The following is a 72,089-nucleotide window of genomic DNA, read 5'->3' on the forward strand; positions in this document are numbered from 1 at the left end:
TCCCACAGGGACTGAGGTTCCTCTCTGGTGGGCTGCGTTCCACTCTGGCCCAGAGCCAGGCCTGCGTGTGAAGCTCTGTTGGCCCCATGGTGGCATCCTGATAACACCGTCTTCATTGTGTGCACCTCCACCCTGTCCCACCTTCCTACTCCGCTACAGGGCTTCCCGGATCATCTCCCAGATGAAGGACACGCACCGATCCTTGTCTCAGGTCTTATTTACAGTTTCTGTTCACATTCAATGTATAGACTTGTGTGGTGGATGTGAAAGAATCAGAAACAAAAGATTTCCCCAGCTTCATGTTTATTTTATTACGCTTCCGGTATATGTTTAGATCTAAGTCAAAAGAGGTTCAAGAGAAAGGTTCTTTAATGCAGTTCAGTGATACTCATCTAGTACTTGGAAACACAAGGTAGCACCGATTTTCTCTCTCTTTCTCTCTGCATACATGCTAGGCTCGTGCTATTCAGGGGTTATGTGCTGGTTAGGAAGGCACCCTGATACAGTGCTTGGTGATGTGTTCAAAGATGATAAACCAGTGAGTAGCACAAGTTTCCCAAGGATATGAGGGCCCCTAAAGCAAGGGATCTATTTTAGTTGGGAAGGTGTATCAGCCCATTCTCACACTGCTAATAAAGATATACCTATGACTGGGTAATTTCTAAAGGAAAGTGGTTAATTGACTCACAGTTCCACAGGGCTCAGGAGGCCTCAGGAAACTTACAATCATGGCAGAAGGAGAAGCAAACACATCCTTCTTCACATGGCAGCAGCAAGGAGAAGTGCAGAGCAGAGTAAAGGAGGAAAAGCCCCACATAAAACCATCAGGTCTCATGAGAACTCACTCAGTGTCATGAAAACAGCATGACAGTAATCACCCCTGTGATTCCATTACCTCCCACTGGGTCCCTCCCATGACACGTGGGGATTACAGAAACTACAGTTCAAGTTGAGATTTGGGCAGGGACACAGCCAAACCATATCACAGTGTAAACTTTTAACAAGGAAAAGGGTTTTAGGGTTGGGCACGGTGGCTCACACTTGTAATCCAAGCACTTTGGGAGGCCAAGGCAGGTGGATCACTTGAGGCCAGGAGTTCGAGACCAGCCTGGCCAACATGGTGAAATTCCCCTGTACTAAAAATAGAAAAATTAGCTGGGTGTAGTGGTGCATGCCTGTAATCCCAGCTACTCAGGAGGCTGAGACAATTGCTTGACCTTGGGAGGCAGAGGTTGCAGTGAGCCAAGATCGCACCACTGCACTTCAGCCTGGGCAACAGAATGAGATTCTGTCTCGAAAAATAATAATAATAATAATAATAAAAGAAAAAGAAAAAAAGAAAAGGGTTTTAGGGCACTTAAAAATTCATACAAAAATCATTTAATATTCATTGTAGAAAATACAAACTTCTAACGTTTTTAAATGCCCATAGAACTAACCACTGTTAATTTTCTTGTACATATACTTTTATCCTTGTTAAAATAAAAATACTCAATATATGCGTATTTCCTACAAAAAGAGCATAATAACGTTGATTTTCTTCATTCTACATGATAGATAATGCCAATAAACACTCATCTTCGTCTGTTGCTTTCATGTTTTGCTCCTTAGGGGCTGCCACAGGGGGAGGCAGGATAACAGGGCTCTGGGCCTCACCCTAGTCCAGCCAGAGGAGCTCCACTTTTAGCTGTTCTCTGTATTGGGATTCCACTTTGGGTTTTTTAATTCAATTTTGTTATTTGGTTTTTAAACAAAAGTTGCCATCTTAAAAATGTTAGAAATATAACTAAAAATAATGTGTTTGAAAGCTTAATAGTATTTTTTAAATGTCATAATTTAATCAATCCACGGTTTGCTGAATATTTGTATTGTTTTCAACTTATTTTTACTATTTTAGTAAAGCTATAAACAGGTTGAATTGCTTACTAAGGATATGCACATATTTTATGTTTGGAAGCACATTTCTAAATTGTCCTCTAAAAAATGTGTATTTTCATTGTTAGCGTGCAAAATTACCTGTCCTTGTTAAACTTTGGCAAACTCTAGGTAACCTTATCTTTAGTTTAATAAAACATGCTGATTATGTACCTATAAAGCCTAGAGAAAAAGAAAAATCATGAATCAAAATTCCAGTGCCCAATGGTAACTATCATTAATATTTTGGTGCCTTGCCTTTCAAACATCTCCAATTCTCAATCTATTGAAGTTTTAAAAATTTCACATGATACAAAAAACTAGCCGGGCGAGCTGGCGGGCGCCTGTAGTCCCAGCTACTCGGGAGGCTGAGGCAGGAGAATGGCGTGAACCCGGGGGGTGGAGCTTGCAGTGAGCCGAGATCCGGCCACTACACTCCAGCCTGGGCGACAGAGTGAGACTCCGTCTCCAAAAAAAAAAAAAAAATTTCACATGAATATACACAGGGTTTTGTGTATCACGGAAAACACCTTTCTCTTCTCTTCAAAGCCTTTGCCCTCCACTCCCTCCACTGCTCCTCCACTCCATGTTGGCCATGAACTCTGTCTGGGGGGTGTTGCACAGCCCCCCACCTCAGGGTCACACAGAGATCCATGAATACTGAATTATTGCTATGCGAGTTCACATAAGGGCTGTGTACTTTGTTTTACAGAAGACTGTATGACACATTTTTCTGCACACTCTGCTATTTTTGCATAACAATACGACATGGAAATCCCTTCCAGTTATAAATCCGTCCCCTTCTTTCCAGTGGCTGAGACTGTGTGGTACTCCGCACAATGACTGCATCATCACCCTGCCGTGTCTGTCGAGGTCTCTACGCCAGTGTGAGGTGAGGGGATCTACTGCCAAATGGGTGAAGAGGGTTCAAAGGGATTATTTATGATCATGCGATAGTAACCAGAAAAAATTAAAACCACAAAAAGAATTGTTAACTTTCAAACTGAGAAATCAAACAAGCCCTGGAAGATATTTGTGTATGACAGAGCTCATTTTCTGACTATATAAAGACCTCTCAGAGATCCTAAGTGGTAGCTATTCATTTTGCTTATGGTGCCCTTCAATACATAAAAATTATATGTTGTATGGTCCTATCCATTTTATAATGGGTTCTGTCCTTTGATTTCATGTTTGCAAAGTCTTCCTCGTATATATATACATATATATATATCTGAAGTTTGATGTCGTGTTCTAATTTGCTTTTTTTCTAAATTGATAGGCAGTTGTCCCTGCTGATCCAAAATGCTGGATTGATCACAGATCTCAGCCCTAAGTGCCTGCATCTGCTTCTGGACTTCCATAGCGTGCCACCAACCGGCTGTGATCTGCACCACACAGTGTCAGTCACTGGGGGCTGTGTGAAGCCAGGGTGATGAGTTGGGAGGCCATAGAAGATGCATAGAACCTGAGCCCAGCCCTCAGGGAAAGAAGTGCCCAATACATACTCAATTTAGTTCAGCTCACTCGTTTCCTTGCCAGGATGGGTTGAGCCCTTTATGGGTTGAGCCGTTCGAGACCCAAGAGCCATGTGGACTGTTTCAGCACAGAGAGGTCAGGACAGGGGCACTGATGGGGTTGCAGGGATCATAGTGACCATCCCTTCACAGAGGAGCTTCCGACCCTATTTACCTGGCCTGTTTTTTGATCAAAATCCTTGATGGATCCAACTGTGGTCTCAGAGAGCTGCAGTGAAGGCAAAGCCATCTGCATCTCCCAGTAACAAAGCTCAGGTGCTCCCTCTCGCTGGAGAAGGGGTCATAAACACTGCTGGGAGCCAGGCAGGTGGAGGTCTCATGAGCGTCCCACTGTCATCGTGTAACGCACAGTGACTTCAGGGCCACGTGGGAAGCACATGACCATTTAAAGGTATTTTGATTCACTTTTTCTTTTTCTTTTTTTTTTTTTTTTTGGGGACCGAGTCTTGCTCAGTCGCCCAGGCTGGGGTGCAGTGGCCCGATCTCGGCTCACTGCAAGCTCCGCCTCCCGAGTTCATGCCATTCTCCTGCCTCAGCCTCCTGAATAACTGGGACTACAGGCACCCGCCACCACGCCCGGCTAATTTTTTTGTATTTTTTAGTAGAGACGGGGTTTCACCATGTTAGCCAGGATGGTCTTGATCTCCTGACCTTGTGATCCGCCCATCTCGGCCTCCCAAAGTGCTGGGATTACAGGCGTGAGCCACCGCGCCCGGCCGATTCACATTTTTAAAAGGCATACAACATCCCCAGGTAGTCAGTTCTCTTAAAGCGAATATGGGTCTCCATCCAGACTTTCAATAAGCAGAATGAGATCTAATTAATAACATCTAAGAGTTCTGGAGGAAAAAAAGTCTTTAAATTCTTATGTGTAACCATTAGAAAAGGTATAACACTCCCATGCACCCTGTGTGTATATTAACAAGATGAACTTCAGTCTCTCTTTCAGGGGTGAGGCTCTTTAGTTAGGAGGGCAGGGTGCTGCTGTCAAGAACATCACCCACAGCATCATTTAGAGAAAGGGGAAAAGCCACACCCAGAGTGCACCTGCAGCCAATGCCCTCGGTCCTCATACCAACCTCCGAATCCTGGGTGAACATTTTTGACAGTTTGTCCCCGATTAAGAGTCAAAAGCCCCTGCCTGACAGCTGGGAGTGCTCTGTTCTTCCACGTCTGCACTTTTCTGGGACAGTGCACTTGACTTGAGGGAGATGGCTCCCCAGCCATTTCCCCGCCTCTCCCGGGGCTGCAGTGGACTCCCTGGCCTGGTTGCCCCAGAGACAGCCAGTTATAGGGACTTGATGTCTGCCCTCCTTGGGCGCTGGGGGGCCTCCACGTGGGGCCTCCACCTCCAATCTTGTGTGTGAGACCCTCGTTGCCACCATTTCTTCCTCACACTTCACTGATGACCACCCAGAGTTCTATCCAGAACACAGTGAGATTCGCTACCCTACGCACCACAAGAAACAAAAAAGGAAGGAAGGAAAGAAAAGTATTAGGCATAATAGGCTTGTACCATATGACTTAGTGAGTTGATCAAAACGTAACAGTTGGTCATTTGGTTTTCTGTCATTAATAAGCCACAGGGAGAAATCAGCGGGGCAGTTCGGCAGCTCCCCTTAAACATCTAGTTCTAGAAAAGAACTTTCAGCTTTTGGTAACTTATAATAATATTCATTAGCATGTTTTTCCCCTGGACTTTAAAAGTATGTGAAACATCGCGCGGTGAGCAGTACAGAGATCATTAGCTGCACATGAACTCCAGTTTAAACTTGTTTCTCTGCCTTCAAAACCAGTTGACCGAGAACAGATTAAAAAGCTTAAAAAGGAAGATAGATCAAAAAGATTTAAAATAAAGGCTTCATTTTCAACTGAATTATTAAGCATAAACCCACCCTGTGGGAATGCCCCCCAGAGACATTTGGAATTCCTGGAGAAAAATGTTGGGGAAACAGTTGCTTCTTTAGAATCTTAGCATAGTTTCGTATTTCTGTGCTTAATTGGCTTCAAAATAACCTGGGATAGAATTAAAGAATCAGGACACTCTGATCTAGTGTTTATATTAATTCAGGACAGCCCATAGGACAGGTTTGGTCTTGTACAGCAAAGTTCTATTAACCCTTTTTTGTTTTCTTAAGTCAAGAACATTTGTGTTTTAAAAAGTATTGGGTGAAAATAATATTTGCAAGCAACTAGAGCTAAACATTTGTTCTCTGCTGTCTTTTCCCCCAATCATGTCCCCTGAGACTCCCCTGAGAAGTGCGTCTTTTGCGTACAGGTGCTGATTTGCGGGCTCACCTCTGTCTCAGGTCGTCCTTCTTTCCTAATCAGGATGCCTCACCCCTCCCTCACGCTGGTGTGAACATCAGTCTCACAACATCCATACAGGTCTGCAGTGACCTCATTTATGGCCTCTTCAGAAGGAGTTCGACTGAGGAGGCAGAAGGCAGAAGGAGAGACCAGCTGAGGCAAGGTTTAGAGCAGGAGAGAAAGTTAATTAAAAAGCTTTAGAGGGCCAGGTGCAGATTACACCTGTAATCCCAGCACTTTGGGAGGCTGAGGCGGGCAGATCACAAGGTCAGGAGTTTGAGACCAACCTGGCCAACATGGTGAAACCCTGTCTCTACTAAAAATATGAAAATTAACCAGGCGTGGTGGCGTGCACCTGTAATCCCAGCTACTCAGGAGGATGAGGCAAGACAATCACTTGGACTGGGGAGGCGGAGTTTGCAGTGAGCTGAGATCACGCCATTGCACTCCAGCCTGGATGACAGAGAGAGACTCAATCTCAAAAAAAAAGTAGCTTTAGAGCAGGAAGGAAAGTACACTTGGAAGAGGGCCAGGCAGGCGACCTGAGAAACAAGTGTACGGCTTGACCTTTTGACTTGGGGTTTTAGACACGGGCATACTTCCAGGGTCTTGTGTTACTTCTCCCCACTCACCCGACTCCTGAGACCTTATCAGGAGGCTGCTGATGAGTTCCAGGTGTTTTCTATCTGTTAGTAGACTGCCTTTTCCTGGCACTGGCTGCAACCAGTTATCAGTTTAGAAAGATGGTTAACAACTGCCAGACCCTCACTTGATGGTGGCCCAACACCCCTGGTGTGTGGAGGGGAGCCTTCTCCTGCCCCACTCACACCCGACTAGCTACCTACTGTGAACATTCTCTTCTTCCAGTCTCTTCCACACACAGAACTCCTCCTCTTCTTCAAGCACAGTCCCTCACCTCCCAGTTGGTTGTGTTTTGTTTTGAGGATATTGGGCATTGAGTTATGAGATCTCGTGTTCTGCAGCACTTAATACCTGCTTAACCATTTGTTAGGTTTCCCTGGAGTTCGTTGCTAGGCCTTCTCCAAATCCTTCAGGGCTCAGAGCCTCATTCACATGTTTGGAGGTGAACTCTGCACTGCATGCTGGTGAGATGGAGAGGGCAGGATCTGTGTCTTTGAGAAAGCTCACGGTCCGCGGAGATGGTGCTACCATAGAAGCTTGATGACGTTTCGGAAGCGTGGAGGAGGATCCCACAGAGAAGTCTGCTGGGGAGAAGGTGATTCCCCAGTGGTCTTGGGGGAAGGAGAATTACCCACGCAGACCCTTTACACACTTCACATTAGCCTGGCATGTTCTCATCCCCTTCAGAGCTGAGTGCAAAGGCAGCGTTTCCCTACCTGTGCATTGCGGGACACCATTGAGATGTCTGAGCGGGGAGGCTCTGGGGTGGGATGGAGGTTTTGTCTTCAATACACTTAGGCCAGGGTTTCTCAGCCTCTGCACTGCTGACCTATAGGGCCGGAAGGTTCTTTGCTGTGGGGGCTGTCCTGTGCACTGTATGATGGTCTTTGGTTTCCCTGGCTTCCACCCGCTAGATGTCAGTGAAGCACCCCCACCTTCCCTTCCAGTCACTGCCCTCAATTTTGACAATAAAAAATGTCTCCAGGCATTCCAAGGTCCCCTGGGGGGCATTCCATTAGGGTCTTATTCGCGGTCCTTCAAGACTTACAAGGTAAGCTTTTGTAGGTCTTCTCAGAGATGTGCGAAGGTCTTTTTACTCTGCACCTCTTTCTGTTCACATAATATCTGTCAGCATTCTTGGAAGTTGTGGTTTTATGGAACACGCCTTGGAAAGGCTGGTTTAAGAAACACTCCTTCTGTGGGAGTCCTGCTGGAGGGTCCCATGCCGAGAAACAGAATTGCGCGCGTTCTGTGAGCAGCACCAGAGAATTCCTGAAGCAGGTGCAGCCGGAAGCGCTTCTCTTCCGCTCTAAGTGCACTTTCCTACTCACTCTGTTTCTTTGATTATCTGCTTCTGAAGATGAGTGTTGGAAGCAGAAATACGCCCTGGAGATGGAGACATTGACATCTGCATAGGTTTTAATCTTCCCGGGGTAGAAAACATGGGAGGAACTGGTGTTGCCAAAGTCCTGGTGGGTTCCAAGCCCTCTACTCTACACCTGCTGCTCTCCTCCACCTGCAAACTCCCTTAGAGGTGCTTCTATCTCCTTTGTCCTCTTCTAAGTCTTCAAATGATGTTCTGAAATGCCGTATTCCCCTCCCCTAAGTCCCAGCAGACAGCCTCACATCTACTAAGGAAACATGGCGACATTGTCAGCTCACATGGTCTCTTCCAGGCTGAACCCTGCAGATTCCTCACACGCAGTGTGTCCCAGCTGGACTTTTATGTGCAGTGTCAGAAGATTTTTTTTTCTCCTTGTAGTGCTTGGGTTCAGGCAAGCAAGAGATTTGGGGTTGACAAGTTGTTCTACTCGGTAAAAATCTACTTTTTCTGCCTTACATGAAGCATCAGGGAAACCAGATGTATCCCCTTGAATATTTATGGTCTCACAGCTTCTTCTATTAATAATTCATCACACACGGTAGTGTCTACCCATCAACAAGGGCTACACAGGCAAAGAGAAGGAACAGAGAAAGTCCCCCTCCTCCCTCAGCCTGGAAGTCCCTGAACCCTAACCGGACAGATGGGGAGCCACGTGTCTTGCTGGGCTCACCCTGTGAAAGATAATAAAACACACTTTGTTGGAATTTTCCATAACAAGCCTTTATTACTTTAATAAATCACAGGGGGAAATCAACAGGAAAAGCATTGCTTTTCCAGCCAAACGCCTAAAAGGAACAGTAGACTTCTTTTGTCGTTTTGGGGCCAAATATCGTTGCTAAATTAGTCTGTTTGAAATACATAAAGAAGCTTTTAGCCTCATACAAGTTAGCTTTGTCTTCAGCTCAAAGAACTTTCAGGATTTTGTTTCTGATTATGTTATATTCACTGTAGGAGTGGCAGACAATATTAAAGTGAACAGATAAAGTCACCTGGAATCTTAACACATAGAGACACGCTTTGGCACCTTCATGTCTTGCATTGTAATCTAGGACTGGCGAGCCTGCATGTATAAATATGTACTGAAAAGCAAAAGTGATCTCACGTTCTAAATTCTTGTTTTATGAATTGCTTTTAGTACAAACAAATTGTAGTCCTCATTTCTTACAATGTATACACATAGGTGCACACACGCACGCACACACACGCACACACATGCACACGCACGCACATACACGCACACACATGCACACGCACGCATGCACACACGTGCATGCACACACTCACCACGCACACACATGCACTCACATGCACATGTGCACACGCATGCACACAAACGCATGCACACACGGGTGCACACACACATGCACATACACACAACGATGACTTCATGGCATTTCATTATACGTATTATTCTGTGACAGTTCACCTAATTCTCTAGTGGTTAATATTAAAGTCACTTCTACCTTTTTCCTATTGTTTGAAACAAATGCTGTGATGAGTATTCTTATATTACCATGGCTTGTGGCTAATTTCCTTTTTGTCTCTCCCTCCCCTGTCCCGCCAGAAGAAGGTCTGTGCCCACAGATCTCTCCTTGTCGAACCACCTCACTCCAGTCAGTGTGGAGCAGCAGGTGACAGAGTCTCCAGCGTTCTGCCGACACTTCAAGTTTTTCCTTCTCCGCTCAGACACAGCCTCGGGAGCCATCAGTACAGACCGCAGGAGAGCCGTGCCCAGACTGATCCCTGCAGGGCGGTCTCCTGCTCAAAGAAACAATTGGGAAATTAGTCACAGAATCAACCTGCGGGGGACTCAAAGCCTCTGTGATGGGATTTATTGCACTGGAGATTTGAGAGCTCAAAAGCCTAGTGCATAAACATTGGATTTTGACGTTATAATAAAATAAGCGCGGGGTTTTCCCGAGGTTAGAGGCTCTCCAGGTTGTTTTCTCGGGGACGACCTGTCACAAGGTGAGTGTTGGAGCATTCAACAGCAGAGGCAAGCTGCACAGCAGGGTCACGCAAGTCCAAGGAAGGGCTCCATATGAAGCTGGTTGCCCCTGCCCTCCTGCAGAACACTCCCCACTGTGGCATCTGTTGCCCCCAGGGACACTGGGCATCCTTGGTTCCTCAGGTCACAGTCAACCGGCTCTAGCAAGCTCTCCAGTGTCTCTTCTTATAAGGACACTAATCATAACTCAATCATATGATGACTTCTTCTAACCCTAATCACTCCCAAAGACCCCTCTCCAACTACCATCACATGGGGGTCAGGGTGTCAATGTATTAATTCTGAGGGGAGCACAGTTCCTAACAGTGGGGTTTGCACCTTACGAGAAATGTTTGAAATCAATGTTCACACAGACTAGAGGATATAGACACAGATGAGATGAAGGAAAAGCTGTATTTGGGTAAATTTTTATTCTCTTTCCTTGGAGCCAGCTCTAATGACCTCTAACACAAAACAGTTTTCAGTTTGTTGTTGAGTATCAGTAGATCTGTTTCTTTCCTTTTACTTCTTTAAACTGTCAGCTTTTTTGTCTTAAAGACCCCTGTGCAGATGTGATTAGTTCAAAAACAACAAGCCCATCATTTTACAAACAAAGATTCAATGCGTTAAATTCTCTGATTCATTAAGAGCTCCTTTAGCTCTGCAAACCCTGTGAACTAGGCTGCCGGCAAGCTATTTGTTAGAACAACAGGTCTGTAAGGCATGTCCTAATCTCTAATTAGGGCCTCAGCCAGCAAGAATGTTCTCAGTTTTTGGAGAACATTATCTCAGCTTGGGTGCCTGGGGCATAAACAGGACCTGCCGCTACATTGGTTGTTGTCCTCGTACCTGCAGGAGGGAACTCAGAAAATAAAAGGCATTTAGCTCCCAAGCAGAAACCAACCGACTAACCCGAGGAGTAGGAGTCAGCTGATTTTTCCATACCAGGAGTGAACACTGGCTTCCCATGGTCATGAGGAATATAAAATTATGGTTCTTTTAGACCAAAATGAGTTTACTGGAGTTAGACACCCCCACGTGGGTGCGGCCTGAACACAACACCTCTACGTGACCAGCAATAGCAGTAACAGCCCCCTCAGCATAGCGTGGGCTCTTGTTGTTCACAGGGTCTGCTTGGATGCCCCTGACCTTATTTTCTTTGTACTTCTTAGTGTGAGGAGGAGTTACCAGGCTTCTTGGAACTTGGGAAGAGAAGTAACCATGGCGGTGAGCTGAAAAAATAATTATATTTTCAGAAAAGCAATTATTCCTGCCAGACATTCTGATAAGTCTCCTGAAGCGCATACAGGTTTTATTACAACAATTATTTTATTGTCTTGTTTTCTGAGAGGCTGCCTCAAAATCTTCCAAAGACCAAGAAGGGAACTAACAACTTTGTTGTGAACTTCTATTAGTGTGCAGGGGCACAGCTGGGGTGGAAGTGGGGAGGGAAATATGTTTATTATTTTTTGAAGTAGGCAGTTTACACCATGGAGAAGATACCAGTTGAGCCCAGTTCTTCCCTTCCCGAAGCATTTCTATAGAAAGCTGTGTTGTGCTGTAGATCAAGAGGAGATACGCAGCTCTCAGGGCCTCCTCACCTCAGAAAAGTCCCCGCGGGGATTGTGGCCACATGGAGGAGAGAATAAATTCAATATTCATGAGGCAGCCACTCACATGAGCCAGCATGCTTTAGGGCTCCTTGTTACCCAGCAGAGGGAGGAGAAGGCAGCTCAGCCTCTGAGCCCCACACCTGTCACTGGGCTCTGCCCCAACATCCTCTAGAGAACGCGTGCACTGAAGAAAGGCTCTGTCACCAAAAAGGGTCAAACTCTGTAAAGTATTTGAAGAGATTTATTCTGAGCCAAATATGAGTGACCATGGCCCGTGACACAGCCCCCAGGAGGTCCTGAGAACATGTGCCCGAGGCGGTCGGGGTACAGCTTGGTTTTATAGATTTTAGGGAGGCAGGAGACATCGGTCAAATACATTTAAGAAATGCATTGGTTTGGGAGGCAGCGGCGAGGCCGCTCCACCGCACACGCACACACAGACCCCGGCAGTGGGGTCGCAGATGACAGGCCTGTCACATGGAAGCCCCCGCCGCCACCGCCGCCGCTCCGTTGACAGCAGCAGTAGCCACAGCAGCAGCCCTGGGCAGCGCTACACTGAACAAAGGTCATCCCAGCTGCGGCCCAAACGCCCAGGCTTGACTGCCGCGAAGGCCAACCCCGGGAAGGGGGTATGTTCTGTTTTGTGCTTTTTCTTTTAGAAGCTACTAAAGGGTGTTGGGGATGCTTCTGACTATTATGAAGGCCAAAAGGCCTGTTGACTGGGGCTGCTTTTAACCCTTTCCCGTTTGCTGAGAATGCAGCCGTGTGACAGTAATCTAAGCTCTTTTCAAAAGGTCAAGGTTCACAAGAACATCTCCTCAAATTCATGACCATGGGGTAGGAAGACCCCAGACTTTGATGACCCCCTGGCAGCATTTGACATCCCAGATATGGCTGATCCTAAAGCAGCTATTGAGAATGGACACGATGACCACGACAGCCACATGAGGCAGAACGCTCACGGAGAGGATGACTCCCACACACCATCATTTTCCAACCTGGATGTCAGCATGATCTTCAAGAATATTTGGAACATCGACTCCTCGGAGGGCAGGAGAGAGATGGTTACAACCACCAGCGATGGCCAACATAATGGGTTTCTCACAGCTTCCTCTCTTGACAGTTACAGTAAAGATGGAGCGAAGTCCTTGAAAGGAGACATGCCTGCCTCCCAGGTGACTCTGAAAGACACGACGTTCAGCCAGTTTAGCCCGATCTCCAGTGCTGAAGAGTTTGATGACGATGAGAAGATGGAGGTGGATGAACCCCCTGACAAGGAGGACGTGCGATCAAGCTTCAGGCCGAACGTGTTGACAGGGTCGGCTCCCCAGCAGGACTGCGATAAGCTGAAGGCACTCGGAGGGGAAAACTCCAGCAAAACTGGACTCTCTACGTCAGGCAATATAGAGAAAAACAAAATTGTTAAGAGAGAAGCCAAAGCCAATTCTATAAACCTGAGTGTTTATGAACCTTTTAAAGTCAGAAAAGCAGAGGGTAAGTTGAAGGAAAACTCTGACAAGGTGCTGGAAAACAGAGTCCTGGCTGGGAAGCCGAGCTCCGAGAAGAAAGACACCGGCCTCCACGGCATTGCACCACAAAGACAAAGTCATCCTCCAAGCTCTCATCCTGTATTGCTGCTATTGCGGCTCTCAGTGCTAAAAAGGCGGCTTCAGACTCCTGCAAAGAACCAGTGGCCAATTCGAGGGAATCCTCCCTGTTACCAAAAGAAGTAAACGACAGTCCGAGAGCCGCCAGCAAGTCTCCTGAATCCCAGAATCTGATCGACGGGACCAAAAAACCATCCCCAAAGCCACCGAATAGTTCCAGAAGCATCTCAAGGGAGAACAGCAGCAAGGGATCCCCGTCCTCTCCCGCAGGGTCCACACCAGCAATCCCCAAAGTCCGCATAAAAACCATTAAGACATCTTCTGGGGAAATCAAGAGAACAGTGACCAGGGTACTGCCAGAAGTGGATCTTGACTCTAGGAAGAAACCTTCTGAGCAGACAGCATCCGTGATGGCCTCTGTGACATCCCTTCTGTCATCTCCAGCATCAGCCGCCATCCTTTCCTCTCTCCCCAAGGCACCTCCTCAGTCCGTGGTCATGACCAATGCAGTTTCCCCTGCAGAGCTCACCCCCAAAACAGGTCACAATCAAGCCTGTGGCTACTACTTTCCTCCCAGTGTCTTCTGTGAAGACAGCAGGATCCCAAGTCATTAATTTGAAGCTTACTAACACCACCACGGTGAAAGCCACACTCATATCTGCTGCCTCTGTCCAGAGTGCCATCAGTGCCATCATTAAAGCCAACAATGCCATCCAGCAGCAAATTGTCGTGGTGCCAGCATCCAGCCTGGCCAATGCCAAACTCCTGCCAAAGACTGTGCACCTTGCCAACCTTAACCTTTTGCCTCAGGGTGCCCAGGCCACCTCTGAACTCTGCCTAGTGCTAACCAAACCTCAGCAACAAATAAAACAGGTAATAATCAATGCAGCAACCTCGAAAACCCCCCCCCACCCCGAAAAGGTGTCTCAAGTCCAGGTGGTGTCATCCTTGCAGAGTTCTGTGGTGGAAGCTTTCAACAAGGTGCCAAGCAGTGTCAATCCAGTCCCTGTTTACATCCCAAACCTCAGTCCTCCTGCCAATGCAGGGATCACGTTACCGATGCATGGGTACAAGTGCTTGGAGTGTGGGGACTCCTGTGCACCAGCACTTTGGGAGACCAAGGCAGGTGGATCATGAGGTCAGGAGATTGAGATCATCCTGGTTAACATGGTGAAACCCGTCTCTACTAAAATATATATATATATATATATCTCCTGTAGTCCCAGCTACTCGGGAGGCTGAGGCAGGAGAATGGCATGAACCCGGGAGGCGGAGCTTGCAGTGAGCCGAGATCCCGCCACTGCACTCCAGCCCGGGTGACAAGGCAAGACTCTGTCTCAAAAAAAAGAAAAGAAAAGAAAAGAAAAGAGTCTGACCCAGAGCTGCGACAGATGGATCGTGTGCATCAAAGTAACGTGCAACCATTGTACAAAGAACCTCATTTTTTACAACAAATGCAGCCTCCTTTCCTATGCCCGTGGGCATAAGGAGAAAGGGGTGGTAATGCAATGCTCTCACTTAATTTTAAAGCCAGTCCCAGCAGATCAAATGACAGTTTCTCCATCAAGCAATACTTCCACTTCAACTTCCACTCTTCAGAGCCCTGTGGGAGCCGGCACACACACTGTCGCAAAAATTCAGTCTGGCATAACTGGGACAGTCATACTGGCTCCTTCAAGCACTCCCATCATCGCAGCCATGCCCCTAGATGAAGACCCCTCCAAACTGTGTGACATAGTCTAAAACGTTTGGAGTGTAATGAAGTCTTCCCGGACGAGACGTCACTGGCTACACATTTCCAGCAGGCTGCGGATACGAGTGGACAAAAGACTCGCACCATCTGCCAGATGCTGCTTCCTAACCAGTGCAGTTACGCATCACACCAGAGAATCCATCAGCACAAATCTCCCTACACTTGCCCTGAGTGCAGGGCCATCAGCAGGTCTGCGCACTTCCAGACCCACGTCACCAAGAACTGTCTGCACTACACGAGAAGCGTTGGTTTTCGATGTGTGCATTGCAATGTTGTGTACTCTGATGGGGCTGCTCTGAAGTCTCACATTCAAGGTTCTCACTGTGAAGTCTTCGATAAGTGTCCTGTTTGTCCAATGGCGTTTAAGTCTGCCCCAAGCACACATTCCCACACCTACACACAGCATCCTGGCATCAAGATAGAAGAACCAAAAATAATATGTAAGTGTTCCATGTGCGACACCGTGTTCACCCTGCAAACCTTGCTGTATCACCACTTTGACCAACACATTGAAAACCAGAAGGTGTCTGTTTTCAAGTGTCCAGACTGTTCTCTTTTATATGCACAGAGGCAACTTCTGATGGACCATATCAAGTCTGCGCACGGAACATTGAAAAGTATTGAAGGGCCTCCAAACTTGGGTATAAACTTGCCTTTGAGCATTAAGCCTGCAACTCAAAATTCAGCAAATCAGAACAGAGAGGACACCAAATCCGTGTATGGGAAAGAGAAATTGGAAAAGAAATCTCCATCTCCTGTGAAAAAAAATCAATGGAAACCAAGAAAGTGGCCAGGCCTGGGTGGACGTGTTGGGAGTGTGACCGCCTGTTCATGCAGAGAGATGTGTACGTATCCCACGCGAGGAAGGAGCACGGGAAGCAAGTGAAGAAACACCCCTGCCGCCAGCGTGACAAGCCTTTCAGCTCGTCCCACAGCCTGCGCCGGCACAACCGGATCAAACACAGAGTCATTAGGGAAGTGTACACCTGCTCATACGGCCCAGACTCCAGAAATACCTTTACCAAATGATTGATGCTGGAGAAGCACGTCCAGCTGGTGCACGGCATGAAAGACCCTGCCCTGAAAGAAATGACACGCCACCAATGAGGAGGAAGCAGAAATAAAAGAAGACAGCAAGGTCCCCAGTCCCAAGCGGAAGTTGGAAGAACCAGTTCTGGAGTTCAGGCCTCCCCGAGGAGCAATCACTCAACCACTGAAAAAGCTGAAAATCAATGTTTTGCAGGTTCACAGGTGTGTCGTGTGTGGCTTCACCACCGAAAACCTGCTGCAGTTCCACGAACACATCCCTCAGCACAAATCGGATGGTTCTTCCTACCAGTGCTGGAGTGTGGCCTCTACTACACGTCTCACGTCTCTCTGTCCAGGCATCTCTTCATCGTACACAGGTTAAAGGAACCTCAGCCAGTGTCCAAGCAAAATGGGACTGGGGACAATAACCAACAGGAGAACAAACCCAGCCACGAGGATGAATCCCCCAATGGCGCCGTGTCAGACAGAAATGCAAAGTGTGCACAAAAACTTTTGAAACTGAAGCTGCCTTAAATACTCACATGTGAACACACGCATGTGAGTATTTTTTGGATTCATCAATCCAAAAGGATGAGCTCAGCCGAGAAACAGTCACAGACGCTCCATGAGGAAAATCCCTGTCCACATTGGAATAAAAAAGACATTTTTGTTACAAAAAGTTTGCAGTATAATAGAGTTAACAGTACTGTGTAGGCTGTTGCAATATATTCTCTTTCAACATACCTTCCTTCTTCACCTCATCATATATATCCTCAATAAGTATTAATTAAAACAGTATTTGAGTTTCAAAGAGTTTGTATATATTTAAATGAATAACTTTTTATACTCTCAGTATTTAGTGGAAAATGATTTTAGTTGTTTTGGGTTAGAATTTTTCTTTTGGTACTGTTTCTTTAAAACAGAGTTCTTAGTAACAGGGGCAGTTCTGAATTCAAATAAACCATTTTGTATGTTTGGATTTTGAATGGGTTAACTAAAGACAGGCTAAAATAATGCTTTTTTAGTGTTTTCAATTTTTAGAATTCACTACATAAATCCTAAGTAATTGTGGGTCTCAGAAACACTAGGAACTTTTAAGTGTCTTAGCACTTCCTGGATATGCCTGCCCTGAGGGAGTGAGTTTGAGACAACGGCACTCCAGTGTGGGTGCAGCTTTGCCTTCAGGTCACGCCAAAGGGTGTGTAAAGCATCCTTGCAGGTCGCTCCTTTCCCAGTCCTGGATAAAAACTGAAGCCAGGAATCTACTAAGGAATGCTGATTTCCTCAATTCCATTTTGAGGAATGGGGAAGGCTATTCTAAAGGAAAAAAACATGAGGCTGGTTTTCTGGGCAGATCTGCAAGGCTGGCTTTAAGAGCGCAAGGCGGGAAAGTAACAAAATGGCTGGACTACTATGAAAGTTACAAATACGTAGTTAGACCAATAGATTTATATAGTCAGGTTTTTGTCATGTCATTTATTAACTATTACAGAAACGCAACTAAGAACATCAAGTATTTCTCTGGCTCTTGACAGAAAAAATACAATCAGTTGACTTAACCCTTTGCTGTCAAAAGAGTTGGCGTTTCCTGTTCGTTGTGCTGCTGCCAAACGTTGTGTCACGCGCGTCCGTGTGAGGAGACCAGCAAACAGACTTTGTGTGAGCAACAAGGCTGTTGGTTTCACCTGGGTGCAGGCGGGCTGAGTCCGAAAAGAGAGTCAGCAAAGGGTGGTGGGATTATCATTAGTTCTTACAGGTTTGGGATAGGCGAACCAAGTACCTTCTCAAGGGCGGGGGGAGAATATTACAAAGTACCTTCTTAAAGGCGGGGGAGAATACATCGTATCAGTTAGGGTGGGGCAGGAACAAATCACGATGGTAGAATGTCATCAGTTAAGGCTATTTTCACTTCTTTTGTGGATCTTCAGTTGCTTCAGGTCGTCTGGATGTGTACATGCAGGTCACAGGGGATATGATGGCTTAGCTTGGGCTCAGAGGCCTGACATTCTGGTACTTGTTTTTTGGGAGGCACAACGTCAACCACCGACTTATCGGTGCAGCCGCCTGTGTGTTGCAATTGGCGGTTCCCTTAAGCACTGAGCCACCCGGGTTTAGTTCAGCCATTTCAAGAAGTATATTTAACGTCCGTAGTTCTGCTTTATTAAAATGCAGCAGAAGTACTCTTCGGTCCCTTCCGTTTACAGTCCTCTGAGAGAGTTCTATTTTTTGGTTTTGTTTTGTGTTTTATTTCACATTTTATATTTTGTATTTATCCCTGAACATGTTTTGTACTTTTTTTTTAAGAAAAGGAATTATTTTGTGTATATATAGAGATTTGCATGGTATACTGTAGTCAACGTTCGGTTCCTCGAAAGGTCTTGCTACTGTCAGGTGTTATATACACTCCATCCATCATAACTATATGAAACACATTTCATATGTAAATAAATGTGGGACATTTGGCAAAGAAAAGAAAAGAAAAGAAATACATTGGTTTGGTTCAGAAAGGCAGGCCAACTCAAAGCAGTGGGGAGCTTCCAAGCTATAGGTAAATTTAATTATTTTCTGGTTGACAATTGGTTGAGTTTATCTGAAGACCTGGGATCCATGGAAAGGAATGTTCAGGTTAAGATAAAGGATTGTGGAGACCAAGTTGTATTGTGCAGACGAATCTTTCAGATAGCAGACTTCAGAGACAGCAGGTTGTAAAATGTTTCTTATTGAACCTAAAAGGGTACCTGTCTCTTAGTTGATTATCTCCAGGATCTGGAAAGAAAGGAGGGAAAACAAAGAGGGGAGGGGATTCTCTATAGAATGTGGATTTTTCCCACAAGAGACTTTGCAGGGCAATTTTAAGATATGGCAGAGAAACATGTTTTGTGGCAAAACGTTTTGATTTTTTTCCTTTGTTATGCCAGAGTCAGATTGGAAAGTAAGTCACGATACACACGATTAAATAAAACCCATCTGATGAGAACGTACGGTTTGTAGCGCATGACTCCCCAGACCCGTTAGAATTTGGGCAAGATAAAAAAATCAGAGCTTAGTCCTCGGGTCTCGTGGTTCAATGAGTTTGAAAGCAGCTCACCTGGGATATTGGTCTTCAGCCTAGTAAGGACACACTGAAATCACCCCAGGAAGAGAAGCTGGCTTCCCTGTGAACGGAGAGCCCCTTAGTCGATTGTCCCTTCACATTCGACTCAGCCTGGACTTCAGGAAAACTCTGGGCTGGGGGCTGTGAGTGGAATTCCTACACACATGCTTCACCTCCTGCCCTCTTCAAGTCCACTAATAGTTGACTTTGGGTGAAACTGCAGGGGATGTTTTAAAAATGACTTTTATTTCTATTTGTATAAACAAGCAGAAGTCAGGCTCCTATTGCCAATCCAAGCCTTTTTGGGAAGTTTTCCTCCAGCCCCAAGTCTTCGTATGTCCTCCAAGGTCAGAGTCACCATTCTTTGGAGCAGCCCCAGAGGAGTGAAGTCTCCGCCTACCTGGTCTTCTTCCTCCCGAGGGATAAACCTGGGCCCAGCGCCCAGCTGCTGTCAGGGCAGAGTGATTATGAGCCAAGGGGAGGAGGGTCCCTGTAACACTGCATGACCACGCCTTCGTGGGTGGGGGGCCTCTGGCCCTGCCCATCACACACAGTTGCTGGGAACGCTCTGGCCAGCATTTCCTCCCGCAGTGAATTACCTTGTTGATTTCCAAATTCAATCAGTCAGCCTTCAGGCTGACTGGTCTATGTGCCCACTAAGCCACATGTTAAGTCCCATGTTCTCACTGCATGGACGCTTACTAACACAACTTTGAAACTCTGAAGTGTTTCCCGGAAGCAGTGCCAGGAGGAGACACCAATCCTAGGTGGGTTTGTTTGGCCTGAGGCTAAGCTGTCCTCTCTACCCACGCTGTAGTCAGGGAGGTCCTGTCGTCAGTGAGGCTGGTGCCCTGCCCCATGTCCTCTCAGCCACCTTGAGTCCACCCCATGCTATAGTGGACAGCCCACATGCACACTAGCAGCTTCCCTGTCTAAGTCCTGCCTCTGTCTGTGGCTCTGCCTATTTTTATCACACTGGGGTGAGGTGGGGTGGGGGACAGTTTGCTTAGCCTGCCCTGGAAGTGATAAGGATTAAATGCCCTTAAGGGTACAGAGTTATGGATAAATAGCCCGTATTCCATGTGCCTTGGCAGGTTGGTTCTGAGCCATATTCTACACAGTTCCTCAGAGGGTCCCCAGGGAGACACCCAGCTGCTCACATGGGCAACGTGCTCCTGAGTGCACCCTGCAATAGGTCTGCCTCCCTCCCTCAATCTTCCTTCCTGGGATCGCTTCCCAAAAACACATAGAGGCCAGGTGCTGTGGCTCATGCCTGTAATCCCAGCACTTTGAGAGGTTGAGGCAGGTGGATCTCCTGAGCTCAGGAGTTCAAAACCAGTCTGTCCAACATGGCAAAACCCTGTCTCTACTAAAAATACAAAAAACTAGCTGGGCTTGGTGGCACATGCCTGTAGTCCCAGCTACTTGGGAGGCTGAGGCAGGAGAATCACTTGAACCTGGGAGGTGGAGGTTGCAGTGAGTCGAGATTGCACCACTGCACTCCAGCCTGGGCAGCAGACCAAGACTCTGCATCCAAAAAAAAAAAAAAAAAAAGCATATGGCAGCCAAGCCCTTGTCTCAGGGTCTGAGACAATTATCAAGCCAAGCATAGCAATCACATTTCTTTGACGGTGAATGGCCATGTGACCCCATCTGGCCAGTCAGGGGAAGTCTGCTGACCAGTGAGAAGAGAACTGGGGAGAGTTTTCTCACTTCTGAAAGAGATTGTCCTTCTTTTCTTCTTCAAGTCGCTGTTGAGGGGACTTCAGCGATGCTGCAGCCCCCTTGGCACCTCAAAGGGAAGCAGTGTCGGATTCAGCAGAGGCGGAGAACATGTGAAAGAACAAAGCTCTCTGGGCATTCCAGGCTTCGTGAAGAACAGAGGCTTCCTAACTCCAGTGTGGGGAAGACAGCAGAACTCCCACTGCTTCAAAACCCCAGAGGCCACTGCGACTCAACCTCAGAGAATGAAAAGGTTTAGCTTGAAGAAGGGATGGAGGTGGAGGGGATGCGGAAGGCTTGGTAAATTTGTGTCCTGTTCAATTACATCTGGACTGGAAGCCAGCACTCTTGGAGAATCTGAGCTTGGGCTGTGACTTTTCACAATGACTGAAAACATGTCTTACAAACCTTGATGTCCTCATGACTGAAGATGACATTTGAATGGGTAAAATGAGGCAGGCAGAATCATGGCCTCCCAAAGATGTCCAGGACCTAATCTCCAGAATTCGGGATTGTGTTACAGGTGAAGGGGAATGGAGGTTGCCAATATGCACATAGGGAGATAATCGTGGGTTATCTGGATGGGCCCAATGTAATACATGGATCCTTACAAGTGGGGCAGGACACAGTGACTTATGCTGTCATCCTAGCACTTTGGGAGGCCGAGGCAGGTGAATTGCTTGAGTTCAGGAGTTGGGAGGCCGAGGCAGGTGAATTGCTTGAGCTCAGGAGTTCGAGACCAGCCTGGGCAATATGGTGAAACCCATGTCTACAAAAAAATACAAAAATTAGCTGAGCATGGTGGTGCATGCCTCTAGTCCCAGCTACTGGGGAGGCTGAGGTAGGAGGATTGCCTGAGCCTGGGAAGTCAAGACTACAGTGAGCCATGATTGTGTCACTGCACTCCAGCTGGGGCAACAGAGTGAGATTCTGTCTCAAAAACAAACAAACAGTGGACGAGGGAGGAGATGAGAGCTACACAGGGTGTGACTGTGGACAAAGGCAGAGGGAGGCAGCGCTACTGGCTTGGAAGACGGAGGAAGGGCACCAGTCAAGGAATGTGGGCAGCCTCTAGACCCTAAAAATGTCATGGGGACAGATTCTCCCCTAGAGCCTCCAGAAAGGCATGCAGTCTTTGAGTCAATATGGCTCAGCCATTGTCCCCCCCAGCTGACCTAGCCAGCAAATAGAGGCTATCCAGGGATAGCCATGACCTTGGAGGCTGAGGAACTTGCAGCTGGGAAGACCCTGGGATTCCTGACAGTGCAGGCTGCCTGCTGCCTGCATCAGGAGAAAACCAAGAACACGTCCTACAGAAACCTCCATTTTAATCTAATGAGGCCTGTGTTGGCCTCCAGAACTGTCAGGTAATCCAGGTGTGTTTTAAAGCCACCAAGTTTATTGCAATTTGTTATGGCAGCCATAGGAAGCTAACACAGCACTCAAGTATTTTTGTCATATGGAGGATACCAGAAAAACTGTCCGTGGGACGGACTAGATCCAAGACACATCACATATGTCTCGAGCTCTCTGCTGCAGACTGAGTGGTGGGCCTGCCAAAGTTTTATTTTGTTCACTAGGTTGTGGAGTTAGCCTCTTGTGTTAGCATAAACACAAGCTCTGAATAACTGTAAGGCTGGGCGGCTTCCTTCCTTGCTTCCCCTTGACTAGAAGGTGGTTCCCTCCTTCAGAGAGGGAGTCATGTTTCTGATCCATGCTTTTTTCTCAAAGAGGGGACTGACTGTACTCTGTTTTCATGGATGGAACAAACTGAACCATGATTCTCATGTCTGAGGCCCGCTTTACCTCTCAAATTTGCATTCAGAGATCCTATATTTTCCCCACTTTTTAAGTGAAAGTTTGCATGTTGATACTTGCAGTCAAAAGCATTGTTTAGTGAAGTGGCAGATTTCATAATTCCTGATTCACAGTAGAACTCCAGATTTCTCATGTAATGGTTTGTTTTCCTTTTAAAAACACATAAAAGGATTTTTTGCATGAATTCTACTTCCTTTGCCATCAATGTTTATGAAGCTACAGTAGGGTAGGCCCTATAGGAAACGTGATTTGTCACGTAGAGAGAACCAAGAACACGTCCTGCATGGGCAGCAGAAGTGGAATTACACAGGGGCCCTCCAGATAGGGCTTCCATCAGGAACTCAGCTGAGCAGAGAGCTTTCATAAGGGTCTCATATTTACCTATTCCTAATGGGCGTTTGATGCCTCAGTCAGCACCCAGGTTCCATAGCAGCCCAACCCCTCGCTGTGGTAGATGCAGCTGCAGAACCTGCTTCAAGAGAGGACTGACTGCCCACTGCAAGGGATGCAGGCAGCAGGCAGCCTGCACTGTCAGGAATCCCAGGGTCTTCCCAGCTGCAAGGTCCTCAGCCTCCAAGGTCATGGCTATCCCTGGGTAGCCTCTATTTGCTGACTAGGTCAGCTGGGGGGGACAATGGCTGAGCCACATTGACCCAACACTGCACACTTTCAAAGGGGTAGCTGCCATCCTTTCATGCAAAACTGAGGTGACGCTAGGGGCATGCTGGTTGTGTCTTCAAACATACCCTCCCCTTATGACCAGCAAGGACTGCTGGGCAATGCCCTTGCCAGAGACCGAGTCCAAGTTGACCCACCCACCAACATTGGCATAATGGGTACATCAGCTCGAGAGTCACAAGGATTCGTGCATCAGATGTTCAGCTTTCATAAGAGCTCAGTAGAAGGCTAATGGCTGCCCCCCTTTTAAAGAGGGGTGCACTTAGTAGCTATGTCAGGAAATCAATGAATCCAAAGTGTCAATGTGTGCCTCTGAGTGGAGACTGCCTCCCTTCCCCAGAGAATTCGATCAGCAAGACCAGCAGTCACGCAACTCGTATCTCACTAAAGAGGACATTAGAGTTGTGCAGACCCAAAGGTATGGAGGAGTGCCACAGCTCACTGGACAGCTTCCTATGCCACTCACTGGATTGGACCCCACTTAGAGGTGCTGGTTTATGAGTTAGACAATATAAAGAACCAAGTAGAATGCCCAAGAGGGCATATTTCTGTCTCCAGTTCAAAGAATCCCCCTACAGAGCACTGGGCTTCCTTTTTGGAGGTGGGTGTGAGAGGCACAGAAGTTTTTCTTAAGGGCTAGAAGGCTCAAAAGCAGTGGATATGCACACACAGTCCTGGGAAACTTCATGTGTGGGTAAGTATCAGCCACCCCTGTTGATAGAAGTATGATAACATCACAACTGGGTTCTTTTAGAAGGAGCTTCTGTCTCTTGACCTGCAGGGCAGCATCTATACAGTGGGAAATATGGACATGAGAGGGCAGGGAGGCTTCTGCTGGATCCTAATGTGTGCCCCAGCCCCCAGGGGCAAGTGGCAGCGCAGCTTGTCCCACTTGCAGCCTTCCACCTGGAGCTCCTCCCCAGCTGGGAGGATCCCCTCTGGCACTGTAGGGATTGGGATGTTCAAGCATGTACCACATTAATTATTTCCTCTTCCTCCTTCTCCTCCTCCTTCTTTTTCTTCTTCTTCTTCCTTGAGACAAGGTCTCGCTCTGTTGCCCAGGCTGGTGTGCAGTGGCACCATCAAGGCTCACCGTAGCCTTGACCTCCCGGGCTCAAGCAATCCTCTGACTTTAGCCTTCCGAGGAGCTGGGACTACAGGCATACACCACCACACCCACCTAATTTTTGTGGGTTTTTTGGGTTTTGAGTTTTTTTTATAGACAGGGTTTTGTCACATTGCCCAGCCTGGTCTGGAACTCTTGGGCTCAAGCAATCCTCCTACCTTGGCCTTACCATCTCAATTTCTAGATTTGGGTCTAGAAGCAACAAGAGTGGCACTTCAAATTGGCCCAAAAGGTACACTCACAGATCCCTTTAGCTTCCCTTCCTACAGAGGGTTTTGGCCAGGCCCATTTCCTCCTGTGGGAACACAGGCAGAGGAGTTTAACATGCACACTTGGGATGTGTCAACAGTCACAGGGGACCCGGAGCTCAGGGAGAGAAGATGCCAGCCGGTGGGGCTGCTGTGGTGAGTGGGGGAGGCTGCTTTTCTTTGGCTTCTCACTCTAGGGTGGGCATTGCCCCATCTCGCATGTCTCTCCCCGTGCAAACCCAGCGTCTGGCAAGTCCATGAGCTCGGGGTGGGGACCTTCTGACTTCACAGTCACATGTCCTTTGCTTGGGACCTTGAGGCTTACTGTTCACGGACACAATAGCATCTCTTTCTCCTCCCTCCAGAAGAGACAACAACCCCCGAGCACCATTTGGGCAGCTTATCACAATCCTAGTTCCCACTGCTCAGTCTCAGTCTTTAATAGGCAGGCAGTGGAGGACCCCCTTCAGCCCCAACCTAGTCCATCATTTGTCACCAGATCCCGGGGAGTCTTCTCACATCCCCTAACCCATGTCACAATGGCCCTTGTCCCCTCTCTTCAGAAAGTCACGTCTGTATCCTCACTGTATGCACGATATCCTCACCTCCCAAGCTCACTGCCTAAGCTATCAGCAACCAGAAAGGGTCTTATACCCCAGGAAGCCAGCCAGGGACTGTCTCTGGATGCTGGTAGAAGACATGAGACTTGTGTGTTACAGACAAAGGACTTTTTTTACTTTTTTTTTTTTAAAGAAGAAATCAGTGTGGTATATGGCAAAAGTAATAGCCAGAATTTTCTGTTTCTGTCTTTTTCTGGCTCTTCTAATACATTCCTAACATAAACGTACTAGCTTAAAGAGTGAATATCTGGCAGCTCTTATATGTCCCATTAGTAGACTGATGATAATTCTCAGTGTTTTGTGGTATTTAATATAAATCACACTGGCTTATGTTGTACAACAGGGCTTGTCTAATAGTAGAGAGATATTGTCTCAAATGCGTTTTAGGTTTTCTATAATCGTCTTTGAACTATTGCTATGGTTGAATGTGTCTTCCTGTAAACTCAGGTGTTGCCAGTGTGATGGTATTAAGAGGGGATTCTTTGTGAAGGGATTAGGCCATGAGAGCTTCTTCCTTGTAAATAAGATTAAGGCCCTCGTAAGAGAGGCCTTATGCAACGTTCGTCTCAGAAGTCACCATCTTGGAAGCAGAGAGCAGACAGTAAACCCACTGGCGCCTTGATCTTGAATTTCCCAGACTCCAGACTGTGAAAAATAGATTTCTATTCTTTATAAATTAACCAGTCTGTGGTATTTTGTTATAGCAGCACAAACCAAGACAGCCACTAATGTAGCTAATTTATATAAACATTTTACAGTCAAGATTATTTAAATGTATATGTTAGGGTGTGTCTTAAAGCAGGTGTAGTATTTGCTGTTGAGATACATTTGCTTACTTAGTCTTGTATATTCTATTGAGACTCCGGAATTGTAAAGTCCTTGCTGCTCTGTAAAAACGAACATGAGCAGCATGACAAAATAAATAATTTGCATGTGTCCCATCCATAAAGTTGTATCTAATGTATACTATGGTATTTTAAATTTGCATTATCTAGAAAACTTTAAAAGTCACATTAATTTACAGATTAATGTGGATTCAAATGTATAATTTATATGCATTCAGCCAAAAAGGTCAATAACATGGGTAATAGATTGTTTTAAAGTTCCACGGGAGCAACAGGTGAGCTTGGGTGGATGATGCCCATGCAAGAGGTTGGGTTAGAGGAGAGGATTATTGAGCTTGGAGAATCAACTGCCTTTGTGGCAAGTGGAAGCAAGCCTGCTCCTTGTCCGGGGCCAGTGTTACCTTTTCTCTCAAGGATGTTCACTGCACACGCTACCTTGAGAAATGGCCCAAGTAAAGAGCATGAGAGTTCAAGAAAGAGGAAAGAAAAACTAGAAGTGGCTCAACAGTCAAAGACAGGTTTGTTTCAGAGAATAAACCCGAGAGGGACTTCTGGCCAATCTCGGTCAGGACCATTGTCTCTTACAGACTAAGGATATTTAAGGGTTTTAGAAGATGGGAGCTTATAATAGGTTCTGAATATTTATATACGAGGGATAGTCTATTGCGGGGTTGAAATGTCTCTGGTTGGCATGTTTCTGGCCAGAGACGGGTTTATCTCAGGGTTGGAATGTTTCTGGTTATGCTGATATTAGCCATTAGGCTGATGTTTGGAAGCTAGATTTAGGCAGTTTTTTAATCAAGGGGGACTTAGAATGGTGGTGTTTGTCCAAGATGGCAGTGCTCCTGCTCTGTCAAAGAGAAGGAAGGGTCTTGCATTCCTGGCATGGTCAGCAAACTTGTGCAGGTGTGCTCAGGGACCATGGCACATTGTGCCCAACAGGCAGTAAAGTACAAGATAAAACTGGCGCAGGAGTGGCTAAGAGGATAGTGGAGGAACAGGGGCCTGTAGAGGAGGCTCCTGCAGGTGGCCTGCAGGTTGGGGGAGAGGTTGTGCCACCACCATGAGGCAAGATGGCAGCCTCTGACTCTCAGGATGGAGAAGGAAGATACCCAACCCCTGGCTCCCTGGTGAGCACACTGAAAAGGTGGCCAAGACAGGAGCAACCCCAGGCCAGGATGCTGTGCTCCAGGGGAAGCACTCTGATGGCTCCAAATACCACTCACGGAACTAGATACCATGTTTTGGGTTAAGTTTCATTCTGTGCCTATAGTCCATGTGCAAACTTGCTATGTAGGAAGCCTACCTTGTTCAATGTAGTAAATGTTGCCAAATCGGCACTGATCTCAACCCCACCCCCACATCGGTAGAAGTTTCAAGATCACCAGGTGGCATAATAACAACATATGAATGTGCTCCCGGGATCTTAGACTCATCTTTCAGAATGTGGTCACCATGGTCTTGTAATTGAACTGAAGTTATTTGAAGTCACAATACTTCAGCTAGCTCTCGTATTCCCACAGAACCATAACTACTCACATCATTAAAAGCAGTGGGGGATGGGAGAAGAAAGTCCCTGGATTTGGGGTAGGAGCGTGGGGACTGCATGCTTGCACATAGTAGCAGCCAGACGGCACTGAGGCCTCAGGAGCCTCAGCCCTCTCCAAACTGCTCGGTGGAGGAACACTGCTCAGAACACCACAGTTCCCTAATGCAAAGAGCAGCGAAACTCAGGATGACAGAGCTAACACCTTCCCCAATTCACAAAACAATGACTGTTTGCCTTTTGACGATATGAAAGGATGCAAGATTTAACAGAAGGGCACCCGCTACCTCTATTAATTTCCTGTGGCTGCTGTGATAAACTACCACAAACAGGGCACAGAAATTCATTATCTTCCAGCTACAGAGAATTTGCGTCTCTGACTTTTTAGGGTGAAACAACAATTTATACAGTGGGCTTTTGGAGCAAGAAGCCTTGCGGAGAGCCTGGAGTCCACCTTATACTGTTGTGGTCCTGGGAAAGCCTGAACCAGTGTACAATTATATAATGCTCCCTAAAGCTGTAAGGGAAAATCTCAATGACACTAACCCCGTCAGGAAAGTTCTGGGTATAGCAAACCAATCTCTGAGGGAAAAGAGACAGGGTGTCACTCTGTCACCCAGGCTGGAGTGCAGTAGTGACATCACAACTCGCTGCAGCCTCCATCTCCTGGGCTCAAGCAATCCTCCTACCTCAGCCTCTGGAGTAGCTGGGACTGCAGGTGAAAGGAGAAAACTTCCTCTAGAAATAGGTCCTATATTGACAGCTGCCCATGATAGGGGACTTCATTGGCTCTCCGGCTTTTCTAAGCAAGGCTGGCCAGGGTGGCACCCAGTTGGGGATTCATTCGGTCTTAGATTCCATTTCTTCTTCTGCTCCTACCAGGAAAGATTTAAGGTAAGAGAACCCAGTATGAGTGGAAACCTATGTTCATTAACAAGGCTTTGTTCTTGGAAATAAATGCTTGCTGGAGGATTTGATCTGAACGCTGCGGTTAGAACTCTCTGTTCTCCTAAACCACAAGACATATGAGTAGCCTGACTGCACATTTGAGACCCTTGATTCGTTTTTCACAGGCAGCTGAGACAAGATAAGCTGGGTTAGGGAGTGATAAAGAATGAGGGTATTAAAACATAATAAAAGACAGCCCTACTTCTTGGATAAGATGATCCAAAAGATTAGTTTGATTTAGGCATTGAGGCATTTAAGATAATCCAATAAAAATGCCAACAATGTTGTATCTGGAGCTAGACAAGTTGATGACGTTTAATTGGAAAATATTATTTAACAATATTAGAAAAGCCATGCCGTGAAGAACATGAGAATAATAATATGATATGGAGATGTTTAATTTTATGTGTCAACCTGACTGGACCACAGGATGCCTACATATCAGGTTAGGCATTATTCTGGATGTGTCTGTGAAGATGTTTTCAGATGAAATTAACATTTAAATGTGTAGATACATGTAGCAGGTCACCCTCCCCAGTGTGAGTGGGCCTCAGCCAGCCTGTTGAGGGCCTCAGTAGAACAAAAAGGTGGAATAAAGGAGAGTTCCCACCTCTGCCTGACTGTCTTCAAGCTGGGACATGGGTCTTCTCATGACTTCGGTCTCAGACTAAGATGGAACTTACAACCCTATCAGCTTTCTAAGTTCTCCAGTCTACCAACTGAACCTCTTAATCTCTCTAATTGTTTAAGTCAATCTCTTATAATAAATCTCATTGATAGATACATACATATATACATACATACATAGGTAGATAATATAGCCATGGCTATAGATATATTAAGACAAATATGTACTATGATATGTACAATTTTGGTTTTGTTTCTTTGGAGAACGCTGAAGTCTTATCCATTTCTGCTGCTGTAACAAAATCTCAGACTGAGTAATTTACAAGGAATAGAAGCTTATTTCTCACAGTTATAGAGGCTGAGAAGTCCGAGATCAAGGTGCCAGCAAATTCAGTGTCTGGTGAGAACTGCTCTTGGCTTCCAAGATGGTGCCTTGAATGCTCTGTTCTCACATGGCAGAAGGCAAAGGGGCAAAAGAGACAAACATGATAGTAGAAGAGATGGAAAAGCAAAAGGGCCTGGCAGTCCACTGAAGCCTGTATTAACAGGACACAAATTACACTCATGAGAGCTGCACCCTCATGACCTTATCGCCCAAAGACCCCACTTCCTAGCAATATTGCCTGGGTTATTAACTTTGTACACTTGAATTTTGGTGGGACCCAAACATTCAAACCATAGCATATGACTAATACAAAGGCCTACTAAGTATCATAACAAACTCTAAAGCCTCTGTTGGTAATTTTTTAAGTGTCATAGATAGTGGTGCATGAATAGACAAACAGCCGAGTGGAGGGGAATACAGAAATCCAGAAAAGGAGAGAACATTACGATGTTAGTGACCATAAGCTGATGACGTAGTGTGACAGAAGCTGAAGCTACTGTGCTGTAATGAGACCTCCTGTGTATTCTACCTTTTGGTTCATTTTATTTATTTATTTATATACATATTTTTTTGAGACAGAGTCTCACTCTGTCTCCCAGGCTGGAGTGCAGAGGTACGATCTCAGCTCACTGTGACCTCTGCCTCCCAGGTTCAAGCAATTCTCCTGCCTCAGCCTCCTGAGTAGCTGGGATTACAGGCGCCTGCCATCACGCCCAGCTAATTTTTATATTTTTAGTAGAGACAGGGTTTCGCTATGTTGGCCAGGCTGGTCTCGAACTCATGACCTCAAGTGACCCGCCTATCTCAGCCTCCCAAAGTGCTGGGATTACAGGTGTAAGCTACAGTGCCTGGCCCTACTTTTTGGTTCATTTTAAACTCACAGAGTCTAGGGTACACACACACACACACACACACACACACACACACACAGTGATCTCCAAGCTGGTTTTTGTTTTTTTAGCATATTTTCTGTGACACTAAGAACCCATTGACCCAGTTCTCTCATATGCACCTGTTGGTCCTATTTAAATGGATCAAAGAGCTGGGCTGTTCTTCTTGTTCTATCAAAAGTGGTTTTGGTTGCACTGACAGGCACTTTCCTCCAGCTGCACTTGCGAAGCATCACAGGGCACAGCCAGAGTTATTCCTCTAGCCCTTCCCCCTTCTCAGCCTCATTTAAACATTAACTTGGACCTAGAATACATAAAAAATAAAAAAAAAATTAAGCTCAGCAAGATAAACTGAATCCTGTCAAAAAGATTCTAAAATGCCATATTTGGTTACATCAAAAGGCAATCCCTTATGTTGTAAAATAATAAGAGAACATACTGGTGCCAATGGTGTGGGTTATCATTGTTGCCAGGCCAGGGGAGTCATTTTACACTGTGTTTGCTTGTTTTGTCTATCTTCCTTTCCCTGCAGGCCGATTGTAGGAATAACTTTATCAAGGGGAAAAAATCCAACTCTCTTAAGGAGTGGGAAGGATGAAGAAAGCAAAGTGAGAGACAGCCCCTTTTATTTAACTCCATCCCCCCACCACCTTCATCTCATCACCTTCACTCCTAGACCAAGGTCCCATTGCACCTTAACGGTGCCGGGACAGGACAGAGGCACCCTCAGTGAGGTGACAGGAAGCCTGTCGATGGCCAAACAGGAAGCTGGGGGCTCGTCTGTCTTTGTAAATCAGACCACTTCCTCTTTCAGCTACGTAGAAACTCTGACTTGTCCCATGTTGGGAAGGTAACAATCCAATGGGGCACCGACTGTCTTCCCTTCTAACCCCCCAAGTCCAGTTTCCAGCTGAGCTGAAGGTGGAGATGGGATCACTGGAGCAGCTGTTTCCGTAAATGCCACAGTCTCAAAGTTTGTCCACCTGCGCACAGAGGGCTTGATATTCTTCCTTCCTGTTAACAGAAACCTTTGGGATATGGCCTGAGGTAATAGCTCTGTGCACAAAATATGACTCACTAAATCAGTTGTGGGGGAGGAGGCCTCAAATTAGGTGGCTTTCCGGGGTCTCGGCAGCCGTGGGCAGGGTTCGTCACATTAGGTGATGTGTAAAGGCCTTGTAATGAATTGTACCTTCCACTCCTGAGTCAGGGAACTCCCGCTATGCCATAGGCTGAGACACGCGGGGCTGTGCCACTTAGGCCTCATTTTGATGACGACACCTGGCTGATTTGTTTGCAGCTTTGTTATTACGGCTGAATGCTTGATGGAAATCTTCTGTATGCATACATACATATGTGTATGTGTGTGTGTATATGCATGTACACACACACACACGCACACGCACACACTCTCTCTCTTCCTGTTAACCGGAGAGAGATACCCAGGTTAGTGGCACCAAACAGGGGAGCAGGAGTGGCACCAAAGAGTGGAGCAGAAAGGAATGAGAGAAGCAGTCTGTTTCCATGTGGCCACTAATGCTTTGTGTGTCTGTGCTCCAGGCAGCAGCCTGATCCAGGCTGGGCAGCCAAGGGCTGAGTCTTCCTCCCGCCTTGCCCTCCCATCCATCACATGTATTGGCTAAAACTCTCAGCAAATAGAGTTCCGAGTGCTCTCCAGATACATGAATTGAGTTTTTATAAACAGAAGTCTGTTTTAAATCTGCTACCTTAATCCTAAAGCGATGCCTTATAGTTTGATGAATTATATTTGTGTATTAAATTAACCCAGTTTGTGTAAATTCGTATCTAGTTTGCATGAAACAGAGTATAGCAAAATGGAATTCTATATCCTTTCTTTTCTGTTGAATTTATCCTTTCTTTTCAGTATTAGATTCAAGTTCCATATTTAGTTTGTTTTAGATTAAAACAACAATAATCCTTTGTTATCTCATAGTTTCTGTAGTTTAGAAATTTGGGAGTGGCTTAGTTGGGTTCTGCCTCGGGATCTTCCATGTAGTCAAGTGTAGTCCTGACACCAGCTGGGGTTATAGTCATCTGAAGGTTTGACTGAGGCTGGAAGACCCACTTCCAAGATGGTGCACTCAATGGCTGGCAAGTTACAGACTCACTTCAATTTGCTACCAAGTTTCTCCTCAGCTCAAAATCCCTTCCTCTTTTTTTTTTTTTTTTTTTTTTGAGATGGAGTCTCGCTATCTCCTAGGCTGGAGTGCAGTGGCACAATTTCGGCTCACTGCAAGCTCCGCCTCCCAGGTTCACGCCATTCTTCTGCCTCAGCCTCCCAAGTAGCTGGGACTACAGGCACCCGCCACCATGCCCAGCTAATTTTTTGTATTTTTAGTAGAGACTGAGTTTCACTGTGTTAGCCAGGATGGTCTCCATCTCCTGACCTCGTGATCCGCCCACCTTGGCCTCCAAAAGTGCTGGGATTACAGGTGTGAGCCACCGCGCCTGGCCCTCATCCTTTTCTTCTCATGCAAAGCCCCATTCCCCTTCAACCTATTCTCACCACATGTAGATGTCATTCTAAACACCCAAGATGACCCCCAGGAAGACATTTTTTGTTGTCAAAATTTTTACTATTTTAATTTGAAGTATTTCCATTTAAGGTTCTGAGCACAAGAACCAAGACAGATTTCTTGATTTAAATTTTCACAACTATAGGGCTTGCCAAATGTCAAATTCTGTCCCCAAATTCCAGCTCCTACCCATTCCTAGTTAATTACTAGGAATGTTAATTCTAGTTAATTCCAGCTCCCACCCATTCCCAGTTAATTACTAGGGTAATTAACTGTTGGTCACTTAAAAATTGCTTCCTTTCGGCTGGGTGCAGTGGCTCATGCCTGTAATCCCAGCACTTTGGGAGGCTGAGGCGGGCAGATCACAAGGTCAGATCGAGACCATCCTGGCTAACATGGTGAAACCCCGTCTCTACTAAAAATACAAAAAATTAGCCGGGCGTGGTGGCAGGTGCCTGTAGTCCCAGTTGCTTGGGAGGATGAGGCAGGAGAATGGCATGAACCCAGGAGGTGGAGTTTGCAGTGAGCCGAGATGGTGCCACTGCACTCCAACCCGGGCGACAGAGAAAGAATCTGTCTTTAAAAAAAAAAAAAAAAATTGCTTCCCCTCATCTTCAGAGAGTATTTCTATACTGAGAAGCATCACAAGCATCAGGGCCCAGGCACAAACCCCCGCAGCCCAGGTCTCACCCTGCATACAGGGTTCTTTCTGACTTATAAAGAGCAGGAGTGTTGTCCATGCTGGGAAAATGATATGAAGAGAAATCATCAACTTGAAGACCCTGAGCACTCCTTAAATGCCAGTCTGGTACCGCAGCCTTCCCTGTCCTTGGAGTGAATCTGGGCACTTGTTATCTAAACAGCCATATCACTCTTCCTCTTGGGGCATTAGGTCAGTCGTTTATGTCATTCTTCTGCATTGTCATTTCTGATTGCCACTGGAATCCACCGTAGAGAAGCTCCAATGGCTGCCAAAAAGCAAAACAAAACGAACCTTGAAATTGGAGACGGAAAAAAATACCGCAGTAGTCCCTGAGGAAACCCTGGGTAGTGGCCGGCCATCCTTCGCACCCCCTGAACCACAGCCAGAGGGAAAAACTTCCACCTACATCTGGCTGCAGAGCCCGACGCCGTTAATCTCAACTGAATCTACTCTACCAAAAAATCTCAAAGGCAGTTAATTTGTTATTTTACATGCGTTTATTATTTCTGCTGGCAAACTGTTTACTCACAGGTAAGGTAGTCAGTTGATAAACTGAATAACGAAAAAAAGGTGAAATCCTAATATATAAGAGAGGAGAGAAGGGGCAGAAAAACCTGCAGGCCGTGTAGAAACAATAGCACCACCATGGACCCCATGCCCCTCCACTGTGGGAATTCTTGAGTAGGATCAACCTCCAAACCCTCTTCCAGCTCTGGGATGAGATGGCTCCTCTCTTGGTCACAGGACCGTAGATGAAGTGGTGCCGCTCTCCACAGCGAATGGTGTGGCAAACAGAACATGGTGGTTGCTGGGGCAGACCCTATGGCAGCCAGACATGGCTGGCCGTCCACAAAGGGTCTGATCCCCATCAGGGCTGTGGCACCCTCGGACAGGAGGGGCTTCTGGGAGCTGTGCAGGTGCAATCTGAGCGTGGGGCATGGCGGCTGTGTCCCCTTTGGGTGTCCAGAGTCTAGCCAGGAAGTAGATTTAGTTAATGTTAACAGAGGGATTTAATACACAGATCTGTGAGTCAGCGATTAGAGAACTGAAGAGGGGAAAGTGAGGCATAGCGGCGTTATCTCAGAGACAGTCCTGAGGGAGGCAGCTGCCACCGCCAGGCCAGAGGGAAAAGAGGAGGCTTTGAGAGTTCTGAAATCTAGACTTTCAGGGGAGAGGCCCAGTCAAGGTGCTGCTGAAGCCTCCAAGAAGGGGCTGGTGCCTATCTCCAGGAGCTGGGAGTGAGACCCATAGAGGGGAGAGGCTCATCTGCCCCAAGAGCTTGGGGATGGGCGCTCTGCTGAGCTGGGTCTAAGGCCCCCCAGGTTGGTGCCGGCATCTTCGAAGAAGTCCAGACAAGGATAAATGCAAACTAGAGGCCAGGTGCGGTTGCTCACGCCTATAATCCCAGCACTTTGGGAGGCCAAGACCTCAGATCACCTGAGGTCAGGAGTTCAAGACCAGCCTGGCCAACATAGTGAAACCCCATCTCTACTAAAAATGCAAAAATTAGCCAGGCATGGTGGCCCGTGCCTGTAGTCCCAGCTACTCGGGAGGCTGGGGCGTGAGAATCACTTGAACCTGGGAGGCAGAGGTTGCAGTGAGCCGAGACTGCGCCACTGCACTCAAGCCTGGGTGACAGAGTGAGACTCCATCTCAAAAAAAAATAAAAGGCAAGCTAGAACCACCTGCTACTGCTGAGTGCTCACTTGCTGCAGTGACAGCCAGTATTGCAGCCTCTCTCCAGGTCCCCATGGCACAGCCTGACAGGGAGGAGCTGGGAAAGCAGACATGTGTCTGCAGGGGCTCAGCTCCAGCCTTGCAAAGCAGGGCATGATCCTTCTCCCCAACAGCATGTTTGCATAGTGAAAGATAATTTAAAGATGGCACCAGGGAGAATCTCAAGCCCATTGTTTTATAGATCATGGGAAGGGCAGCACAGCACACTTGCCATGTACGCGTTCACGGTATGTATCGTCATGTGCTGCGAATAACGACTCTTCTGGTCAAGGACGGACTGCATATACCGCAGTGGTACCATAAGATTATAACGGAGCTGAAACCTCCCACCCCCTAGTGATGTTGTAGCCATGGTAAAGTCATAGTGCAATGCATTTTACTCACACAAATCTAGGCTGAAAAAAAAGAAACAAACCAAGCAATCCACCACGGACATCTGTCTGAAAAGAGTGACATATCTTCAAGAAAAGCCTCAGGCAGGTCCTTCAGGTGTCCAAAAGAAGGCCCTGTTCTCATAGGAGATGACAGCTGCATGAATGTTATGGCCCTGAAGACCTTCCCGTGGGACAAGGTGTGGAGGCGCAAGACAGCGACATTGATGATCCTGACCCTGTGTGGGCCGGGGCTAATGTGTGTATTCGTGTCTTCATTTTTGACAAAAAGTTTAAAATGTAAAAAAATAAAATAGGAAAAAAGCTTATAGAATAAGGATACAAAGAAAGAAAATACTTTTGTATAGCTGTATAATGTTTGTGTTTTAAGCTAAGTGTTATACAAAGAAGTCAAAAAGCTTTTTAAATTAAAAAGGATATAAAGTTAGAAAAGTTACCGTAAGCTAAGGTTAATTTACTGTTAAAGAAAGAAAAATATTTTTTAGAAGTTTAGTGTAGGCCAGGCATGGTGGCTCACGCCCGTAATCCCAGCATTTTAGGAGGCTGAGATGGGTGGAATGCCTGAGGTCAGGAGTTCAAGACCAACTTGGCCAACATGGTGAAACCCCATCTCTACTAAAAATACGAAAATTAGCCGGGTGTGGTGGTGAGTGCCTGTAATCCTAGCTATTTGGGAGGCTGAGGTGGGAGAATCACTTGAACCTAGAAGGCAGAAGTTGCAGAGAGCTGAGATCGCGCCACTGCACTCCAGCTTGGGCGACAAGAGCAAAAATTCTGTGTCAAAAAAACAAATTAAAAAAAGGCCGGATGCAGTGGCTCACACCTGTAATCCCAGCACTTTGGGAGGCCGAGGCGGGCAGATCACGAGCTCAGGAGATCGAGACCATCCTGGCTAACACAGTGAAACCCCGTCTCTACTGAAAACACAAAAAATTAGCCGGGTGTGGTGGCGGGCGCCTGTAGTCCCAGCGACTCGGGAGGCTGAGGCAGGAGAATTGCTTGAACCTGGGAGGCGGAGGTTGCAGTGAGCCAAGATAGCACCATTGCACTCCAGCCTGGGCAACAGAGCAAGACTCTGTCTCGGAAAAAAAAAAGAAAGAAAGAACAAAGACAAGAAAGAAGAAGTTGCCTAAGTGAACAGCGTTTACAAAGTCTACAGTAGTGTACAGGAATGTCCTGGGCCCTCACACTCACTCCCTCACTGATCCACCTGGGGCTACTTCCACTGCAGCAAGCTCCATTCACGGCAAGTGCCCTGTACAGGTGCACCATTCTCAGTCATTTTTTACTGTACCTGTTCTACACTTAGATATGTTTAGATACACAAACCCATTACCATCGTGTTACAATTGCCTACAGTATTCAGTACAGTAACAGGCCTCACAGGTGTGCAGCCAAGGAGTACGAGGCTACACCGTACAGCCTACGTGTATAGCGGGCTGTGCCCTCCAGGTGTGTGTAAGTGCACTCTGTGACGTTTGTACAATATTGAAATTGCCTAATGATGCATCCTCATGGTTATGCATCCTGCAACTGTACATTAATCTCAGCCCCTCCCCTTATTAGCACCAGGGGGCAGACATGTCATCTCGCCTGCTTCCCATCTGCCATGGCTCAACTGCTTGTTAGGTCACCTGGGACTGGTGCAGTGTAGATCACGGTTAGGTTATTCCTGATCTCTGGGGCAGATTTGGTCTGGGAACTGGCGCCACACAGAGGTTGACCTCCAGTCACCAAATATCAAAAAGGAAAAGGGCACTGTTCAAAAGGTGTCCTGTGAAAGCTGGTGCTTTTGCAGCTCTATGTGGGCTGTACTTGGTGGGGATGCCAGAGGGCAGGAAGGGGTTGTTTTAAGTCCCTGCAGTCATCTGGCTCCTGCAAATCATTTCTTATCCTTTAGGAGTTGTTTCTGTGTTAAAGTACAGAGACCAAGAGCCAGAGTTTGGAGCCGGGTTCTAGGGTTCTGATCCTGGCTCTAATTTTCTAACTGTTTCATCTTGGATGAGTAATTTAATTTTCACAAGACCCAAATGACTTTTGTGTTAAATCTCCATAGTACCTCCAAGGGTTATTGTTAGGACCAAATCGGGGTGGCTTTGAAGGGCATAGCACAGTGTGCTGTGTGGGATCAGGGATTAATAAATGTTGACGATCATTTGCTTGGTTGTGGGGAAGCTGATTAAATTTGCTGCAGGTTGTGGTGCATCTTCCTTGATTCCTTCCCCCTGCTTGCGGAGCCTTGAGCCAGACCTCAGTGAACACAGCTAGCAGCCGACCCAAGCTATTGCAAGGGAGGCCATGACAGAAGGGATAATGAGTTTGAAAGATACACCTGATGGAAAGGCAAATCCCTTTCAGGAGGAGAAAGAGGAAGATGGAAGGCCGGGTGCAGCTGGACTACAGCACCCTAGACTGCTAGAAAAGAACTACCTGGGGCTGGCAGTCCTGACAGAGCCATTTAATCAGCCAACAGTGGCCAGGCTGGACCTCCATCCTCCTGAAGCTGGCCCCTCCCTGGCACAGTGGGGACGGTGGGTGCCAACGTCCTGACGGGGTTGCCTCACGAAAGCAGGGAAGACAGCTGCAAACCACAGACAGCCCCAGTGAACCATCAGGGCCCAGCCCATGAGCAGTGCAGAATCTCTCCTTTCCTGATATGGGACAGAGGCTTTGAGAAGCCCACCTGTCCCCTCCTCTGATCCCATTTCCCAGATGCTAACCAAATCCCTGTTTGGCAATCACTTTCACTCAGCACTCGAGCTGTGGACTCAGTCTTTATCTTCTCTTTAATAGAAACATGGCAAAGTGTTGTCCCTACAGCCTCTTTGGCTATAAGCTGGGAACTGTGAATCCAACAGACCAACATAGAAGCAAAAATGCTCCTCCTGGGAAGAAGAGACAAATAACAAGCTTTTTATCAAGAATTAATCCCTATAATATGGTCTGATATCAATACAGACTCAGGGATATCTTCCGCTTGTCTTTCACTACCATACAATAAAAATATAAAACTGATAGTGACCCCAAGAGGTCCAAGATCACTCATCAGGAGAGAATTATCTTCTTTGTACATTGTCTTTAGGCAGGAGAGCAGAGCTGTGCATTTTGTTCGACATATTCTACAAGAGCTGAAAGGAGAGCTTTGGATTGGTTCACCTCAGTCACCCTACAGACAGGGCTTGCAGGAAACCCTCCAGCCTTCTCTAGGTGCACCGTCTAATAAAGGTTGTTGTTGCAATCTGGCACGGAAACAGGATTAGGTATTTTGAGCAATTACTTCTGTTTATGATTTATATACATTTCTAACCTGATAAAATATTAGCAGTCAAGCATAAACAAAAGTGTTTCACAAATATTTGATTTGCATAATAGAGACTCAAAGTCAATGAATGTCTACATTTCTTACCGTGGTATAAACAACTTCTGCTATTGAAATGGAAGCAAAATAAATCATTAATTGCCACTTCTTCCTTCTCTTATATGGAACGTTTCTTGCTCTAGATAGCATAGGCAGAGTGTGTTGTATATAATGTATAATTTAAGTGACACCTGAGAGGTGTTAAATACATACTGAGTGATAAGAATAACGAGGCTTATTCATCTTATGAAAACATTAATAAAACCCTCAGCTGGAGATTAAATTAATATTATAATAACATTGTTCTCCAACTGGGGTATACAGAATCCTGGGAGAGTTGGGGAGTATTTGAAGCCACCAGAAAAATGTGGCACATCTTCCTCAAGCTTCGCTTTACTGAAGACTATGAACTTTTTTAAAGAGTAAGGCACTCATGATTTATGGAGTAAAAGTTTTCACATGGATTTTCAGGTAGAATAGACTTAAACTTTTACCCTTGATTCTAGTGTCACCTCTCCAGACTCCTCTTGTCTGATTTTTTCTTCTCTGCCATGGAGTACTTAATAAAGCTTTTGAAGCACTTCCCTTATTAAAATACTGGAATATAATAGCATTTCTTGTTCTCTCTGATTTCGAGTAATAACGGGGAAAAGTAACTTAAGTAAGTGAACAGTCTGTATTTTAAAATACTTGTGAGTTTAGCACTTCAAGTGATATATAAAGAAGAAAAATCTAAGGATGTTTCTAAATAAATTCTTCAATTCTTATCACTAAATTTCTCAACGAATCTGCTTGAATGCATAAAGATCTGCATTTAGCATATTAATGGTGACTTCACAGGTGTCTAACATTTCTTTATCTGCTCACATTCTTTTGATAAAGCTAGTTTTGCAATAAAGACAAGACTAAACTTCAAGCCAAGACCACATATAAATTATCACAAATTTCCTATGTTTGAACTCTTAATTGATATAATTTATTATATATAACATACTACATGAATTACAATAAATCAGAGATTATTACATCATTCTTTAATTCATGCATTTAAAGAGTCAGGGACATAGCAGACCACAGGCAGTTTTATTGCCTAGGATTGTTTTTAAAGTTTCGTATAATGGCACTGGTTTTACATGATCATCCAAATGCTGCATCATCACTTAACTGCCTCACCTCACAAATTATACTGTCAATTTGTAGAGAACTGGGGCTACATTTTACCATTGTTCTATCTTTGTCATTGCCCACTAGCCTTGGCCTCCTAGCAGGTATTCACATATCAACAAAAAATAGCAATTAGCAAATTTATCAAGGATGCCCTTAAAGTGCCTGTGTTTGGTGAGTGTGCCTTCATACTCATTGGTCATGAGATGCCCAACTCTATAGCAGTTGTTTTACTCTAATCTCATGATTTGAGGATAAAGGTCTTTGCCTAGAAACACTTGAACATATTCCACACACGTGAAACCAGTAGCAAATTAGCAAATTTGACAGATTCTATGAAACCGGTAGACTTTTTTACTGTTTATAAACTGTTGCTTCAAAATGAAAGGAAGTAGTTGACCCTCAGTGCCTGCTTCATGTCAAGGGATTGGATTTTGGAATAAACTAGTCAGCTAGAACACCTGCCTCTTTTACAGTTGTGTGTGTGTGTGTGTGTGTGTGTGTGTGTGTGTGTGGTTGCCACAAACAAAACCTTAAAGTTAATATTCCCTGCTTTCATGGATAGGACTATGTACTTTAATATATTTGGAGACGGTGTTTTGTGGTCAACTATTGGGACATATCCCATCAGTATGAGGGTATATGTACTAGGACCATATAGGAGAATATTTGAAATGCGGGCTGTTCCAGAAAGCCTGGAACTATGGTCTCCTATCCCCAGATGTCTACATCATGACTTGTTCATTCTTTTCTATCCATTCTCAACCTGCCCATATCATTTTACCTCCTCCTTCTTATCTGACTTGTTTGACTTCTTTAGGACAATGTCGACCACCATGCCGAAGTGAATTTGGGGAGGAAAGGACACTTTGTGGGCAAAGACCGTGGCTGTCAGCACAGAGAAAGGGACAGTAGGTGAGTTAGATACATCATGTCACCAAAACTCTGTGAGGAGTCATATTCTTACTGAGGAGGTGGAAAACAGGCCAGTGCAGTTCTGAAGATGACCCTGGAGAATGGTGAGGATTCATCTCGTCCACATGGCTGTTGGGTGGGGATGGGAAATGAATGAACTGGGAATTCCGTTGAATTCTGGGAAGAAACTTCTTTCGATGCTGGTCCTCTCCCTCAGTGTTGCCTAGAAAAGAAGTTCTTGAAGGCGCTGTTGTAGTTCTTGTTGAAAGCCGTATAGATCAGGGGGTTAAAGAAGGAGTTGGAGTAGCCAAGCCACAGGAAGATGCTTTTCCAGATGGCGGGGATGTCACAGGAGCAAAGAGGACTGATGAGCTCCGTGAGAAAGAAGGGGATCCAGCAGAGTGCGAACACACCAATGAGGATGCCCACCATGAGGGCGGCACGCTGCTCCTTCTGCTCTCGCCACGTGTCCCCTTCTGTCTGGAAGGTGACGGTGGCATGGCGGACCGTGAACACCATCTGGGGCTGTTGGGCAGAGTCCTTCACCTGGAAAAGACAAGCAGGAGCTTTATGAGGAGCCACCTCAGTCTACCTCCAGGCTGAGCCTAGACACTGACAGTCCTGGATTCCGCACATCCACTGGAGGGAAAGTCTTCGATGGATAGGTGTGGGAACCTGAAAGCCTGTGGCACTTGCTCTCAGATATGGAAACCAGGCAACGGAGCTGGGGTGTTTGCTTACATCTTAGAAATGAAAGGACCAGATGTGATGAAAATGACAGCATGAAGATGGACTCCCTGTTGCTGTCTGTTCAACAGAGGCACTGGCAGAAACGAACAGGCAACTTGGCCTGCACAACTTAGTGGCAGAGGTGCACACATCGTCAAAAGTGTCCTAGGTTCCTAGCAAAATCCTGTTCACTTAGGACCACGTTTTCTACCATCTTTATAACCTTATAGGCTCATGTAAGTCCCCTCTATAATGTTAGGACTTTCTAGAACTTCTCCTCTGGCACAAAGCTGTGCCCCATAGCATATTCTACTGCTTGATGCAGTCTAGTAACCAGGACATCTCCCTCTGGGTCTATTCTTCTTCTACCCCTGTATGTATGTAAAACTGAGACCCCAGTCTTTTTGTCTCACGTGGGTTCCCCCAAGGCCTCCACAGGGCAGGTTCCCACAGAATCAGGCTCTCCAGTTCACTTCCTTCTGTCAAGGAGTGGAATTCCTGGGAAAGGAAGCTCCTCCTCCCTTCTGGTCCTATTTTTAGCTCTTGGGAGAACTGACATAATGAGTGTCTACTGATGAGGCAGCCTTAATATGAAGCAATCATAAATTTACTGAATTAGCAAATTAATCGATCCAATCAAAATGTGGGACAGTTTCTGATTCAGTCATTCTCTGGTGGGTGAGATTGCATTGACATTAAATAGTATTCTTCCCCTCGCCAGCATACTGTGACTCTAGTACATTTAAAAAGATATACACAACTTGTTCTCAAAGAGCATATGATCTTTTAGGCAAAGAATTGTCAGGTTAATCTAACCCACTTAACTAATTCTTGGCAGCATTTATAAAGTGGACTCAAAAGGAATTGACTTACTGTCATATGGAATAACAGGTGGAAATAGGAACACTGTGGATAAGGCAATGTTAGTTGATGAATAAATTACCAAATTTGTAGAATAGCCTTGCTGACATTTATTTGCAAAACAGTATAATATCAAACACTAAATTAAATTTAAAAGAAGATAATAAATAATGAAACCAAAGGTCCGTAATAGTGCAACCTTTAAAAACACGTATAAAATAAGCACTGAAAAAATCCCTCTTTCTGTACCTCTAGATGAAACCAGAGTTACCTTTGGTTACTGATTTATCAATGCACATCTGGAAATGCATTTGAGGGAATTCATTCATAGAAATCCAAACCATATTTAGCTTAATTTTTAAGCATAAAGGAAAGAAGGAAAGCTACCAATTTCCTTAACAGAATTCAACCCCATAATAATATCAGGGAAGCTGTTTTCCATATTGTCCCAAGACGCCAATAAAACAAGAATTGTAGCTGGACTCTTCAACCCTCTGGAAATTCTCCTTCCCCTTGGCACATTTTTATGAGTGACAATGGGGACACTGGTAACACTGGTCATACTTGAGACATGGTCACACTGTGGAGGCTGATCACATTGGTCACATAAAGGATGCTGGTAACACTGGAGATGCCGGCTATACTGGAAACATCATGGATTTTGATCATATTAGAGAAGCTGTTCACACTGGGGATGCTGGTCACACTGGAGATGCTATTCACACTGGGGAGCTGGTCACACTGAAGATTCTGTTCACACTGTGAATGCTGGTTACCCTGATGATACCATGGATGCCGTTCACACTGTGGATGCTGGTCACACTGGTGACACCATGGATGCTGTTCACTCTGTGGATGCTGGTCACACTGGTGACACCATGGATGCTGTTCACACTGTGGATGCTGGTCACACTGGTGACACCATGGATGCCATTCACACTGTGGATGCTGGTCACACTGGTGACACCATGGATGCTGTTCACAGGGTGGATGCCATTCACACTGGAGATGCTGTTCACACTGGGGATGCTGGTCACACTGGAGACACCATGTAGGCTGATTACACTGGAGATGCTGGTCACACCGGAGATACTGTTCACACTGGTGATGATCACACTGGTGATATCAGTGACACTTAGGGCTTGATTTAGAATTTTTTTATAGTTTAGTCATAGAACTCCAAGTTGTTCAGAAAAGCATATTTTTCTATTACCTTGTGAAATGTTGATTATTTTACTGGGCCATCTGGCCATCTTTGGGGCTGTATTCAACACCAACTCACTTGACAGAAGAAAGAGTGGCATTGATTTAAAATGGTACCCCAGGGACAATAGAGTCTCCAGCTGCTAGGAGGATCTTGGTTGTCTGTGGAGTTTCAGGTTTCTAATGCCCTCAGATGGTGGATTTGTTTGCTTACTCTATGGCTCTCGGACTTATGGACTCCTTAGCTCTTTGCTCTCTTCTAATCAATGATTGCAATAAAGCACTTAATTGAGTCTGGACAATAACACTCTATTTTCAACCTGGTCATTAGTAAACTCACAGAAAGAGAGCAAATAGGGTTAAAAAGTGAACAGTTAAGCCAAATTAATTTTTCCTAATAATCTCTGAAATGCACATAAAGTACATACTTCACAATTTAAGATTCATATATAAATTTTTTTCTAAATGAACACTTAGCCTCATCTCCCCCAGCAAACAAGTTCTTTGGAGACAGGTACATATGTGTTAGAGCTTTCATCCTTCCAAAATGATTGCATGCTAAATAATTATTTACTGGTTAATCACAAATCTGGTATGTCCTTTTATTTCATCCAAACACTCTGCTTTGCCTCTCTAATAATGTCCTAGATAATCAATGGATTACCATCAATAATGGGCATTGAAATTAAGGGATAAAGACTCTTACCCTGGAAGTGTGGTTTCAGGTGATTTGCATGTTAGACCACACCACTGTCAGAATGAGAGATGGGTCACAGGAGCCCAATGGAACAATACAAATGTTTAAGCTAAAAATGACCTTACACATTAAGGAAGGCTCCATGAGGGTGTGAATAAAAAACCTCCACAAACTTAAGACTGATTGTTCTGTAACTGATAACAAGCAGCTTTCTTGCTTAAACCTCTTCAATCAATCAGGCACAATGCAGTTTTGGAATATACACTTGTAAACCAATTATTTTGTGTCAGCCCTCACTCCTGAGTCAGCCAGTTAGGGTCAGACTCGCCCCAGCAAACACACCTCTGAACACTGATCACCCAACAGAAAACCCCATTCCAGCAGAAAACCCCATTCCAGCAGAAAACCCCATTCCAACAGAGGCCCAATTTCCAAGCATTTGTTCAGCAGAAACCCATTTCCAACAGAAAACCCCATTCCAACAGAAAACCCCATTCTGAGTAAACCCCATTCCAGCAGAAAACCCCATTCCAACAGAAAACCCCATTCCAACAGAAAACCCCATTCCAGCATTTCTTGAGAAAGCGTTTCCGGCGGAAGGTAACTTAGAAACATTCCAGCAGAAACCCCATTCCAATGAAAACCCCGTTCCGGCTTCGTGTTTCCAGCTTGAAACCCCCATTTCAACAGAGAGCCCATTTCAACAGAGAGCCTATTTCAGCCAGTCCCATTCTGGAGTAAACCCCATTCAGCAAACCCCATTTCCAACAGAAACCCCCATTCCAGCAGAAAGCCCACTCCATTCCAACTGAGAGAAACCCATTCAGCAGAAAACCCATTTCCAACAGAAACCCCATTCAACAGAAACTCTGTTCCTTGAAAATCATTCTGAGTAAACCCCATTCCAACAGAAAACCCCATTCCAACAGAAAACCCCATTCCAGCAGAAGCCTCATTTCTTAGAAAGGCTTCCATTCCAGCAGAAAACCCCACCCATTCCAACTTAGAAACCCCATTCCAGCAGAAGCCTGGCTTCAGCAGAAATCCCGATTAGGTAAAGCCCCCATTCCAACAGAAACCCCATTTCCAACAGAAGCCCCCATTCCAGCAAGAAAACCCTCATTCAACAGAAACCCCATTTCCAGAGAAACCCCCATTCCAACAGAAAACCCCATTTCAGCAGAAAACCCCATTCCAACAGAAAACCCCGTTCGCTAGAAATCCCATTTCGATAGAAGCCCCATTCAGCAGAAAACCCCATTCCAACTGAAACCCCATTCCAAGCAGAAACTTCGTTCCAGCAGAAAGCCCATTCAGCAGAAGCCCCATTTCAGCAAAAGCAGCCCTCATTTGATAAGAAGCCCCATTCCGAAACCTCATTTCACAGAAAACCCATTCTGGCAGTGCTCAGCTGCCTTTCTCAGAGTATCCTCGATCCTGGAACACGCTGCAGTCTGGGATGGCAGGCATTCCATCCTACTGTAGGAATTGCTTATGCAACCTCCAGCCTCCATACTAGACAAAAGATTCCAAACTTTGTCTTTCTATCCCAGACTCTGAGCAGTATTGGCATCACCTCTGGACAGTTCTGGAGGTTCCACTGAGGTCATTTTGAAGACCCTCCACGGGAACCCTGGGCCACAAGTGCATTCACTGGGCCCCAAACTCAGTTGCCCTTTGTGTCTGCAGTCAAGTGCATCAGTCTCAATAAGGATTTGAGTTCCACCTAGTTTCACTGGGCTTTTATTGCTCAATGTATTTTGTTATCCTAGGATTTGTGACCAACTATGTCCTTGGATAAGGTTGCAAGGTTGAGGTGTTTGTATCATGTAACTCGATCTTTGACCGAGAGATCTACCATTAGGTACTTGTCTTAGATCTATGTGTAAAGCTTTAAACCTCTTTCCATGAAGGTGTATCATTTGGCAAATATTGTCATGCCATTAATCTACTTATCCTACGGCCTCTTGCTTTGCTTGTGTGTTGTCTACATGTACAAAGTCTTGTTGCATGGGTTTTTGTTTTGTCCTGGAACTCTTTCTGTTGAATACAGAAGGAACTATTCTATAAGGCATTGGCTTGATAAGTTTCCAATCTAATTCAAGCTGGACCTGAGGGCTAATGATTTGAAGACCATTATTAGGCCAGTGACCAATTTATGAAAAAGCAATTGATCAAACTTTGCTTGGGGTCCCCTACAAAACTTTTATGAGGGCACTCCTGACTTGTCGACTTGTGAAAATATGTCACATTGCCCTATTGTTTTCCAGCTTAATGACAGTTGTGTGGACAATCATGTGTCCCCTTCTCCATCTGTTTGGTCCAGGATCCTGAGACACTATTCACAAGCACGAACTGTTGATCAACTACAGTTGCCTCTTCCTCGCGTGCCATGGTTTGCTTATGTCCAAATTTCAATCCTCTTTTTAAGAATTTCTATTTCCTATTTAAAATTGCATTATGATCCTAACTCTTGCAATTTTCTTCACAAATGCCAAACTTTTTTTTACTTGAAGAAAAACATCTGATGAATGAAAAATTAATAAGATATTTAGAAGAAGCTCTAGAAAAATTAGGAGACAAACATCAAATGGCTAAAAGTCAGCCTCTTTAATTGGTATTTTGAGGGCTTAAAATAAAATCCTAACTCTAAAATAGTCTCAAAGATGTTGTAACCTTCCCAAACCTGCCCTCTTTGCAGATCTCTATCTTGTATTTTTCTATTCAGCTTTATCTGACTTCCTAAACCAATCAGGATTTTCTCAGGAAAAACACAATCACATTATAAAATTACCAGAAGAAAAATCAGATTTATAGAATTTAAATTAAAACCTTCATCTAAAGCTAAGTTAAGAGCTATAATTAAGAAATTTTCTAGGCCAGGCATGGGGGCTCATGCCTGTAATCCCAGCACTTTGAGAAGCCAAGGTGGGAAAATCATTTGAGGTCAAGAGTTTGAGACCAGCCTGTGCAACAGAGAGATCCTCATCTCCACACAAATTGTAAAAATTAGCCAGGTGTGTAGGCATATCCCTGTGGTCCCAGCTACTCGGGAGACTGAGGCGTGAGAACTGCATGAGCCCAGGGTTTCAAGGCTGCAGTGAGCTATGGTTGTGTGACTGCACTCTAGCCTGGGTGACAGAGCAAGACCCTGTCTCAAAAATGAAAGGAAAGAAAAGAAGGAAGGAAAAGAAAGGAAAAGAAGAAAAAGAAAGAAAAATTTTCTAAACTTTTGTCATAGAATTTATAATTTTTTTAGATTATCAAACAAAATTTTTATTTTCTTGAACTACAGATGTGTACTAATTAGTTAAATTAACTAAAATCCTCTCAGATAAGAAAAAAATGGTTAAAAGAAGAAACATAGAAAATAGAAGAGTTATATAACCCAGTTGTGAAAATTTAAATAGAAAATATATTATGTAAAGTAATTTTAGAAGGCTTTCTTTTAAGGAGAGGTTGAATAAAGATTCAAAGTAAACTAAATAAATCTGGGCATGGTGGCTCACTCTTATAATCCCAGCACTTTGGGAGGCCAAGGCAAGAGGATTATTTGAGCATGGGAGTTTGAGACCATCATGGGCAACACGGTGAGACCCCATTTCTATAAAAAATACTAAAAATAGCCAGGTGTGATGGCTCACACTTGTAGTCCCATCTACTTGGGAGGCTGAATAAAGATAGAAAAGAGACATCAGAAAACCTTCAAGCAGCATATTTGTGTATACCCAACAGCTGAAGTATAGTCTTGTCATGTCTTTCTATAAATGGACTTAAACCTGAATTTGGGAATTTAATACAAAAAAATAAACTGAAATGTGAAATTGCCAATTTGCAAAATATCCAATGTAGAGCTAGACATTTCCAGATAGACTTAGAAAGTAAATGCTAGAAATCAATACAAGATATGGCTTTAGACATTTCCAGATAGACTTAGAAAGTAAATGCTAGAAATCAATACAAGATATGGCTTTCTAGATAAGGCATCCAAAAGGGCCTCTGTTCTCAAAGATTTGAGAGCTGAGATAAGGATCCCTATACATATTAGTATATTGCTAGCAGAAGGAGCCTTGAAAGAATGAACATCTCGTGTTGGCTAAAAAGCAAAATGACAACGATATACAATCTATCTAATAAAGCCACTCCAAGGAAGGTATTTTCACTCAACAATTTCTTTGTCTTTTTAAACTTTCAAGGAGAATTTTCTATAACTAGATGTACAACTATATAATGTTTTTGTTTATGTGGGTGTCAGTATAACTACCAGTAACCCCACTATTATAGAACAAGAGATCTTTCCATGTACATTTTTAAAGTTGTCTGAAAAACAAAAAAGCAAATTGACTTGTAGCAAGTTTTTAAAAATTAAAAACAAACAAAAAATTCAATAAAGCTATTGGTGGCTGGATGCAGTGGTTCACGCCTGTCATCCCAGCACTTTGGGAGGCTAAGGTGGGCAGATCACCTGGCGTCAGGAGTTCGAGACCAGCCTGGCCAACACCCTGTTTCTACTAAAAATACAAAAATTAGCCAGGCACGGTGGCACACACCTGTACTCAGGAGGCGGAGACCAGAGAATTATTTGAACCTGGGAAGCAGAGATTGCAGTGAGCTGAGATCAGGCCCCTGCACTCCAGTCTAGGCAACAGAGTGAGACTCCATTAAAAAAAAAAAAAAAACCTATTGGTTATAGGTGATACCAGGTAGTGAAACAAGATAATGAATGACAAATTGACAAATTTCTGGCATATAGTAAATTTTTCAAAAGCTTGAGAGAAAATCAACTTTATTTAATGAAACAATTCAAGTAGTAACAGTCTTTAACAATCCTGTATGCCAACTTATAACTGATATTTTCAGATCATTATCAAAATAATACTTCTTTAACTTATGACATACCTGCAATAGGTAGGATCTGCTTCCAAATAAAATGTGCTGCAGCCCTTGTTCATGATGAGATTATAACTGATCTAGATGTGAGAATGCCTACACCGCATGTAATTTTAAAAATTACTATAGAAATTCTGATGGTCCTAGAATCTCTGTAGACAAGAGACTCCACAACTAGAAAATTTAATTGAAGTAGAATGCATAAGAGTTAAGACTGATTCTTCCTAGGTTATCATGAACATTCCTTTTCATGCAAATATGAAAATACGGGGGGGCCATGCTCTGGGTGGATTAAGGTGACAGCATAGCACCTGTCAAAGAACATTGCTTATTTTAAGCTCACTGCTTAATTCAGTAACCTGGATCAAGGGCAACTCACCTCAATCAAGATTCTTTTAAAATTTTCTTATCTTAGGATTTGTAACCAAGTGTGTTCTTATATAAGGTTGTAAGGCTGAGGTGTTTGTGTTGAGTAACTAGATCTTTGATTAAGAGATCTACCATTAGGTAATTGTCTTAGATCTGTGTAAAAGACTTCAAACCTCTTGTCATGAAGCTGTACTGTTTGGCAAATGGTGTCATGCTATTCATCTACGTAGCCTAATGATGCTTGCTTTGCTTTTGCTGTTGTTTGTCTACATGTATAGTCTTTTTATATAGGTTGCTCTTCTAGGTGTAGGTCTGCTGCAGGGATCATATAGGAATCAAATATATGCATAGTTTCAGTATCATTGGTGGCCTATAATTTTGAGAGGGTTATTAACTTTGTCTATTATATATAGAATGAATAAGGATAGGAGGGCAATTAGGGTTAGATTAATAGAAGGTAAAATAGTTCACACTATCTCTACCTCCCAGATGTCTACAGTACCTGTGGAGATTATCGGTGTTAGCCCCTCTGTTGTGAAAGTCAGGCCACCAGAGATGGACTCACTTCAGTAAATACCCATTGGACGACAACCAATCAGCAACAGCTTCTCCTACAGAGGATGCCATCTATCCACATCTCAACAATCCACCAACCCCTGAGGCTCCATACCTCCCAAAAGCGCTGTTTTAGGTCAGCATTCTGCTCTGCTCAGGGAAACTGCCTGGACAGCACAGCCCCTACTCACTCTAGTAAGGAAGGTATTTTTCTTTGTCATTTTATTTCAGATCTCTAGCAGTGGCTTTCTTGTCCTTTGACAAGGGCAAGACTTATCTGTCTTGTGTTGCCAGATCCCAGCTCAATGTCTGACTTAGGTTAGGATTTCATGGCATGTATTTGAATAAAACCCAGCAGATAAAGAAATGATAGAAGTGTTGTGGTGTCCCTAGGGAACAGCTAGCTGGTGGTAGAACTCATTTAGAAGCTTTGACACCCACTCCCACTATCACAGAACAATCAGGAGGCCTGGTTTGTAATTAACCCTTCAACATAACGTAAGGACAGAGGCAGTCACATATTATATTTAGAGTAGTGGATTATTTAGAGTCCTTTTGCTAAGTCAAGGGACCCATTTTCAAAACTGATCTGGGAGAGGTAGAGAGAGGAGAGAATACACACACACACACACACACACACACACACACACATACATATATACACATATATATACACACATATATACACACACATATGTGTGTGTGTATCTATATAAAAAGCACAAAGATGTTATAATGCTTTGCTTCTGCTATCACCAAAGCAGAGAAATGAGAGTGCCTTCATCCTTTTACAACAAGCCTTGGGATGGAATTGTAATTAACTTTCTCCTTCTGAAGCTGTGTTTGGGGTTGACTGTAAATCATATTTGCCTGAATAAACATCAGGGGAGAGGAGGATTCATAAAAGGAGGACCCTTGGAGGTGACCAGTCTCCTTGTCCCTGGCCTGGAATTTGAATGGACGCTCATATGCACGGAACATAGCTTCAGGTGGTCTGATGGAAGCTTCAGTGTTCTTACCCATCAGCACTCTGTTCAGCTTAGAAATCGAATAGTTCAGAGTTTCCCAAATTCAGTACACTTGACATTTTGGTCTGAACAATTCTCTGTTGAGGTGCTGTCCTGTGCATTGTACAGTATTTAGCAGCATTCCTGACCTCTGTACACGACATGCCATTAGCACCCCATCCTCAAGTCTTCATCATCCGAAATGCCTCCAGACAGCCTAAATGTTTCCTGGGGGGCAATATCACCATTCGCTGAGAAGTGCTGCTATAGGTAAAAGAACAGGTAGCCTCTAACCCCTCATTTTCTTCCTTCCTCTAAGATGATGTCCTTTTTCCTCAGCTACACCTCTGGTCCCTCTGAGTTTGACTGACTGGGGATGGTTAGAATTAGCTACTGACTCTAGAAAGCACATACAGAGCTCAGGGTGCATGTCTATTTCCCTCCCTAGACCAAACTCTTCATGGGCAAAGACAACATCTCTATCATTATCTTACTTCTTGCACTAAGCCTGTAGTATGCACTCCATATGCTTGTTTCAGAGCCAACAACAGAAAATGGGGACTGTGTAGACTTCTGCTCTAACTTAAATGTGTGAATTAGATTCAAGGAATCTTCCTTGGTAATGAAGGGGAGCAGTCTTCAGAATCATGAGTCATAGGGCCAGATTATTAACAGTCAACAACAAAACAGGAGTGGGAGAAGATGAGAAAAGCTCCTCGCTGTTGCTAAAGTGGTTGTCATGCAATAAATACCTCTCATAGAGAGCTGGGGAATTCTCTTTCCTGGATTTTTAATTTCCTTCTGCAGCTTTTCTCATGTTCAGGAAGGAAGACAAGTAGTCTTCAGTCACACCTACAACCTAATAGGGCTGTGGGGGATAGACCCAGAAAGTAGCACCCCAAGGCAGTGGAAGCAGATAACAAATGCAGGCTCTGGGACCAACGCAGGCAACATCTTCAGTCTTACGTCAGGATGGGAGGTTGCCACAGAATGACAGTAACCTAGGTGATACCATATTTTTAATAAATCGGTTGCTGTAATTTGCAAAGAAAAAGAATAGACTAGGATGAAGTGCTAATCTGCATCGCCTGACACACGGCAGTCTTCTTACCAAATCGTGCTCCCATCCCTGCCTCCCCTCCTCCTGGAACACCCCCATTCTAAGTGCGGGAACCTGCTAGTTTTTTCCAGTATACTGAATCAGTGTACCCCAGATACCAGCTTATCCAGATGTTCTAAAGGGTGTTATAGATCCATAGAATTTGGGGGCCAAAGGGGACCCTGTAGAATGAGGCAGTCCGAACTCCTCGTGTTCTATATGTTTAGCAAATAACTCATTAGAGAAGGAAAATGATGTGATTAGCTCTGTGAGAGGGAACATGTCAGAGCAAAGTATATCTATGATGCTTTCTTCCAGTCTCCCAGTTTACTCCCCTAACTCCCAAACACAAAAAGTTCCATTTTCTACAAGTGTGGGGGGTGGGGCAGGTGGCCTGGGGATATAGCCTGTATAGATGCAAGTCGAATATTTTTAAGGATTGCTGAGATACCCACCTCCACAGCTTCTGATATGGGTGAGACGCTATTGGTCTTCCTGGAGCCCACGCGGAACTTGGCAGCCTTATAGATCTTCCAGTACACGAAGAGCACCACACAGAGCGGCAGGTAGAAGGCGCCTACGGTGGAGAACACTGCGTAGGAAGGCTCGCGGCTTACCTGGCACTCCTCGCTGCCCTCAGAGTACGTCTCTCCCCAGCCAAAAAGCAGCGGTGCCAGAGAGATGACAGCGGAGAGCGCCCAGGTGAGCGCGATCATGACGTTGGAGATGCACTTGCGGGTGCGGAGCGTGTATTCCAGGTGGCGCGTGATGGACCAGTAGCGGTCCAGGGCTATGGCCGTCACGTTCCAGATGCTGGCCGTGCAGCAGAGCACGTCGCACGCGATCCACAGCTGGCACAGCCGCCGACCCAGCTGCCAGCGGCGCCCAGACAGCTCATGCACCAGGCTCAGCGGCATGACCAGCGCAGCCACCAGGACGTCCGAGATGGCCATGGACGCCACCAGGTTGTGGGGCACGCGGTGGAAGGTGCGTACACGGAGGATGGTCGCCAGCACCAGCAGGTTCCAGGCGAACGTCGCCGCCACCAGAAAGCCCAGCAAGGTGAGAATAAGCACTCCGAAGACCGAGAGCAGGGGCGAGCTGGGGCGCAGATCGTCTTTGCCGAGGCTGCGGTTGGTCTCCAAAGGGGAGGGGGTGGAAAGGGAAAAGGAGGTTAGGTTCACAGGTAAATCCATCTCTGGGTCAGGAGACCGGCCTGGGGTACTTGCAGAAGGGGTGTTCAGGAGAACTTAAGGTGGCCGCTGTGCCCAGAGCCAATCCGGATGTTTGCAAACTCTGGCCAGTGGTGGAGTTTCTGGAAAGTGCCTGTGAATTTGGCCCCAGTATCCTGCTAATGAGCATCCGTTGGAGATGGTGTGGTTGCAAGCGCGGCAGGTCTGAAGCCCTCAGAGGCTAAGGAAGCAGAGGCGAGGGGCTGCGTGTTGCAGCCAGGGCCCGCCTAAGCTGTCAGGAGCCCAGGGCTCCTCGCCTTGGTGGAAAAGGCTGTCTGGCCGCCCAGAGCCAAGCATCTCCCAGATCGGGGAGAAGCTGGGCGGCCAGCCGCGTGTGGGTGCAGGAGAGGGGCTGGTGCGTCAGAGCAGTCGCTCTCACCGCGTTGCCTCCCTGCCCACCCTTCTCTCTAGGCAGCCGGCTGCAGCCTTAACTCCGTGCTAGGGAAGCCAGTTTTGGGGGGACCTGCTTTCTGGGACCTGCCTTCTGTCCCAGTTGCCCCCGCCACCCCGTCTGAGGCTGCGGCTCCGGAGAGCGAATGCTGGCGCGCCCACCGAGACCTGCCTTATCCAAGCGGAGATCTAGCCCTACGTAAGCCATCAGCTGATAAGGCCGTCTCTCCCCGCCTCCTGGCTCGGAGTGCAAGGCTTTGAGGCTGTCCGCGGTGCTGCCGCTCTCCCCTTGCCCGGAGGCTCCCAGTGCGCGCCCCCACTTGTGGTGCTGTCCGCGGTGCTGCCGCCTCTCCCCGCCCGGGCGCAGGAGGGTTGGCGCTGTCCACGGTGCTGCCGCTCTTGCCTGAAATGGGCTCGCCACGTGGAACAAGTTGACCAATGAACTTTCCTCAAAACGTTCCCCTAGCCATCCACACACATCCCTCTAGGGGTGGTCTGGAGGCCCTAGATACTGCTTTCTCAGCTTTCCGTAAGTATTTGCTCTTCCTACAAGAGTTCCGAGTTAGGGGTCTAAGATAGTTTCACTAACTTTTGTTCTCCGGAAGATTTCAGCACGATTGCTTTCTTCTTATCCAGTTCTCAGTTGCTTCCCTTAAGGGTTGTTTTCCTTAAAGGAGGAGAAGCAAGATAGCAGTTGCTGCTGTTCCGAGAGATGGCTGTCGTGTTGGAGCTAGAATGCTTCACCTAGCTCCAACATGAATGGCTGAAGAATGTTTTCTCTGCTTAGAGTCATAAGGCAGCTGGGTAGTCTCCAGTGGTCCCTACTAAATTTGCTTCCTGAGAAGGAAAAATTGGAGTATAAGTTATTATAAGAGCTCCATCTCACTCAAAAGAAAGAGGTTCTCCCCTCACATATGCACACAAAACAACCACAGAAATTGAGAAAATATCAGAAGCTTCTAACCAGAAATTATGATTTAAAGCACTTCATAAATAGGCACATGATATAGCAATATAAAAAAAGCTGAAATTTTAAAAATGATGTGATAGAAATGGCAGAAAAAAAGGTGTTAATAAACTTTGTTTTTAAGTATATAAAATGAGTGTCGTGAAATCCTGTGCATTTACAAGCAAATTTAGTCAGAAACATTTTGGCTGTTTAAAGATTAGCAACATGTGTTGATATAAGATTTTGTTTCTTGCAGAGTAAAACAAGTATCAGGCGAATGAACTGAGAAAATAGAAAGTCCTCCACTGGATCCCAGAAGATGGGACAACATCATTAAATACAGGATTATTCACAGGGCTATTTCAAAACACCACTTAAAAACAGCTGATGGTGACTACCTGTGTGCAGTGCAACTGTGCATGGCCCCAATCAAGAAGCAAGCTTGTGCTTGTTTAGGGCACATCACCTTCTTGAGGCCATGGAACTAATGGGAATGAGATGTAAACTATGATTCCTCTTATTTGAAAAAAGTTCTGCTTCTAGTCTCAGGGCCTGTGACCTGGAGGAATGGATGAGCTGTGTTGCCCACAGGCAGGCCTCAATGGATCTCTCTCTACAAATCTCAAAAGGCATTGTGGGCTGGTGATTGTATTTCCTACTGATTCCCCAGGCCACAGCTGTCTGTATTGATAGCTAAGTGAGCAGCAGAACAGTTAATAGGAACAAAGCCAAGGATAACTGAGGATAATTTGTGAAAAATAGAGTGTCATAAAGTTAGGGCCTGAACAGAATATTTCCACAAAGAGGAGATCCAATGGAGCATTTCAAGAGGGGATAAACCTTGTTCAGAAAGTCTGGTTGATCTCTTAAAACTACACAAATAAAAAATCATAATATTTCAGCTTCATCTTAAAGCATAGCCCCAATTTTATCTTGAAAAACACTGAAAAGGAAAAAATCCGAAAAGGTATAAAACTCCCATCTGCCATATGGTACCTCTGAAATGGCAGTATTGGGAAATATAAGTTCCTGGGTTGTCACCTGATATAGGTTAAATTGTGTCTCTCCCTCCCCCTCCCTTACCCCCTGCCAGATTTATATATGGAAGTCCTAACCCTGAGAACCTCACAGTGTGACTATATTTAGAAACAAGGTCTTTAAAGGGATGATTAAGTTAAAATGAGGCCATAGAATAGGGTCTCATTCAATCTGACTGATATCCTTATGAAAACAGGAAATTTAGACATGCAAAGAGACACTAAGGATGTGTGTGCACAGGACAGACCCTGTGAGAATAAAGTGAGGAGGTGGCCATCTACAAGGCAAGGAGAGAGATATTAGAAGATGACAGAATTGGAAGATTAGAAGATATCAGGATTGGATTTCCAGCTGCCAGAACTAGGAGCAAATTAATTTCTAGTGTGAGCCACTCAGTCTGTGGTACCTTTTTTATGGCAGCCCTAGCAAGCTAACATACCATGCGACAAAAGATACTAGCAAAAGATACAACCACATGACTGAATGAGGCGCTACACTGGGGGCAGAGGGAATTATAGACATATAAACACATCATGGGACATCTACTAAAACCTTTCCTTTACAAAATGTAGTTTGCAGCCATCTAGCAATCATTCGAGTGCAGAATCAGTTGTCTATTGAGGTTACCTATGGTTTGTAATCAAGTAATGTCATTGGCATATACAAAAATACTTATTTTAGATTTTCCATAATGGGAAGGTATGAATCTATTTCATTTAAGTAGGAGCTCATTTTCTTGTTGTTGTTGTTGTTGTTGCTTCTGTTTTTTGAGACAGAGTCTCGCTCTGTCGTCCAGGCTGGAGTGCAGTGGCACAATCTCGGCTCACTGCAACTTCCGTCTTCTGGGTTCAAGCGATTCCCAGCTAATTTTTTTTGTAATTTTAGTAGAGATGGGGGTTTTACCATGTTGGCCAGGCTGGTCTCGAACTCCTGACCTCAAGTGATCCACCCCTGTCAGCCTCCCAAAGTGTTGGAATTATAGGCCTAAGCCACCACGCCTGGCCAAGACCAATGAATTTTAATCTAACAGCATACAAAACATGCGAGATACAATTTCAGATCCCACATCACAGCAAACCTTTAAAGTACCACCACTCATTGGGTTTTAATACAGCATCATAGAAAAAATATCCATAATTATCTGAAAAGAGTATTAAAATACTCTATTTTCAGCTGTATATCTATATGAAAGTAGATGTTCTTCACAATCTTAAACTAAAATAACATATCCCAACAGATGGAACGTAGAAACATTTGTTCCAGATGTCTTGAAGAGATTTGCAAAAATGTTAAACAATGTCTTTCAGAAAAATTTTGTGGAAAATAATTATTTTTCATAATGAGGTGTCATTTATATAAACTTGTAATGGGTTTATTATTTTATGTTTAATAAATAAATACATAAATATGTTGAAAATGTCTCCAGTTTATTTTCCAGTAAATATTAATGTGTATAACCCATGTAAACAAAAGCTCTTTCGGGTACTCAATTTTAAAGAATATGAAAGGGTCCTGAGACCACAGCGTTTGAAAATTGCTGTCATCAGAACATCACACTGATCCACCGTGTTGATGTGGGATGTTAATAAGACAAGACAAGCAAGAAAAGAAGTCTCAAGTTTGTTAGAGTCCTCGGTAAAATACGTGTGCTCCAAAATGTGAGAAACAATTTTGTCTTTGAAAAATCAGACGCCCACGACGTCATTGATGATGTTAGGGCTTCAGTGGCCCGGAGTGTGACAGGGTATTCCTTTCATTATAAAAATATACATATTGCATCTGGTACCTCCCCCTACTGGCAAGGAAACCTAATGCTTGGTCAGCACTTTGAATGCCAGAGGCAGCTGCTCTGATTCACATCCTGGTGATGTGGAAAGGCTGCCAGGTTCGGTTGGGGCTAAGAGTAGGAAATGTCTCTAGCAGAAGTCCTGGCTGCAGTGAAAGCAGTCCTACTGCTTGGGCTTTCTGATTTGCAAAGCTTATGTTACTAGGAGTACCTGTAATGGGAAAAAAACTCCATGAGGATTTTATGATAAACACTAGTAAAAGAGTCACAGTATAGACCCCGAGGGTTCTGGAGGAAAGTCATCCCATCTACAACAGGAAACATTACACTGTTGGAAAAGCAGTTTGTGTAAGCCAGGGCTCTGGCAGAAATAGAGCATCTGAGTATGAGACATTAAGTGACGCTGGAGCAAAATATAACCATCAAGATGTGGGCTTTTGCAGACCCACCCACAAGATTGGGTGGGCTCAGCAGCAAAACAGCATGAAAGAGAAGTGGTGCAGAGCAGAGCTGGAGGGTGCAAGCCAGCTCCACAAGAGGTGGCCCAGGCCACCCTGCTGCCTGTCATCATTGTACAAGCATCTACCCCTCAGCTCAAAGCCCTGGCTGCATGTCCAGCTGATGGGGCACCAGCAGGGCCGAGGGGGATTCACAGGTGGGTCAGCCTGCTGTGTTGGTGCAAGTCAGAAAGAAGACTGCTGCTGTCTCATGTCTCCTCTGGGTGGCCTTGGGAGACAGCAGTCAGGGGAGACCCTTCCAAGGGGCAGAGCTCTAGGTGCTGCACCTGATCTTCCATTTTATGTGGAAAGGGGAACAGCCTGAAGGAAGACTGGATACAGACTCATGAGCAGTGGCTAAAGGTCTGGAAGGTGAATGACCGGAAGGAAGGAGGTCTGTGAAAGAGGCTTGTAGATGAATCAAAGGGAATAAGGACAAAGTGTAGATGTTTTTATTACTTTTAACATCCTCCAGAGAGCATCTACTGCAGAATAGAACACTGGAGACAGGATGGCTCAGTCCACCGGTGACAGCCTGTCACTTGTCCACCCCAGTTCAGCACAATAGTTGAGTGGAGTAGCCATGGTGGCTGGGAGGGAAGCCATGCACGGCTGAAGCAGCATGGTGTCTCTCAGCAAGCATGGTCTAGTTACTGCTGCCTAACATCCAACCTGCCAGTCATGGAGACCAGTGCTGAACCCCCAAATTGGCATATCCCCTAAGGAGATCGTCAGTCACCTTGAAGGGCGGCTATTCATTGGCAGGGATGGGTCTGCCTCTCCTGCCTGCAGGGTCTCAGCCAGATCACTCTCCAAGGACCTTTGTAAGTTTCCATCCTCTGATACAGGATTGCATTCAGCATCCTTGTGAACCAGTGACCCCACTTTACAGCAATGAGCACATGGCCTTGGGTCCCTTCACAGACCACTTGTTGCAAGTTGAGCTGCACTTCTCCCCAAGTGAGAAAAAAGAAGTGTTGAAGTCCTCACCCCTGGTATCCGTGAATCTGACCTTCTCTGGAAATAGGGTCTTGGCTAATGTAATCAAGTTAAGATCGTACTGGATTAATGTGGACCCTAAATCCAATGACAGTGACCTCATAAGGAGAGGGAGATGTGAAGATTCAGACACAGAGAGCAAAGGTCATGTGAAGACAGAGCCAAGTGATGCTGCCACATGCCAAGCAACACCGAGGATTGCCAGCAACACCAGGAACCAGAGAGGCCAGGAAGGACCCTTCCCTGGAGCCCTCAGGGAGCACAGCCCTATCTGCTGCACCTTGATTTCAGATTTGCAGCCTCCACACTGTTGGAAAATTGATTTCTGTTGTTTTAAGCCCACAGTTTGTGGCACATTGTTACAGCCACCCTGGGAAATTAATACACGATTTTATCCAGAAACTGCCAGCCCGATGGAGTGGGGGGATGGTCTCTCAAGTATGCTAGGGAGATACTACTAGGGGACACTACTCTGCAACACCATCCCTCTACAGATAGTGATACCATAAATCAGTGTCATTTTATGGAGCTGTCCTTAAGGTAGACTATACGGACAGGCCTAGAAACCACGAAATAGAAGCACATCATCATGCTTCCCGTCACAATCAGTGACCACCTGGCAATGTTGTCCTTCTTGTCTATGCAACTTTAGGCTCTGTGGGTCTAGAGGTTCTGGTTCCTAGAGAGACAGAGCTCCCATCAGGTGCCATAGCAATAGTTCAATGCAACTTGTTCACTTTGGGCTGCTCATGCCAAGAGACTAGCAGACGAAGACAAGAGTCATCAACCTGACAGGGATAACTGATCATGAGGTGGCAGGGTGCAGCTATGGAGGGAGTAGAGAAGGATGTTGCATTAGCCCATTCTCATGTTGCTATGAAGAAATACCCGAGACTGGATAATTTATAAAGAAAATAGGTTTAACTGATTCACAGTTCCGCATGTTTGGAGAGGCCTCAGGAAATGCATAATCACGGCAGAAGGGAAAGCAAACACACCTTCATCACAAGGCAGCAGGAGAGAGAAGTGCCAGCAGGGAAATGCCAGATGCTTATAAAACCATCAAATCTTCTGAGACTCACTCACTATCACAGGAACAGCACAGGAGAAACCTCCCCCATGATGAAATAACTTCCCACTGGGTCCCTCCCACAACATGTGGGGATTATGGGAGCTACAATTCAAGGTGAGATTTGGGTGGAGACACAGCCAAACCATGTCAGATGTGTTTGGAAGCCAAGTGATTAGTGTGGACATGTCATTCTCCAGAATATAAATACATAGATGTGGCAGTCCTGGCATGAAAAGATCTCGGTAACCAGTGGGTCAGATCCCTCAGGGATGAGGGTCTTACCTCATGGATGATTCTGACATCAAAGTCAACAGAGATGCTAGCACAGGTGCAGGAAAACACAGGCAGGTAGTAGAGAAGGGAGATGATGAGTATCTGTCAGACTTGATACCAGCTGCAACAGTGAGGGTCAAGCCTTATCCCACCAACCAGAACCCTGGATGGGAAGAACTCACTGTGAGAAGCAAGTGGGCTAAGCGGGAGTATAAGGAGTGGACTGCAGTGGACGCTATGGTATTTTGTCCAGGTTCCTCCCTCTGCACAGATTCTTCCTTCCCTAGATTCTGAGTATCAGCTATTGATGGCTCATAGCTACGTCCTTCATTGGGAGTTGAGCTCTGCTGCATAAAACAGCCTTGCCAATGTTGTCGCATCCCAGCAGGTGACCTGAAACCAGTGACTGACTGATGCAGGGATACAGATTCTCAGCTTCCTTGCCTCAATCTAGGACAGTTCCGATAAGCGACTTCTCAAAGCCCCTGAAGGATCGGTTGAGGTCTCGATTGTAAACACACTGAACATCTATTGCAGTATTCAGCAAGTTCAAATGCTTAGATAAACATAAAATACATAGCCTAGGAGAGTTCATCTTCTGAGGAAAAAAATCAAAATGCATGTGCCACAAAATGACGTTTCAGTCAACAATAGACTACATACACAACGATGGTCCCATAAGATTATGATGGAGCTAAAAAAAAAAAAAGTCCTATCACCTAATGAGTCATAATAGCACAACATATTACTCACCTGTAATGCTGATGTAAATAGTAACATTGTACACCTTCACGGCATAGGAGCAATAGGCTATCCCATGCAGCCTAAGGTATAATAGGTTATCCCGTATAGATTTGTATAAATACACTCTACGATGTTTGCACAACAACAAAATCACTTAACCATGCATTTCTCAGAACATACCCCTATTGTTAAGTGACACATGACTGTACCTATTTATTGGATAAAGTTACTCACTAGCCTAAACTGAGTAAATTATTGAGATGAGATTACTTGAAGTATCTTATTCTAGAATAGAAATTATTTGTCTCTACTTTCTTATTTGTCTCAACTTAGAAATGTCCCACGATGTAAGAGGCTAAACATGAATCTTCAAAGAGTCATTATATTCATAACATTAAATTATTATCTTGGGAAGTGTCTAACAGTGGGATATGTAACATTTCTTGTTAATAGCCAAGTATCTTTTACTCATAGACCAGGTGCACAAACCACAGTTATTCTTGGTTTGCTTTTGCCCCTAGCATTCCTCAGGTATCTGAATTAAAGTGAAAGAAAACAGCAATGTGTGGGGAAAGGGCTGGGGAATAACCAAGGCCCTTTTTCCCTTGCCTCTTTTTAACCAGGCCAATAAGCTGCATCTGCAGTTTACCAGGCACATTTCAGAAAGCTACTTTTATAATAGGCATTTCCTTGTCTTTGGCAGTGGGGTGAAAGCGAGAACGAGTCTGGCATTTTGTGAGGTCAAATCTGTCTTCAGTTACTAGAACCATCTGGCTTTTTGGAGGATGGCCCCAGTACTCAAATGGCTGACTATACTGTTGAGGGAAAGCCATACAGAGAAATACATTTTTACATAAGCTGTTTCTTGCAAAGAAAAGAATGATGGTCCTTGAGGACACCCTGAAGCCCAGAACTTGCATAAGTTGCTCCCACCCCTTCCCTAGCTCTTCCTCCAGCCTGGGAGCTGTGGCAGGTGTCTCCACCCCACTCCACCCCCAGGCGACAGCCACTCCCTCAGGCTCTGCTCCCTCCCCTTCTCCTGGCTTCAAGACTAAAACCAGGGTTAAGGGGTAGCATTACCTGGCTAGGCCTGATAAGGGGGAAAATGTCTATAACTGAAGGATTTGCAAGGAGTGTCTACAAGATCCCAGCAAGAATGAAGGGAGGACCCCAGGGACGAGATTTCGAGGGAGATTGACAAATGTCATCTGCTGGAGCAGATGTAAAACTGAATAAGGAAGAACTTGTAGATTTGGGAGCACTCTCTCAGGACATGTTTATGGCAGCACGATTCACAATTGCAAAATCGTGGAACCGACCCAAATGCACATCAATCAATGAGTGGATAAAGAAACTGTGGTGTATATATACATGATAAAATACTACTCACCCATAAAAAGGAATGAATTAATGGCATTCTCAGTGACCTGGATGAGATTGGAGACTATTCTTTTTTCGTGTGTTTGTTTGTTTGAGATGGAGTTTTGCTCCTGTTGCCCAGGCTGGAGTGCAATGGCACGATCTCGGCTCACTGCACCCTCCGCCTCCTGGGTTCAAGCGATTCTTCTGCCTCAGCCTCCCAAATAGTTGGGATTACAGGCACCTGCCACCACTCCTGGCTATTTTTTGTATTTTTAGTAGAGACAGGGTTTTAGCATGTTGGCCAGGCTGGTTTCAAACTCCTGATCTCAGGTGATCCACCCACCTCAGCCTCCCAAAGTGCTGGGATTGCAGGCATGAGCCACTGCGCCTGGCCTGGAGACCATTACTCTAAGTGAATTAACTCAGGAATGGAAAACCAAACATCGTATGTTCTCACTAATATGTGGGAGCTAAGCTACCAGGACGCAAAGGCATAAGAATGATACAATGGACTTCGGGACTTGGGGGGAAGAGTGGGATGGGGTAAGGGATAAAAGACTACAAACAGGATGCAGCATATATTGCTTGGGTAATGGGTGCACCCAAATCTCACAAATCACTACTAAAGAACATACTCATGTAACCAAATACCACCTGTACCCCAGTAACCTGCGGAAAAATAAAATAAATAAATAAACCTAAAAAAGAAAGAACTTGTAGATTTGGGGGCACTCTCTCAGGACACGGAACCAGGAAGGACACCGTGGGGTTTGGCATTCACCACCAGTGTGGCTATCAGCAGCCTGGGAAAAGCGATGGGTAATTAGTTGTGGAGATCCTGAGCTGCCTTGGCAGATGGGAGAGGAAGGAATAAAAGGCTGAGGGAAGTGGGCTTCTGGGACAGATAGATTATGTAAGGCTGGAAGATTCAGAGGATTACATTCCTGGGGGGCCCAGAGGGAAGCCCCTCACTGAATGGCCCTGGCAGCAACAGTGAAAAGTTCAGTGTGGTAGATCCCTGGATTTGTGGAAATGATGGAAGCATGAATACACACCCTGAGATTACAAATATCCACAGATCACACACACCCTGAGTTCACAAATATCCACGGATCACACACACACTGAGTTCACAAATATCCACGACTGCCACAAGGCACCTGAGTCTACCACATCCTACCTTTGACTGCACAATTGGAGTCTGAGCAACATCCACTTGATCAAGGCGAAACGTGGAGTTCACAAATACCCACGGATCACACACCGGAGTCTACAACACCACTGTGACTGCTACACACCGTGGAGTCTGGCACACCACGGATCTACACACACACCCCGAGGCTCCAACATCCACTGGATCTACACACCGTGAGTCTTAAAATATCCCTGGACTCACACACACCCTGAGTCTGCACAACATCACTGGATCACACACACCGGTGGAGTCTACAAATACCTGCAGATGATGCGCCGGGCGGCAGGGCCAGGCACTCCACTAGCCAGAAGCTCACGTGACCATATAATGCTAAGAGCCAGGCTGGGGCTTGACCCCTGAGGATTGAGAGCATGGCACCCCCAAGGCCAAAATAAGCCGGCCAGCAGCCAGGGTGCTGCTTTGACTTCTACCACCCAAATCAGGAAAACCTAAAAGCCACAATCCCTTGCAGACTGAGACCAATTTCCAGAGCTACAACCCACTGACTAAAAAGGAGGTCGGGTCCTAGCGGGAAGGACCCGGCAATATCATGTCTCGTATATGCCATCACAATTCTCCTAGTCCTTTCCCAGAGAGACCCACAGCCATCTCCTCAAGTGGCTGAATACAACCAAAAGCAGAATGCCCACACATGTTGAGGATTAGTATACCCAGGATCACCCATTTGTTATTAAAGCTTTCTAAATTCCCCTCACCCTCAGCTCTCACCTTAGCAGGTTACCTGGTGGTATCCGTTGAACCTCAGTTCCTGAGGGGTCTGGACTCTTGGGAATCATAGCTGCCCCAGACAGCAGCACCTGCCTGTTCCCAGGTACAATGAGGACCCAGAAGTGGAGTCCTTTTCTTTCCAGCCCCGTGACCAGAGACCACCAATCCACGCATCCTCACATCAGGCCACACTCAGTGGATTGCTAGGTACTTTGGTTGCCTCTTCTTCACCCCATTGATGAGAAAGTGATAGCCTACCCTAAACAGTATAAGATGGCAGAACACGTGACACCTGGCCCTGGACAGACATGATCAATGGCAGTTTCTCAGTCACATAGACTCACAGCCCAGGGAGGAGGTCCCTGTGCCACATGAGGCCGCACTTGGGAGCAGAGTGCACTGGTCGGGGGAGGGGGAAGAAGGCTTTGTAGTGATGGGGGTGGGCAGGTTGATAAGGAGGGTATTGTGGTGGCTCATTCCAGGAGGAGAATGTGAACAGCCTGTTTGAATAATTACAATAGTTGGCTGGAAGGTGGAACCCATTATGTTGAGGGCCAGGTGGGATGCAGCCCGCCCACCTGCTGGGAGAACTACCTGGGTAGGAGTCTTTCCCACTGGGGGGTGGAGATGGTGAGTATCTGGGGAGAGAAGAGGACCTCAGGGGTTAGACCTTGGAGCCCTGGAGGCCCAAAGGTGTCAAGGCAGCATTTGAACTTATATGTCTTACAATATGCCAGGTGTCCTACTTAAATAGCTTCAACCATTGGGGAAAGTTCTTCTATCTGCAGTCTTTCAAGGGCATCCCTGAATGTGACTGTAACACAGCTGTCATGCATTTGCACCCATAAAATGAGCCAAGTGAATCATCAACCAAGCTCAGGTTTCTCCTTCCTCCTCCTTCACTGATCATATGGGAGCTCCAACAACGCCGTAGCAGGAACTGGGGCAGTGGCTGTGGTGGAACTGTGATGGGCAATGAGGGGGTTTGAGCTACCTGCTCATGCAATCAGGCCCCTGGAGCTATTGTGGGTCCATACCTCCACCTACCTTTTCTTTCAGGCAAAGCCAGCAAAGAGATTAACTTCTGGAAATTTTGTCCCATGGGAAGATGGTCATTGATTCCTGTGTTTCAGAATCACACCTAATTGGGGCCTTAAGGCAGCAACGGTCCTCTGCCAGCGGGTGCCAACACATGCCACAGACCCTGCAGTGAAGAGGCTGCACCTTTTTTCTATTAACTGATCAATAGTGAAAACGCCATGAGGCAATGGGTGTGAGTGGGGGGAGAGGCTGTGGTGATAGGAGCAGGCAGCAGGGGGGCCTGAGTCATCTGCCCATGGCATTTGCTTAGCATTCTGATGTGCTCAGTGCCTAGTCTCCCAGGCTATTTCTGTTTAATAATTGAATGCTTCCATGCGTGCCACCTTGATGATTCTGGCTTCTGATCGATCCACCTGTTTGCAATGATTAGTTAGGTTGCTTTCACTGCAATTTGGACTTACTGAAGAGCTCTCTTTTTCTCCTTCCCTTAAAACTGGCAGCCCTATTAGTTACTTAGGGTAGATGCACCTGATAGCAATAATGTAACTTAAGCAGACCCTAAGAATGACCCCATATGGCAGACACACCTGAATGTGTGTTCAGAGTGGTGAGCGAGGACAATCTGGAGATTCATTCCTTGGCTATGAGGAATATCTGAGTACCTGAACTGTCCCACAGAATGCAGGCAATGCAGGGGTTCAAGCCCCTTTATTTTGGGTTAAATGGAGGTTTCCAGGTAGAGGTTGCTAGAAGGAGGTGTGAAGGGAAAGTCTTGGGGCCCCAAAATCACTAAGCTAAAGGGAAAAGTCAAGCTGGGAACTGCTCAGGGCAAACCTGCCTCCTACTCTATCCAAAGTCATCCCTCTGCTCACTGAGATGGACGCATGATGGCCTCCTTTGGAGAGGTCAATCAGAAACTCAAAAGAATGCAACCACTTGTCTCCCACCTACCTGTGACCGGGAAGCCCCCTCCCTGCTTCGGGTTGTCCCTGCTTTTCTGGACAGAACCATTGTACTTCTTACATATATTGATTGATGTCTCACGTCTCCCTAAAACGTATAAAACCAAGCTGTGCCCTGGCCACCTTGGACACATGTCATCAGGACCTCCTGAGGCTGTGTCATGGGCAGGCATACTCAACCTTGGCAAAATAAACTTTCTAAATTAACTGAGACCATCTCAGCTATTGGGGGGTTCACAGAGGGTGTTGTGAAAATGTCCTGTAAACTGCATGCTTTCCGTGGGCAGTAGCAGTTCTCCCCCCTGCCTGCAACCATGGGCCACCCTGTATGTAAGTTCCCCTCACTAACCCCAACTCTCATTTGCTGGCTCTGGGTCTCATCTTTGGCCTCTTGAACTTGGTGCCATTCCTATTAAGTTAACAGGAGCCTGGTGCAACAGTTACCTGGAAAATGGGCTAGAGAAATGTAGCCCCAGTTCCAGGACAAGCGTTGTACCACTTTCTTCAAGGTGGTATCCTTTCACTTTAGAGAGGATATTCTAATATACCCCATGCTACTAGATGTCCTTCCAGAAACATCTCTTGGGGCTCATGTCCCGTCTTCTAGCGGGCATATTTTTTTGGGATTTCTGTTGAATTTGCTAATTCCTCCTCAGCAGGTGCAGTTGGAATCGCATTATCAATGTAACGACCATCTGGTATTATTTGGGATGTCAAGTTCCTTCAAGACGATATAATATGGAGGGCAGAAGAATTGACAAAGCCATGACATAACAAAATGAAGGTCAAAGTGGGTTGTTTCTGTTTGTTGTTTGTTTTTGCCCACTCGATTACTGCATACCAGGTTCCAGGGTTTATGTTTATTTACTCCACCAAAAATAAGGCATCTGGGACGACAGCTGCTATCACCATAATCCACATTGATTACCCAAGACCCATTCACTCATCTTTTATGCCAGCCAAGCAGATGATTTAAATAGTGATACCTTAGGAACTGACCCCTTGCACTCTAATCTCCAAAATTCCCTCGGGATTACAGGGGTACTAGTTTCACAGGATTTTACTTAGCCCTTCTTTTTCACACCAATTTTTACTTCACAGATGAGGGAGCTGATGTGGATATTCTGCAGCTGATTAAGCGTCTCTATTCCAAGCATTCAGGAGCGGGGTGGGGGCAGCCACGGTTTGAGTCCGTGTGCTCACTGGGCCCACAGCAGGATGGACTTGGGCCAAGATTTTATCTCCTGACCTCCACAATCCCCACTCTGACTGGCACAGCGTGGTGGTAGGCAGAGGCTCCAGAGAGCCACGTTAGTGCAGATACAGTTTTTTATTTGAGTCACCCTGCCCCCAGCAAATTATGAGACAGAACATGGGTATAAGTAGTTCGTTTGGGAGGTGATGTCTGAAAGCAGGAGCAGGGAAGCAGAGAGAGTGGGTGTGAGGAAGGAGAAGCCAATAAAAAGACACTGGAGAAGGCCACGTGCGGTGGCTTATGCTTGTAATCCCAGCACTTTGGGAGGCTGAGGTGGGCGGATCACAAGGTCAGGAGTTCAGGACCAGCCTGGCCAATATAGTGAAATCCTGTCTCTACTAAAAATACAAAAATTAGCCAGGTGTGGTGGCAGGTGCCTGTAATCTCAGCTACTTGGGAGACCGATGCAGGAGAATCTCTTGAACCTGGGAGGTGGAGGTTGCAGTGAGCCAAGATCGTATCACTGCACTCCAGCCTGGGCGACAGAACGAGACTCCATCTCAAAAAAAAAGACACTGGAGAGCTGGTGTCCACTGTGGACAAGCTGGGTGTGCTCCCCCTAAAGTCCATCCCTGAAGGGCAAGAGGCCACAACACTCGCCTACTGGCTCCTGCACCCCATTGGTTGACGTTTGCTCCCAAGGTGTCACCACCTTGCTTCTGGGAGGCTTCTGCGTGCAGGTGCAGGCTAAGTCCTCAGTCCTCATGGCTGTGGAGCAAGCCCCGAGGCAGGAGGGTGGAGAGAGTGTGGAGTGCCACGCTGTGGGGTGCATGAAACTGTCCTGCTGAGCTGCAGCTGAGGTCAGAACCGGACCCCAGAGAAAGGGAACTTCCCCACAGCCAGTGCCTAAACGTCCTGCAGGGGTGTGCATTGCCCCTGCACGCTGGTAAGGGGCCAGCAGTCTCCCTGAAGACTTTTGAAGGGAGACATGTAGTTTGCAGGTATGGCCACATTGTAGGGAATTTCCCCAAAGGGGCCCAGCCTTCTATTCAATCAAGAGGCCCCAGGACCAGGAGCAGGTCCGGTGAGGGACTTTGAAACTCAGCTGTAGGCTGGGTGCAGTGGCTCACGCCTGTAATCCCAGCACTTTGGGAGGCTGAGGCGGGCAGATCACCTGAGATCAGGAGTTCGAGACCAGCCTGGCCAACATGGTGAAACCCCATCTCTACCGAAAATACAAAAATTAGCCAGGTGTGGTGGTGTCCGCCTGTAGTCCCAGCTACTCAGGAGGCTGAGGCAGAAGAATCGCTTGAGCCGGAGAGGTAGAGGTTGCAGTGAGCAGAGATCGCGCCATTGCACTCCAGCCTGGGCGAGAAGAGCAAAACTCCATCAAAACCAAAAACAAAAAACAAAATTCAGCTGTGGCAACTTGAGTCTAATTTCTGTCCACCAGACCCAGAAACATTTTTATTATTATTATTAAAGTTAACACCTTATTAGATTGCCCATATGTTCTATTCCTAAGGTTCCGTAATTGACAAGCTACCTCCTGGGACCCTGGGATCAAAATGCTTTGATTGTCTCTTTCCCTAGAGCCCATTACATAAATTTTGTCAACCATGTCTCTGACAGTTGTTTCCTCTCTGGGACCCCATGATTTCCATTCAGAGCAGGAGCCCAATTCAAGGTGTCATTTTTCTTTCATCCTCTCTATCCTACCTACCACAGCTTCCAAGTTTTCAAGGATGGGCTGGGTGCGGTGGCTCACACCTGTAATCTCACACTTTGGGAGGTGGAGGCCAGCGGAATGCTTGAGCCCAGGAGTTCAAAACTAGCCTGGGCAATGTGGTGAAACCCTGTCTCTACAAAAAATATATATGCACAAAAATTAACTAGGTGTGGTGGTGCGTGCCTGTAGACCCAGCTAGTCAGCAGGCTGAGGTGGGAGGATCATTTGAGCCTGGGAGGCAGAGGCTGTGGTGAGCCAAGATCACGCCACTGCACTGCAGTCTGGGTAACAGAGCAGGACCCTATCTCAAAAAAACAAAAACAAAAACAAAAGACAACAACAAAAAAACTTTTCAAGGGTGTTTCTGCTCCCTTTAACAATGCATTTCTGATTTTTTTCTTTTTTAATTTTCTATTTTGGAAAATTTCAAACTTACATAAACTAAATCGACGGGCATAACACAATTTCACATACTCACCACCATGACACATGGTTCCCTTCAGATGACACCTACTGAGGGGCAAGACTCATAACTTATATTCACATTTGTTCTCTTATTCTTTGGAAAAATTGCTGGTTTGTGAAAGACTACAGACATTAGGAAGTGATATTTGGCCCTGGGCCCCAATGGACAGAAAGCCTCTGGTTCTTCTAAGCATAGATATTGTGATTATATCTAGAACCCATTCTATTCTAGTAATTATCTTTTCCATATCTCTTCCTTCAAAAACACTTTTAAACCAAAATATACTTTAATATAGTTGGTATCAACACATGAAAACTTTTTAGATAAAAGATTCAAAGGAACAGACGCATGTAGTCTGTAGAGACCTGTTCTCATTAATTCTTGTCATCTTCTCCCTTGAACAAGGTTCAGGCATATAAAACACACAGACTGCCCCTGGGAAAGCGAACAGAAACAGTCTTGATGGGGACAAAGCTCCACGTGACATGACCACGAATCTGGGCAAAATTTCTCTCCTTCCACAGCCCAGAAGACAGCACTGTCCTAAGACTAGACACAGTACTACCAAGACACATCACCGATTCTGAGTAATGAGAACACACAGACCCGTGGGGGGAACAACTCACACTGGAGCCTCTCGGAGGGTGGGGGGTGGAGGGTGGGAGGAGGGAGAGCATCAGGAAGAAGAGCTAGTGGATGCTGGGCTTAATACCCAGGCGACGGGATGATCTGTACAGCAAAGCACCATGGCACACGTTTACCTATGTAACAAACCTGCGCATCCTGCACATGTACCCCAGAACTTAAAATAAAAGTTGAAATCAGAGTGAATCAAATATCTTTACACCCTTGAAGTTTCAAAGAACAATCCACAGTTAAAAATGTAAGCCACAGAGTGCTTTGGAGTGACCTGTATTCTCTGAGACGTGTGTGTCCAGCAAATCGTAGCTCAGCACGTGACTTATTCGGAAGGGGTGACACCAGAAACACCGCCGAGATCAGGAAGAAAGCTAACTCTTTGGACTCTTACTCCAAGTCTCCTTGGGCCAGATTTCCAACAGTTGCTCAACTCACTTCTCAGGTCGGAAGTAGCACCTGGCGTGGTGGCCTATGCCTACAATCCTAGCACTTTGGGAGGCTGAGATGGGCAGATCACTTCAGTGCAGGAGTTTGAGACCAGCCTGGGCAACACGGCGAAACCCCGTCTCTACAAAAAATACAAAAATTAGCCAGGCATGGTGGCGTGCACCGGTAGTCCCAGCCACTTGAGAGGCTGAGGTGGGAGGATCCCCTGAGACCCGGGGAGGCCGAGACTGCAGTGAGCCGTGATAGCACCACTGCACTGCACTCTAGCCTGGGCGACAGAGTGAGACCCTGCCTCAAAAAAACAAGAAACAAAAACAAACAAACAAAAGAAGAAGAAGTAGCATGTTGGCAGGGAATGGGGACTGGCACCTAGGGGGAGGCAACTGATGGATGGTGTGACATGATAGTGACGGGTGTGAAGAGAGGCAGCAGGCTGGTGCAGTGCAAATATGCATGGAGTCCATGCAGGGTGAACGGCTTTAAAAATGGGTCAAGTTCAGATCCTGTAGGTTGTGAATGTGGAAAGAGTGATTAATCATGGTTCAATAAGAGCTCTAGATGAGCACAGCTTAACCCCAAAGCACACGTTACTCTTTAAAAGGCCAAGCTCTATAGGGAATGGTTAGAGGATTCCCGTACTAATGTCATGAGTCATCTCCACTCAACTGAGAGGGTGCAACTATGAGCTGAGTTTTCGAATCCCTCCCTGGATGACTTCTCTACTTCTGCTCTCTGCATTGTAGCCATGGCACTGATTCCTCCAGAAGTTAGCACTGATGCATGGACGGAGCATCAGCCCTGCAGCCT

The 72,089-nt window shown here is 45.7% G+C and overlaps 1 protein-coding gene and 1 pseudogene across 1 annotated transcript; one reads left to right on the top strand and one right to left on the bottom strand.

Annotated features, from left to right (window-relative positions):
• The first annotated feature begins 11,846 nt into the window (after nt 1–11,846).
• On the top strand, nt 11,847–16,658 carry LOC101017696 (annotated as a pseudogene).
• A 21,789-nt stretch (nt 16,659–38,447) lies between these two features.
• HTR5A (5-hydroxytryptamine receptor 5A) lies at nt 38,448–55,147 on the bottom strand. The gene is made up of 2 exons (XM_003896907.5): nt 52,993–55,147; nt 38,448–41,673 (listed from the first exon to the last, which is right to left on the bottom strand). The coding sequence occupies exons 1-2, from the start codon at nt 53,731–53,733 to the stop codon at nt 41,341–41,343; spliced, it is 1,074 nt and encodes a 357-aa protein (XP_003896956.1). The 5' UTR covers nt 53,734–55,147; the 3' UTR covers nt 38,448–41,340.
• Nucleotides 55,148–72,089: the final 16,942 nt, after the last annotated feature.

The sequence above is a fragment of the Papio anubis genome, chromosome 4 (genome assembly GCF_008728515.1).
Source record: "Papio anubis isolate 15944 chromosome 4, Panubis1.0, whole genome shotgun sequence".
In the NCBI taxonomy this organism is placed as follows: Eukaryota; Metazoa; Chordata; class Mammalia; order Primates; family Cercopithecidae; genus Papio; species Papio anubis.

Excerpts from the sequence above, each read along its gene's own strand:
- HTR5A (XM_003896907.5), bottom strand. The coding sequence starts at position 53,733 with ATGGATTTACCTGTGAACCTAACCTCCTTTTCCCTTTCCACCCCCTCC. Across the intron at positions 41,674-52,992 it reads CCATATCAGAAGCTGTGGAG|GTGAAGGACTCTGCCCAACA; the intron begins GTGGGTATCTCA and ends TGTCTTTTCCAG.